Source organism: Ornithodoros turicata, chromosome 6, assembly GCF_037126465.1.
Source record: "Ornithodoros turicata isolate Travis chromosome 6, ASM3712646v1, whole genome shotgun sequence".
NCBI lineage: Eukaryota > Metazoa > Arthropoda > Arachnida > Ixodida > Argasidae > Ornithodoros > Ornithodoros turicata.
The window spans coordinates 16,911,740-16,971,055 of record NC_088206.1 but is presented as its reverse complement, the minus strand read 5'-3'; the positions used below and the strand labels follow the sequence as shown (position 1 = coordinate 16,971,055).

At 45.7% G+C, this 59,316-nt stretch overlaps 2 protein-coding genes across 2 annotated transcripts; one reads left to right on the top strand and one right to left on the bottom strand.

The window, feature by feature from the left end:
* Positions 1-52,856: 52,856 nt before the first annotated feature.
* Positions 52,857-54,892, top strand: LOC135397666 (uncharacterized). The gene is made up of 2 exons (XM_064629275.1): positions 52,857-53,009; positions 53,690-54,892. Exon 2 carries the CDS (start codon positions 53,815-53,817, stop codon positions 54,841-54,843), a length of 1,029 nt encoding a protein of 342 aa, XP_064485345.1. The 5' UTR covers positions 52,857-53,009; positions 53,690-53,814; the 3' UTR covers positions 54,844-54,892.
* Positions 54,893-55,085: 193 nt separating this feature from the next.
* LOC135397507 (uncharacterized) lies at positions 55,086-57,185 on the bottom strand. Its single transcript, XM_064629111.1, has 3 exons — positions 57,033-57,185; positions 56,838-56,918; positions 55,086-56,396 (listed from the first exon to the last, which is right to left on the bottom strand). Exons 1-3 carry the CDS (start codon positions 57,183-57,185, stop codon positions 55,086-55,088), a joined length of 1,545 nt encoding a protein of 514 aa, XP_064485181.1.
* Between the last annotated feature and the right edge of the window lie 2,131 nt (positions 57,186-59,316).

Genomic DNA, 59,316 nt, shown 5'->3' with positions numbered 1-59,316 from the left:
ATATTCAACTTGTCACCTTAAGCCTAACCAAGCCGGCGACACGAAGGAATCAGCGAACACTCTTTGCGCCAAAGTTTTTGCCAAGTGTGATACTTACATACGCCCCAGCGCGACCTCAGCACCATCAACTGCACCGGCCTGACAGGCATTTTTTTTAAATATATATAATAAACATATCCCCCCCTCCCCCCCCGGCATCGGACAGATACTTGTAAAAAGAAAGTTCTTCGATTGGTGTACCCGTTCGCGAATTATTTAGCCCGGGGATTTAACTGAAACACCCGGTATACGAGCCGCACAGAACGTATTCTAAAAGTGGACGAATTGACGAACGACGAATTAACGGATGTGGTTGCGTCCTTGTAATGTTGGCTTAGGCCAGCACAATATGTGGAACCGGTCTAGCGATGATCGCCGGCTGTAGGTATTCTGCATTGGAAGGCAGTCGGGAGAGATTTTCAGAAGTAAACGTTACCAAAACGTGGTAGCACTCACGCGCTGGTAACTCCGTTTTATCTCGCTGTCTTTTTTTCTTTTTTTTTTTGTTGAAAAATTTTGAACATCAGGACGATGTTTAGGCTGGGGAAAAAGAAACAAGAAAACATTTGCCTGACTAATGGCAACGTTTTTTTTTTCTTCTGTGTTAGCTGCTTCCGCGAAGCAGCTGTGGCTATGAGCGGCGTACAGATGCGAACCGATGGAGAGGGGACAGCAGGAAGGAATGAGGGAAAGGGGGATTAGTATACGTCCTGGGCCGACTTCGGGGGGAGCTGTGCCGACATTCGTCTGGAAAGCCTTCGGAAAACCCAGGGAAAGCCGCAGACAACACAGCCGGTTGTAGGATTCGAACCTACCACCTCCCAGTTTTCATCACGACCTTTGCTATACCACGTACGAGCGGGACGTCTTAACCCGCTCCATCCATGCCGCTGGTCCAATGGCAACGTGCGCAACGCGGCTTGCCTTGGTGATCGCTCCCTATAGCCAGCGATGATCCGGTCTGTTGAGCACTTCAGCGAATTCCAACGAGCCGACCGTGAAGAAAATGTACCACGCTTACTACTGGCCGATTACACTTAAGGGGTAAGGGGATCCTAAGCATTCCCCCTCCGCCACGGCCCTGGCTCTGCGCGAAAGCGAGATGCCAGTGAATTGTCAAGTCAACGTTGACACAGTCGCGAAAAGAAATTGCCCCTTTTTGTAGTTCTTTCTTTGTGTTAGATTCTAACTGTTGAGCCACAGCGCTTCCGTGACTGTTATACGACCCGTGAAATTCGGCACTGTCTGCACGCGGTGTCTCACGCAAGGAGCACATGACGTTTTACGCAGCCCGTAACACGCATTGTTTCACGCAGGGAAACACGCGGCACGTGGATCGACCGAGAGCTCGAAGGAAGCCGTGTCAAACGCCTTTTGCGCCAATGGATACCTGTGGTCTCTGCTTTGTGTCACTGTATTAGCAGCCGTTTACAAAGCTTTTGCATTTTTGCTTTTGCAAAAGCTATCTCGCCTTGTCTAATATTTCCAGCTTTACACGAATACGACAGAAGCGTACCGAATGCACTTGTCGAATCCAACCCGCCTACGTGAATGGGCCTATTTGTTAGAAAAGGACATCGTATCCAATCTGCTAAATAGTGGGAAATCGAGAATGTGAATGTGCTTTCATACTGTACGTGTAAACGGAAGATGTGCGTCATAAATGGAAAGATTATGGGGAGGCGTTCGCTGAGGGTCATCGTCGTCTGCTGATTCCAGTAGAATTCGTTTATTTTTATTTGCGTATTATGAGTGCCCATCAACAGCCAAAGCCACAGAGCCGGAAAAAAGTGGGAAAGTTCACAGTCAAATGTTTTTGTTTTTTTTTTTTGTTTTTGCGAAGAAATGCGAACGTTTTTCGAATAATTATAGCGAATCAAGTATTAGTGAACTGTTCGACTTTAGGAGGCAGAGAAATAAAGTGCATTTTCAAAACGTCCAGAAAGAAATACAGACTCCCGGTTACAAACGGACATAGCAGCAGCGGAATACACATTAGAAGAACTTGATGTCCAAGCACAAGATATATGTTCCTAATGCTATTTTAAATATTTTTTTTAAAGCAAGGACTCAGTGGACTGGACCAGGTTGTTCTCATGTTTTCCGCGAAGACGGCGGAACACCGGAAACTACAGCGGAAGTGGGCCTCCTAACTTTCAGATATGACGCCGTGTGGCACCACTTTCGCACCGGACGCGATGCGCACATACACTCTAAATCGTTTTACACCTTAAAGGGTGTAGATCAAAATGTTCATGGCGCACACCTTTTAAGGTGTGCGCCGAAAAACCCGCCGAAAACTCGCCGAAAAACCCCTGTACAATGCATTACATTGTTCATTATCCGCGACTCATCAGGTTGTTTGGTTCCTCTCCTAGCTGTATGGTGTATGCGTTTCGAAAGGAAACACCAGCATTTTAAAGATGTTGCTAGAAAAACTCGACATTTTAAGAACATAACCCTTTCATTAGCAAGAAGACATCAGTTTTATCAAATGTATGTGGGGTCGCAGCCCTTCATCAGAAATGCCACATGGACTGATGTTTCCAAGGAGATACTACTTCAACATGCCCCAGAAGCAATTCAGAGTTACATTCATGACCATGATATTCAAAGAGATTCTATAGTCTATGTGAAAAGTGCAGTTGATAACGATAACACATTTGCTGTTGGCTGTGTTGTTGCCAAAGAATCTTGAGAGGAGGACTTACCCGTGTTCGTTGAGATTACAGGCATATATGTTATTAACTCTGATACCATTTTTCTCATACAAACATTAAGTACAGTTGAGTATGATGAGCATTATCGTGTATTTGTTTCTGGCTTGCAATGAGGAGCAACGTGTTTTAAGAAATTTAATCACTATCTCAACAGATCTTCTAAATCTGCATACATTACAGGATGGTAGACGTGTTGTAAATCCACGCCATGCACTTTTGTAATGTAGCTTCCCGTTCCCTGTTGTTTTATATATTTTCGGTCGTTCATGTGAACGAAAATAAACATACTCCCTTTCTACACCAAGGCGACACACTTATCACAATATTTCACCTCAGGGTGTAGTACACCATTGTTACACCCTTAGGAACTTCCAAAATAAAGTTGTAGGGTGTGAAAGGGGTGTGATCTTTGTTAATACACCTATTTTACACCTTTAAAGGTGTGAAACGATTTAGAGTGTACACTCTAAATTGTTTTACACCTTAAAGGGTGTAAATCAAAATGTTCATGGCGCACACCTTTTAAGGTGTATTTTAACACCCTCATGGCAATTGGGGTGTAAAGGGTGTAATGCCGAATAAAACTGTTGGGTTTCTGGCAATATGCTGGTAACTGTGTTTTCACAATTACCAGCATATTGCGTATAATCACATTGAGGTCCATATATGTATGCACATCAAGGTGATTAAATATGTGTGTAAACATGCACAGCCGACATACAGACAATCATGTATGGCGTGGCAGCTGTGCATGGCAGTGAAGCATGGCAGCTGTATATATAGCTTTTCGTGAAACTGTAGACCTTCTCATGAGCAGGCACCTTCCCCATATGCATGTTCATTTCTTAGAACGCTGCATTTATTCGCTTCTTCAAGGCTTTGCAGTGTTGTACCCACAAATATCTAACCCTTGTAAAATGCATTACGTTGTTCATTATTCGCGACTCATCAGGATGTTTGGTCCTTTCCTATCTGTATGGTTGTACGCGTTTCGAAGGGAAACACCAGCATTTTAAAGATGTTGCTAGAAAAAATTGACATTTTAAGAACATAACACTTTCATTAGCAAGAAGGCATCAATTTTATCAAACGCATGTGTGGTCGCAGCCCTTCATGAGAAATGCCACATCTACTGATGGTTCCAAGGAGATACTACTTCAACATGCCCCAGAAGCAATTCAGAGTTACATTCATGACCGTGATATTCACGCAGAATCTATAGTCTATGTGAAAAGTGCAGTTGATAATGATAACACATTTGCTGTTGGCTTGCCAAAGAATCTTCCGAGGAGGACTTATCCGTGTTCATTGAGATTGCAGGCATACATGTTATTAACTCTGATACCATTTTTCTCATACAAACATTAACTACAGTTGAGTATGATGAGCACTATCATGTATTTGTTCTGTCTTGCAATGAGGAGCAACGTGTTTTAAGAAATTTAAGCACTCTCTCAACAGATCTTCTAAATCTGCATGCATTACCAGATTGTAGACGTGTTGTAAATCCAGGGCATGCACTTTTGTAATGTAACTTCCTGTTCCCTGTATATATTTACTTTTGTTCATGTGAACGAAAACAAACATACTCCCTTTCTACACCCTGGCGACACACTATCACCATATTTCACCTAAGGGTGTAGTACACCATTGTTACACCCTCAGGAACTTCCAAAACAAAGTTATAGGGTGTGAAAGGGGTGTGATCTTTGTTAATACACCTATTTTACACCTTTAAAGGTGTGAAACGATTTAGAGTGTACGCACACATGGAAACGGAGATGGGTGATTCTACGCGAAATGATCCAGCGGACCTGCTCGGCCCTCTCAAAACTATCGGGAATGTTTACGAAGATTTTTTTAGCAGTCCCTAATTGTACAAAACGACATACCACGAAACGTTTCTTCCGAGATCTCTATGTGGCGGGTGCTAGATACGAGCAAAACTCGCAGCGCTAGCGAAAACCGTACCTGGCGTTAAGCTGCGGCTCATAGAAAGCACACAGAAGTGTGCGGTTTTCTTTTGTGTACAGAGGAAACCATGCTCTACACTTCTCGCAAATCCCGGTTGTCATGCTGTAATCGGTGCTGGTATACACATGTCGGAAGTTTCGCAACTTCCCTCCTTTTTCGCGATTTTTTTGTGGAAAATCAAACCACTAAATTTCCAAGGTCTCATGGAATACTTCAACAGGAAAGTCGCAAGACACGTAACTTTCGTAGTCATTGCAGGAAAAATAGAGGAAGTCTGCGATTTTTCCAAAATTCGCTACAATCGAGCGTAAAGCACGCAATGAAGAGGTCGGAAGAGACGTCTGAAACCAAAGCAGTTTTATACAACGAGCCTTCCTCTACAACATTTTAAAAAATCTCGAGGGTGTTTTTTCGTATGCAAGAGAAAAATATTTTTTGTAGTAGTAGAGGGTATTACGGCCACAGTGACCCACGTTGCATGTATCCGGTGGGGTGCTATTGGGGACGAGCGCGACCGGTGGCGCCCCTCCCGCGGTGGCGGAGCGGACTGCGCAGTGCGGATGAAACACCGTTCGCCAGCTTGCCAACGCACGTTTAGCTGAGTTGAAAGATAAAAAACGGTGCCCCATAGAATACACCTCATAGTTCAACGTGAAACGATACATTTGAGGATCGTGATCATTAGCAGCCAGTACAGAGTTATTCGATACAGATCGACTTTGCAATGGTAATAATTGGTGTCAACAGTTTTCATCTTTTTTCATTTAAACAAGTACCAACAGGACTGCAATTGTGTGAGGTGCAAGCTTGATCGCTCCCCCTCTAGCACTACAGTGACAGTCCTCGCGGAACTGCATATTTCATACCTGTACAACGCTGTCATCAGTGATCATATGTAATGTTATCTTGTGTGTGTATAGTATAGTTTCGTTCAGGGTTAAAGCAGGAACTTGTATGCATTCGAATTTGTTTGTTTCATTAATAGTATTATGATTGTATTGTACAATGTGACGTGTAAGTTCATGAACTACTCTACATTGGAAACCATACAGCAGTGCAACACCTTTATTCCTATAGCTGGAGGTATACATACGCGTATGTGACTGATGTGATACCAGTTTTCTTCAGGTGTGAGACGTAATCTGTATCCTGCGATAACGGCAAAGCACCATAGGAAGATCGATAGCAGAATAAAATGGCTCAAAAACATATTTGACAGTGCAGCACAATGACGATTTCCCTCAGGCCGGCTTTTTGATGGAGGCCTGTCGAGCATTCGCGTGGGTGCATTTCTCGACGGCACAATATTTCGTTTCAGAAAACCACGTTTCGGATCCGGACGGGAAACCAAGAGCACCATATTGTTGAAGTTTTCTGTCCACCAAGTAGTACTTTACCCTTTTATTTCGTTCCGATGTACGCTTCGGCGAAATGCTCCGAACATGCCTCATAGTGCACCAATTTTTCCTGCGCTTGCTTTCCGTTTCGTAGCTTGATTATCGAGCCATTAGGAACTTTTCGTGTTTCGGCTATAGTTCGGGAAGTTGATGCTAAGCGTAGCTGATGACGACCTGCAGCTCAAAACAGCGCAAAATACCGCATAATCACGACCAAACACGGCCACTACCGCAGATACGCATCTCGCTGTTTCCACACTACCGGCGGATCACGTGACTTTTAGAGCGCCCCTTGGAGGTCGCACATGCCGCCAATATTTGTTTCTTGGGTTTCTATTCTAATTCTGTTTATTTCCATTTTTTGTGTGGTCTGGTTGGGTTCTAATGTGCAAGCAATATGCTATGGCACATACTTCTGCAAGGTTGCCACAGTCTCTTCTTCTGTAACATAACGCACGTATTTGGTTAAGTTTGTGGCATTGTTTCCGGTGTGCACGGTGCCGGCGACGGAGATTGGGGATTAGCGGGGAGGGATGGGCAGTAATACTCATATTTATATTATAATACTAATACATAATACTTCCAAGAAATCGGTATTATAATACTCAGTGATGGCCACCGTCTCGGCTCCACCTCGTCTTCCCTCTGCCCCACTTGTGGAGTGCACGGCGACCTCAGCCACGTCATCCTGGCTTGCGGGCAATACCACCACGAGCGTGCCCTAATGGAACTCTCTATGCAACGCATCGACAAGCGGCCGTTCAACCTAGCGAAGATCCTCGGTCCGTGGTCGAACGCTGCCCACCAGACGCAGGGCCTTCGTCTTCTGGCGGAGTACTTGTGCTCCACCGGTCTTGCGACGGCTCTTTGAAAGCCCCATCATCATCCCTTCATCCTCCCCCAACGCGAAATAGGGCAGTGTACCGCCTCAGCGGCGGTGAATCGCCCACCCCATTACCATCCAATGTATGTGTGTGTGTGTGATGGCCAGTAGTTAACTAACATGTAGTTAAACTACCTGATTGTAGTTAAAAAGTAGTTATCTACTTGCAGAAATGTAGTGGCAACTACTAGTTAAACTACTATTTTAAGTAGTTAACTACAGTAGTTAAGTTACTGAAGGCGTCAACTACTTCCGATTTTGCCGCAAGCTTTACGGCACGATTGTGCTTCCGACTTTCGCCTTGAGCTACTTGTTTGATGAGAACGGAGGTGCAGAGCAATTGTGTGGTGCATGTGTACTAAATCTTCACTTTTAATTAGAGGTGTGCCAATATTGAAATTTTCGAATGCGAATATCGAATATCACGTCATAGGATAACGGCTTCTAAGAGTTAATTAAGTTAATTAAGCCCCGGAAAAAAAGCATCCTCACAGTAGTGTTCTGCTGATCCTTAGAAAAATGTCCCAAGTGCTAATGAGGAATATGTATTAATATATTGGCTTAGCATAGAGCGTACATGCTTATACAGGGTGTCCCAGAAAACGAGTCATTGAATTATAATAAAAAAACTACACCACCTAGAGTCATGCGGTCAATGGCATTTGTTCTTACTGGGTTTTTTCCACCTCCTCGTGTGAATGTCGTGTAACGTAAATTTAATTATGTAAATTTTTGCGAGCTTAAGTCGTAAATTTGCCTAGTAAAGGTCACTTTTTTACCCCACCAATGTGAAGAGCGTGTCTAATTTAGTCAAATTAATGATAATTGACAGGGATATCCAGAAGCTATCCCATCGGAAAAAATAGCCGAACATCATGCTCTACGGAGGTCGCACAGAATAGCGCACGATGAATTTTTCAGCGCAATCTTTGTCAGTTCGACGAAAGGAGGTTGGAAACCCAGCCCTCCCCGACATCGCAGAAAGAGATAAAACAGGCACGGCTTATCACGTCCGACTTTCGCTGGGATAATGCTTTCCCTCTCCCAATTTTAGGAAATGTTACTTTTTCTACTATCACTTTGTGGGCTGGCTTCGGAACCTCTTTTCGTCGCACTGCGAGCGATTGCGCTCAAAAAGTCATCGCGCGCTATGGTCCGGTGCTCCGAAAAGCATGATATTCGGCTATTTTTTCCGATGGGATAGCTCGTGAGTATCACCGTGAATTATCACGAATCTGAGTGAATTCGGCACGCTCTTCATATTGGTGGGGTAAAAAAGTGACCTTTACTTGGCAAATTTCCGAGTTCAGTTCGCAAATATTTGCATAATTAAACTTGGAGTACATGAATTTCACATTAGGAGGTGGCAAAAACCTAATAAGAACAAATGCTGTTGACCGCATGATTCTAGGTGGCGTAGTTTTTTTTATTATAATTCAATGACACGTTTTCTGGGACACCCTGTATGCTCATGTACAGTAAAATTATTTTTATAATGAAACAGTGTGCTGTTCTCATGAGGCAAGCTGAAAACTGCAAGCAAAAAAACTTTCATTTCAAAAATATTTCATGAACAGTGAACACCTGTGTTGGCATTGTAAAGTGCTGGTGAAACAGACAGAATGGAAGTAAAGAGCAATGACATGTACAGAGTGTGGGATGATTTAGTGATGAGCACATCAGAAGGAAAATGATGGTGGCAAGTGGTCTCTTCTTGCATTGGCAATGCCTTCCGCATTTGTCGTGAAGGCGAGAAACTGCACGGTTTCACTGCTCTCACGCGTGACGTCACGCGTGAGACCGTCGTTACTGACAGTAATGCATAGTTTGGAACGGCCTCATGCATTATAGCATGGTAAAACTGCGATCCTCGACGATGTTGTATGGCTCTATCACGCGTGATTGTTTCCGCGACGTTCGTGTTCAGCGCTCCTTTCATTTCACAGCGGAAATCTGCTCGCGGGCCTCAAACTTTGTCGCGCCGGCGGCGACGTGCGTGAGTCGCGAGCAAAATCGCTCCATGAAGGTCGGGCTTAAGGCTATATATGCATCTTGCTATCATCTGTAACAACAGTTAGCGCAGTTTCAAATGACTGCAGCATTACTGTCGTCCTAGTTGGCGCTTTCATACGGTCCCAGAGCACCGGAGTTGGAGAAACGATGTCGAAATATCAACACGTCGCACTCGTCGATTATCGCCGTCATCGAACGCGACCATGATTCTATCATATATCGCTGACAACCACAAATCGAAACCGAAAAAGACGCATTCGAGACGCAGGTTGTGGCTGTGCATGCAATGGGACGCTGAACAGCGGTGTTCAGCTCAACGTCAACAAAATTTCGATATTTAACCGTAATTTCACCGAACTGTAGGCCTCATACGAATGTTCAGAGTTCGCTAGCAATCCACTAAAGCCACGACAGTGCTGACGATGTATGAAACGTACCGCGGTCTCGGGTTTCTTTAAAATGGCGGCCGCACTCAACTGCGTACTAGTTTCTTAGCTTTGCAGCTGTTCTACTATGCATGTTCGTCGCCGCAACGTACAAATTCCAGTGCGCAGCCCACAACAGCTTCGGACAACAACAACAACAACATAGATGAATGGATGATGATGATGTGGGATGTTTCCCTGCGTTGAGTGAACAGCTTCGGAATAAGCTGCTATGATATGCGAAAAGAAATCGAATATTCGAAAACTTCGAATATCAAATTTTCTAATACGAATACGAATCGAATATCGCAAATATTCGATTCGTATTCAAAATTTCGATTATTGGCACACCTCTACTTTTAATGCTTGTCTAGTGAAGTCTCATATGCTGTGAGATAATTCTGCAACTTAGTTTATCGCGTAGGCACAGAAAGAATCCCGCCGCAAGCTTTGTATTTGACGATCGTAGCAATGGCTTGAGCCCAAGTTTATTATTGCTTGTGATTCATATTTAGGTGCCCAAGAACACTACAAGGGATTGATGTTGGTGGACAACGTTAAGTAGTTATAGATGTAGTTAAACTACATTGCAGTAGTTAAAAAAGTAGTTTTAACTACTCCCCTGAAAAGTACACTCTTAAAAATGAACTTCACCGCATAGCACACTCCTAGCCAACCATCATCTCGAATTATATCGTTATCTGCCCTGATTTGTTGAAAAGGGGAGGCGTACGCCTTTATTGTGACACTTATGAACAGCATAAGTGTCACAAAAAAAAAGGCGTACGCCTCACGTTTTCAACAAATCAAGGCAGATAACTATATCATTCGAGATGATGGTTGGCTAGGAGTGTGCTATGCGGTGAAGATCATTTTTAAGAGTGCAGTTGAACTACTAGTTAAACTACTCAATCCCAAAGTAGTTAGTAGTTATAGTTAAACTACTGTAGAAGTAGTTAGTGGCCATCACTGATAATACTAATACATAATACTCTAGTTCCGAGGTATTGTAATACGTAATACTAATAGTTCTGTGTATTACACCAGTAATACTAGTAATACATTGATACGTAACTTGGGGAGAAAGAAAGGAAAAGAAATATATGTAATCTGCGCATTACTTATCGAGACAGTCATTCTCCAATGACATTTTATTTCAGATGCTTCCATTTTTAGCATGTCCTCAAAGGGGTCGTCCTCTATACGGCATAGCCTTTCCGAATATGATGAGATAGCGCTGAACAATTCGATCACAGTCAACAGTTTGCTCTCAGTGTGACAAAGTCTTGAATTCGTCCAGGCTGCACTATAAAATGTGGGCCGTTCAAAACGGTGTGGACGCACTCTTTCAAGCGAACTAGAAGGAATGCGAGGAAACCTCGAGTAACCCTCTGGCCCCGAGGTCACTCCCTTTGGGATAATTTGGGGCAGGGGAATAATAGGGACTTCGTTTGTGTCCAAATGATTGTGGGACACGAAAAATTACTGATAAAGTGCACCGGTGACAATTAGCAGGTCGGACCTACGACCTCTGGGAAAGTATTACACATTAAAAAGTATTATAATACATGTAATACCTCGATTTTGTGTATTATAATACAGATACAAATACATCTAAAAAAATAGCATTATAATACATAATACAAATACTCAAAGTATTACAGTACTAGTATTATAATACAAAGTATTACTATTACTGCCCACCCCTGGCGGTGATGGCCAGGTCTAAGTAATACTTTTTGTCGTGTGAGCTAGAGCCCTGCACGGATGAGCTTCTTGGCCGAAAAATCTGCGTCTCCCACGGCACGCAGCAGTAGTTCAGTTTCAGGGCTCGATATATCTAGCCAATTTTCCAGGAAATAAACGTTATTTCCCGTCAGCGCAAAACAGCACAGAAAAAAGACTAACAAAAACAGCTGTCACCGAACTTCATCCACACGGGCGACTTCCTCTCTGTTGCTCTATCAGTGAAAACCCCGGAATGGCATAGCTTTTGTAGCGAGGACACGTCCCTGCGTCCAGGATGGCACCAAAAGATACACGACAGCAAGCACAGATTTAGCTGCCACGAAAGAGTACACACCACCCAAGCACAGCAAAACATTTTGCAACAAAACGGAATAGGTAGAGTGTATTGCAAGTGAAAGGCAAGATCGGCTCCGAACGTGCACCTCGACTCGAGACGCCAGAGATCTCTCCAAGACGCGCGAGCGGCTTGCGTACACGTTGTAGTCTGTGTTCGGTACCTTCACTCTTAGAAATGAACTTCACCGCATAGCACGCTCCTAGCCAACCATGATCTCGAGTGATTTCGTTATCTGGCCTGATTTGTTAAAAACGGGAGGTGTACGCCTTTTCTGTGACAATTATGAACAGCATAATTGTCACAAAAAAGGCGTACGCCTCCCGTTTTCAACAAATCACGCCAGATAACGATATCATTCGAGATGATGGTTGGCTAGGAGCGTGCTATGCGGTGAAGTTCATTTTTAAGAGTGTAGTGTGAAGAAAATTGATGGCGCAATCTCGCGGCTTATCCGCATCAGACCCGCTCCTGATCCGGCGCCATCCGCGTCCGATCCGCAGATCACAACAAGCTTCCATATTTCATCCGAACTCGCCAATTTCTTGCGGATATCCGCGGGTATATACGCTTCTATCCGCCGATGGTGCAGGGCTTTAGCTGTGAGCCCTAGTACAGCATGGACGAAGGAACACCACCACGAGATTCCGTCGCTTCCAGTAGTTCTACCACGTAAATGACGTTTTTGCATGTTCGTCTTTTCCTGCAGCGTTATAATTTGTTAGACTTTTCGTGGTTAATATTTTTTGCTGAATTGCTTAGCATTTAAATGTGACAGTTAAAGGAAACTTGATCAACTGAACATGTATTTGCGCGCTTAATATTCATGCTGGTGAATTGGAACTCCACAGGGCTCAACTGGAGTCATGTTCCTTTGGTCCGGATGGTTGTCATATTGAAAACCAACCAGAAAAAAATCGGAAATACAAATAATTAAAACGGAAGCCCAAGAAACAACTATAGAGCACCCCACCGGATACATGCGACGTGGGTCAGTGTGGTCGTAATAACCTGCTACTACAAAAAGAAAAAAGAAAAAAAAACTTTTGTATACGAAAAAAGACCCTCAAGATTTTTTAATATGTTGTAGAAGAAGGCTCGTTCTATAAAACTGCGTTGGTTTCAGACGTCTCCTCCGACCTCTTCATTGCGTGTTTTACGCTCGATTGTAGCGAATTTTGGGAAAATCGCATGCTTCCCCTATTTCTTCTGCAATGACTACTAAAGTTACGTGTCTTGCGATTTTTCCTGTTGAAGTATTCAATGAGACCTTGGAACGAAAAAATATTCATTATAGTTTAGTGGTTTGCTTTTCCACAAAGAAATCGCGAAATAAGAGGAAAATTGCGAAACTTCATGCCTGTGTATATCAGCACCGATTCAATAGTTCAATATAGTTCAATAGTTCAATAGTTTATTGAAAACATCAAAAGCGTACATATAAGCAAATAAAGGACCGAGAGGGCAGGCCCTGTAAATCGGTCCTTATAAATAATCAGTGATGCATAAAATGAACGTGTGGGGAAACATTATTACACGTAAAAATTACATTCATCGTTACATAAGACAGCACTACATGCTACAACATATTATTATACATATTACAATGCTGCTATAAGAAAAAAGGAAATAAAATAGAAAAAAAAAAGAAAACATATGTCAGTGTCAGCTAAGGATTAACACAAGGAAATGTGAACAGTAGAACGGACTAGTCTCATTGTCAGGACCCGTGACGGATGTGCTATGTGTCGCGAAAATACATTTTACAATGGCGTTTAAATAATTGGAAGCTACCTAACGAGCGTATGGAAATCGGAAGACTGTTCCAAAGGCGAGCACCGAAAGATGAAAGAGAAAAAAACCCGTAGTTAGTACGATATGTTGGACATTGAAGTGATAAGAGCTGATTTCTGAGAGGGTAAGGCGTGGCGAGATGCCGGAGCTGCATCTGATATCTGACAGAAGTTCCGTAGAATGCGGCATGCATCAGTTGAGAGACTTTATATCTCAGCAGATTAGATATGGTTGGAACACCTAACTCAGAAAAGGCAAAAGACACCGATTCCCTGGGACCAATGAAAAGAATAGTGCGTAAGGCCCTTTTCTGTGCCATGTACAAGGGATCAAGGTTGGAAGGATAAGTGAGACCGTAAACTTCTATGCCATAACTAATGTGTGAATGAATGAGGGCATAATACACAGTTAACAATGTATTAGAGGTCGCGAGGTGCCGAAGCTTGGATAGTGCGAACAAACCTCCCGCAATTTTACGACGAACAAGATCAATGTGATGATGCCAACTCAAGTTTTCATGTAGAACGAGGCCCAGGAAACGAACAGAGGGAACACGAGTAAGAACGTGACTGCCTAGCGAAATTTGATTATCATCTAGGACGACGCGCTTTTGAGGGGAATGAAAGACAACGTAGCATGACTTATCAAGATTAGCAGCTAATCTGTTCGATAACAACCAGTGATGAAGTTTACCAAGAACAAGGTTCGCTTTATGGAAGAGTGAAGCAAGCGTTTCACCCTCCACAAATATGTTCGTGTCGTCAGCGTAGAGAAAGCTGGTAGTGTTTAAATAATCTGGCAGATCGTTAATGTAAACAAGAAAAAGAAAGGGGCCAAGAATGGAACCCTGTGGGACGCCTGTGGACAAGGAACCCAAACGAGATTTCGTGCCATCCTGTTGGACAAACTGTTTCCTGTTGTGCAGAAAGTCCCGAAGCAGCCTGAGTGGCGTGCCTCTCACACCATATCTATGTAATTTTTGGAAGAGTATCTCATGGTTAATTAGATCAAAGGCCTTCGTTAAGTCAATAAAAATGCCCATGGTTAAAAGCTTTGCCTCGATGTTCATTCTAATTTTTTCTGTCGCATGTGCTAGGGCTAGTACTGTTGACCTATTTTTGCGAAATCCATATTGAGAGCAGCTAAATAGATTATTTGCTTCGAAAAAACATTCAAGACGCGCCAGGATTATTTTTTCTAATACTTTGCTAATCGGCGACAACAGTGAAATGGGCCTGTAGTTGGATGTTACTGTGCTGTCTCCTTTTTTAAATATAGGCAGAACTTTTGCAATTTTCAGTTCTTCTGGGAAAACACCCTGTTCCAGACACTCATTGAACAATTTCGCAAGAGGCTCAGCAAGAAGATGACAAAGTCTCTTAAGGACCTCGGGGGAAATTTCATCGTACCCAGTTGACTTCAGCGGTTTTAGCCCTTGTATAACCGAAGTAACTTCTGATATACTCGTTGGTGCCATAAAAAAGGAGGCGGGGTTGAATGAAGGAAGCGGAACACTAAGATTAGATACGTTACCCGGGCACACACGTGTAGAAACGTTGCAAAAGTAATCGTTGAATACATTGACGATATCACTTTGCGTAGTCACAGGAGCCCCATTGTGCTTAAGTAGGCGCGCACCTGGAGTATCGACATTGTTTTTCCTAGATAAAGCAGAGTTTATCGTACGCCAGAGACGCTTTGGATCACCAGCCGAGTGACTGATAGCAGATGCAAAGTGATATTGTTTTGCAGTCTTTATTATGCTTTTAAGAACGTTGTTGTACCTAGTGTACCTTGCTCGAAGGTTACTGTTCAATGGGGACAATCTTAATTTACGGTACAGATTGTTCTTGCGCTTTATGCTTCGGAAAATTCCTTTGGTTATCCAGGGTTGTCTTATCGTTGCACGTCGACTTTGCACAATGGGCATAGTGCAGCTGTCAATTATACCCGTGAGTGTGGAGAAAAAGAGACTAAACTTTTCCTGTACATTCATGAAAGAGTCAAAGTTCCAAGAAACTTTGGACAGGCACCTCTCAAGAGCGTTGAAGTTCAGGTGGGGCCGAGTGTTTAACGAAGGTGAAGGAGGTGTAGCGTTATTACAGGCAACGTAGATCATCTCATGGTCGGATATATCACAGGAAACAACACCATGTGTGAGGCTTTGTTCCGTCAAATTGGTTACGACATGGTCAAGTAGAGTACCTTGGTTAGTCATACCAAAACGTGTTGCTGTAGAGATTAACTGTCTAAAGCCAAAAGATGCTAATGTTTCAGTGTAAGACAGAGACATAGTATCGGTTTTCAAAAGGTCAATATTGAGATCACCAAGAATAATAACGTTATATTTGGACGACGACAATTGGTGAAGCAAGTCAGTAAACGCACTTAAAAACGTTGTTAGGTCGCTACTCGGTGACCGATATATTACACCTACAATAAGTGGACGGTTGCGAAGACAACAAATAGAGGGAGGACAGCTAACAACTTCAACGAAAAGAGACTCAACTAACGATACATTCAAATGCAGGTCTCGCTTAACAGAGTAGACAACATTGTAATCAATATATAGTGCTACACCTCCGTGGGAGTCAGCCCTATGACAGAATTCAGAATTGTAACCTTCTAACGTCAGAAAGGGTTCATGTGCTACACTTGTCCAGGTTTCAGATAAAGCGAGAAATGACAGATTGCTTTTTAGGCATGAGATAACATTTTTTATATCATCTAGATGTTTAGGTAGACTGCGTACATTTAGATGCAGTGCAAACGGGTCAGCTACGTCACTGTTGGACAACTGATCCAGAGTAACATAAGCCATACAGCAAATAAAAGAAAAAAGAAAGAAAAGAAACAGAAAAAGTGATATACTACAATAAAGAAGTAATGCAGTACTGTATCTCAGCTGCGTTCCAGGATGCAAAACGCAACAACCTACAGTGCGGTGAGGTCATTAATGTGTCTTATTTGCACAGCTTTGGTGCCATCCTCGCGTCTAACGAAGATACGGCCATTCCGCACCCAGACGTACTGGTAACCTTTATCTTTAGCAATCGACCTACAGTGCCAGAGCAGTTTTTTATTTAAAGCAGTAAGGTTTTCACACAAGTAAAGTGAACTACCACGTTCCAAAGGAGATTTCAACCTGTTTTTTTGACCCAGCCATTTGTCTCTTGTTTGCCTTGACTGGAATCTAATGAGTATAGGGGGTGCTTGCTCTTTTGACTTAGATGGCAAACGATGGACGGCATCATAATCCACTTCTGTGAGCGGGGGAAGCTGAAGTTTGACAGCAACCTCGTTTACAACTTTTGACAAATCTTCACCGTCCAGGAGGGGCAAGCCACGAATCTCGATATTGTTCCGGCGCGTATACTGTTCTAGCTCGTTAATTTGGGTGGACAATTGTTGTATCTCAACCTTATGTGTTTTATCCGAAGCCTCGAGCGTACTAACGTGTTTGGTAACCTCCTCCAAAGAAGCCGAATTTTTTTCCACATGCAAGACGAGCTCATCGTGTTTATTGGATAGAGCAGTAATCTTCGCTTCTAGTGACTCAATTTTTTCAATTACAGAGGAGATTTTTTTACCGTTCTTCAAGATCTCCTGCATAATTGCACTTAGCGAAGGTTCTGAGACAGATGGGGTCTGGTACGACCTTGATTTGTTCAGGCTACAAGTTGGGCAGAGCCAGGAGTCCCGTTCAACGTCAGTAAATGCCTTCAGAGTAGTTTTAGTGACACCAGAACATTTTCCACCGTGATAGAAGTTGGAACACTTTGTACAGGCAACAAAAAGATTATCCTTAATAAAGGATTGCGTACACGCAAGACATATATCAGAGTCATTAGGTTTCAGGGCCATGGTTTCACTCACAGTGTGCAGTCAAGTGGGGAGAGCGGTACAGTACAAGCAAAGGTAAATCTCTTACCTAAGAACGTAAGATAACAAATGTCAGATGCGTGCTCGACAGTGATTCCCCACAAGACTGCAGGAGGTAGCGACGTTGCTATTCGTTTTGTAGCATCTTGTAGGTGACGTCAGTCACAGCAGGAAATCCGGTGCGCAGATGTGGCGTAGTTCCACGTGTGGCTGGTGACACTCAGCTGCTGATTCGAGCGAGGGGTAATCTAAGAACGTAAGATAACAAATGTCAGATGCGTGCTCGACAGTGATTCCCCACAAGACTGCAGGAGGTAGCGACGTTGCTATTCGTTTTGTAGCATCTTGTAGGTGACGTCAGTCACAGCAGGAAATCCGGTGCGCAGATGTGGCGTAGTTCCACGTGTGGCTGGTGACACTCAGCTGCTGATTCGAGCGAGGGGTAATCTAAGAACGTAAGATAACAAATGTCAGATGCGTGCTCGACAGTGATTCCCCACAAGACTCATTCAAGACTCAAGACTCAAGACAGATTACAGCATGACAACCGCGATTTGCGACTCTGTGTAGGGCATGGTTTCCTCTATACACAAAAGGAAACCGCACACTTCTAGGTGCGTTCTATGAGCCGCAGCTGCCGTTCACGCCAGGCACGGTTTTCGCCAGCGCTGCGAGCTTAGCTCGTGTCTAGCACCCGCCACATTGAGATCTCGGAAGAAACGTTTCGTGGTATGTCGTTTTGCACTATTAGGGACTGCTAAAAAAGATTCGTAAAAATTCGCCATTGTTTTGTGAGGGCCGAGCAGGTCCGCTGGATCATTTCGCGTAGGATCGCCCAGATGCATAGACTAGGGTTGCCAGCTGTCCGGATTTCACCCGAACAGTTCGGAAATTCAAGGCTTGCGTTCGGTGTCCGGGTGAAGGTGTAATCCGGACATAAGATGTTCGAGAATTGACCAAGTCGTAGTAAAAACCTTACGACCTCGAGTTTTTCGTTTGCGTCATGGTCACCAAAGATTGAGCCATAGCGAAAATGTGCAGTCAAAGCTACGTTGATCAGCATGAAGGTGCTGTAGAGAACCTATTATTAGAGCCCTCGGTGCTCAGTGCTCAGCTTTCGAGACTCAATAATTTGATACGGTCCTTCACAATCCACTTCGTCCTATCCAAGACGGGGCAAAAAATGGAGGGAGGCGTGGCAGTAACAGCTCCCCATAGAACGCATGCAGAGTTTGATATAGTACACACAGCACTGGGCACAATGGAAATTAAACTGACAGGAACAATAAAAATGCAACTTTATGCAGTCCAGTGGGCCAATCTGGGGCCTTCCTGCTTGCGTCCCCTTGCCATGTGACCGGGCTGCCGTCGACTTCTACTGGTTTTGCGCCTGACGCCAAGTTATTTGTAGTCTGAGATTGCTAAAGCAACGTTTGGCTTAAAAAAAAACAAAAAAACATTTCATACATTGATAGCAACCCCCCCCCCCCCCCCCCCCCCCGGTGTTCAGTATTGGCCGTCGGAAAAGGTGGCAACCCTAGCATAGACGCCATTCGACTGAAACTTGGAGACTATACGCGTCTGTCGGAATCGACTAAATGCGGCTTATGTGCGGTTAGGAGCACGGCTGCCGTACCTCATTGCAATACCTGTTGATTTGCAGTCTTTAGGTTGTTATCAAAGCTGTACTGCACACTGATGTCCGGGATAGGGGCCCGATTTCCTATTTCCGAAATGAAGCGTGGTACACATCGCTCGGGAACGCTGACATTTTATTTTCGCAAATAAGCTTCTCGAAATGTCCTCGCACGCTTTCACTACGGCTTTCCGCCTCCTTCGTTCAAATGAGATAGCGAAAGATTTTTATCATATATTACTGCATTCAGTGGTGAGCGAGTTGCAAATTGGAACGGGAAGCACTGTTTCGACTTGCAAAATGGTAGAAACTTTTAATTCTCTATACGTCTTTCTTCAACGCGTTAAGGGTGCGGTGCTGCTTTATTCAGTAGCTGTACCTTCACATTCAATCAAACATCTCACAACGACAGTCACATCTATCGTTGGGGTTCAGACGCACTTGAGTATGTATATGTTGGAGACGTATAGCAAGTGCTCGTGTTCTACTGAATATCGCCGGATTCACGTATCCAGCTGGTTCGTTTGGGTCCGTACTTTCTCTACCATAACCACATTCGCAGGGTTAAAGAGTCCAGGGTAGTTATTGCATGCAAGCCAATATAAAGAATCTGTTATCAGCCGCGGAAGACTACTGATGTACGCGTGAAGGGACTCCATGCATTTTAACGTGTAAAAGGGGGCGCTTTTTTGAATGAACACCCTATTATGATAGTAACGGAAATCTCCAACCAAGTTACAGGACGGGGATACCCGACGTTTCGGAGCCAGTTCGGCTCCTTCCTCAGGGGTGACTGTAGTGGCCGTTGGCAGCAGCGTTCTTGCCGTGGTTCGAATTTCGTGATTCGCCTCAGTCACGTGACGGAGGCCGCTGACGTATACGCTGGGTAACGCTCCAACAGATCGGTTAAGGTTTCCAGGTGTGGATTGTATATGCCAGGACTCTACAAACATTCTTTTGATCTGATTACCCTCAAGGTCGATGATGCAGGCGTTTTGAAAGTCGATAGGATGGTCTCGAACTTGACAGTGTTCAGCGAGAGCGCTTCGTTCGATGTCCGACTTCCGTACATCATTCTTATGTTGCCGTAGCCTTTCGGGGAAGTTCTTTGTCTCGCCGATATATGATGCGCTGCATTTGGTGCATGGAATTTTATAGACTACACCTTGTGCTTTTTCTTTCGGTGGGCGATCTTTCGGCCGCGGTATATAGTGTCCGATTGTTGAGACGGGTTTGTGAGACACACGTATTCCTTCCTTCGCTAGTATACGTGTCAGAGACTCGCTGATTCCCTTCACATATGGCATGGTGATTCGTCTAGACTGACAGGACTGGTCGTCAGTTGGACGTGGTCGGTTTCGGAGACCGCGAGCTTGACGACGGGCGACTCTCTGAACAAAGCTACTTGTGTATCCGTTCTTTTTTAAATCGGAAGTGATTGCTGCTTCTTCTTTTTTCCTGTCTTTCTCCGACAAACAAATCTTCTTAGCTCTCGAAAAAAGGGACGAAACCACCGAAGCCTTGTGACACGTAGGGTGATTGGAATCAAACCTTAGATATCGTCCCGTATGAGTGGGCTTCCTTGCTAATTGCCCGGATCCACGAGTGCAGGTCAACATTGAGAAGAAAAGATCTTGATCTCTTTTTCATTCGTCGGCAACTCGAACATCGCATCCCAGACTTATTTCAATCGCTGGACTCGTTTGCCAGGACTTGTGCCTCCACTGTGGCAGAAAAACAGCGGATAGCTCAGGAACGAAAACTTACGTCGCTAACCAAGGCAGACAGGACACAGCCCAGCGCCGACGTCGCCGGATTTGTAAAAAACATCTCTTCGAGACAGCTCTCACCCCTCGAGACAAGTGTGCTGGCGAAAGGTCACGGCTTCAACCTTACAACGGCACGACCACCTCTGGCAAAGATGGTCGCAGCTGTCGAAGACGGTATAAGACACCTGGATTCCAGCATTCAAGAACAAGTAAGACTGAAAGCGATTGGAATTATGTCGAAAATCCAAAAACAGCAATGTCACAACATAACCAGGGAAGAGCATAAAGCACTTCGAAGCCTCCAGGAAGACTCGAAGATTGTCATTCTGCCTGCTGACAAGGGAAACTCAACGGTCGTCCTAGACCGGCAGGACTACGATGGCAAAATCCGAGACCTCCTTGACAACAGTACGTATGAAAATCTCAAAAAAGACCCGACATCGCAGATTCAGACTAAGCTTAATAAGATACTTGCTGATATATTCAAGAAATACCCAGATGCAAGAGCCCTCTACTTACGACTTATCTGCAGGAACGGTAACGCGCCTGGTTTCTATGGTCTCCCTAAGATCCACAAGCCCGGTATCCCCCTTCGCCCCATTGTAGACTTCAGATCGTCCCCTCTTCGGGCGTTATCCTGCTACCTACACAAGGTTTTATCCCCGCTCACCGGAAACACCCCAACTCATGTACGAAACTCTGCCCACTTCGTGGAACGCGTCTCACCACTCACCATCAGCGCTGACGAGTGCCTCGTTTCGTTTGACGTTGTGTCTCTCTTCACGAACGTGCCGGTCCCACTGGCAGTGGACGCTGCCAGGATGGCACTTGAGAGGGACAACGACCTGGCGACTAGAACCAACCTCAGCGTTCACGAGGTGTGCCGCCTCCTAGATTTCTGCCTCAGCGGAACGTACTTCTCATTCAACGGAGAGTACTACAAGCAGACTACCGGAACAGCAATGGGTGCGTCAATATCGGTAACCGCAGCGAACTTGGTGATGGAATCAATTGAAGAAAGGGCCCTGCAATCCCCCGATATTAAACCGAAAACATTCTTACGGTACGTAGACGATTGCTTCTGTATTTTGAAGAATTCCGATGTCGACGGGTTTTTGGCACGCCTAAACCGCATCGAGCCATCCATCCAGTTTACCGTGGAAATCGAGAGGGACAACGTTTTGCCTTTTCTCGATGTACTCGTAAAGAGAGAAGGAAGTGACCTAAAGTTCACCGTGTACAGGAAGCCCACTCATACGGGACGATATCTAAGGTTTGATTCCAATCACCCTACGTGTCACAAGGCTTCGGTGGTTTCGTCCCTTTTTTCGAGAGCTAAGAAGATTTGTTTGTCGGAGAAAGACAGGAAAAAAGAAGAAGCAGCAATCACTTCCGATTTAAAAAAGAACGGATACACAAGTAGCTTTGTTCAGAGAGTCGCCCGTCGTCAAGCTCGCGGTCTCCGAAACCGACCACGTCCAACTGACGACCAGTCCTGTCAGTCTAGACGAATCACCATGCCATATGTGAAGGGAATCAGCGAGTCTCTGACACGTATACTAGCGAAGGAAGGAATACGTGTGTCTCACAAACCCGTCTCAACAATCGGACACTATATACCGCGGCCGAAAGATCGCCCACCGAAAGAAAAAGCACAAGGTGTAGTCTATAAAATTCCATGCACCAAATGCAGCGCATCATATATCGGCGAGACAAAGAACTTCCCCGAAAGGCTACGGCAACATAAGAATGATGTACGGAAGTCGGACATCGAACGAAGCGCTCTCGCTGAACACTGTCAAGTTCGAGACCATCCTATCGACTTTCAAAACGCCTGCATCATCGACCTTGAGGGTAATCAGATCAAAAGAATGTTTGTAGAGTCCTGGCATATACAATCCACACCTGGAAACCTTAACCGATCTGTTGGAGCGTTACCCAGCGTATACGTCAGCGGCCTCCGTCACGTGACTGAGGCGAATCACGAAATTCGAACCACGGCAAGAACGCTGCTGCCAACGGCCACTACAGTCACCCCTGAGGAAGGAGCCGAACTGGCTCCGAAACGTCGGGTATCCCCGTCCTGTAACTTGGTTGGAGATTTCCGTTACTATCATAGTTCTCGCCCAACCAGACACACTTGTGTCGAATATGTTCACTTTCACACCCTATTATGTTCCGCCGGCTCGACTGAAAGGTGTAATAACGATGTTTAAAAAGGTGTTCGAAAAGCGTGCTAAAACAGTGTTCAGCACTCCGGAAGAACAACAAATAAGGTGTTTTCTCTAGAATATGCAGTTTGAAATGACGTTTCCTATCGAATATGTCCTTCGAAATGGTGCTTTTTTTTATAGAACATACTATTTGGAAGGGTGCTTTTTGTAGAGTACATCAATTAGAAGGGTGGTTTACAAGACATCCTTCTGTATAGCGCTAACTTACACTATACCCAGGTGTGTGCCACGGGACAAGGCACTTACACCAAAAATATGTAAAAAAAAACAATGTGAAAGCTTTTTTTCTTTTTTTTTACAATTTATAAACAACCATATATACAACCGGAACGGAACGATGTGAGAAACATCTCTGTAAAGGTAAGACGTCTACTGCACGTTTTGATGTCTGTTTGTATGCCTTCGAAGTTTTGGCTTCCGCACGTGGGCTTGGCTGCAGGGCTCCTTTAGGCGTCGCGCATACAACAATTTAAATGGAAAGAGCTGTCTTTCCCAAGTGGGCTAGGCGATGCGGTACACGAAGTAAATGCGAAATATCACTGAGACAAATTTGCTGACAGCGTCACCAATGTGCTGTGCCCAACAGATGGTACTAGATGACTATGTTCAGCAGGCGTCCCCATTGTGTGGTCCTAAGACGTGGATGTGTAGAGAAGAGATTGTAGACCGCATTTCACGTATAGGTATTACTTCAGCCTTTGTTTTGAAGTTCATTATTATACTTTGCACCAAAATGACTCCAGGCAGGGATTGGTCTATTGCCGTGAGATACCCCAGTTATGGCTTAGTGGTTAGCGTGCTGGCCATGTCACGTCGAGACTGGCAGGGACCCGGGTTCGAATCCCGTTGCCGGCTGTGCTGTCTGGGGTTTTTCCTGGGTTTTCCTCACACACTGTCAGACATATGTCGGCACGGTTTCCTTAGAAGTCTGCCCAGGACGCACATTCGCCCAGAGCGTTAGCCGTGACGGCGACCTCTTTCGGAAGCACCACCACGACCTTGGTTACCAAAATAAAGCTTTGTTCGAATCATTGCACTGACACGTGCTTTTTTGCCTTTCCTCGTACACTATTGAACAGATGGGGGTGGTGATGGCGGCCTGCCGTTGTTGGCCTCACAGCACTGGGAATCGTCACGGCTCTGGCTGAAGATGATGATGATAAGGTGATGTTGAAAAGTTGATGAGGGTGTTCCATCACTACATGTAGAAGGTCGATTTGGACCTGAGGCATCATAGAGGCCTGCGAGGCAGCCTCCTTACGTCAAGATACCGTCCTAAATTTTGGGCCCTCGTGTGTCTCGCGGAGAGCGCACACCTGGGTAGTACAATGGCTTGCAGGGGATCATTCTTGCAGCCTGCGAGACACTTCGGCGCGTCACACACCGCGCCAATCAACGATGGAAACGGAACTTCACCATATAACACGTTCCTAGCCAACAATCACCCTGAATGACATCGCTCTCTCTGCTGATTTGTTGAGAAATGGGTGGATAGACCTTTTCTGCACACTTTGTATATTGCATTATGTGTCCAAAACAAGCGTACACCACCTGTTTTCAACAAGTCAGGAGACAGAGAGATATTATTCCGAGTGACAGTGGACTCCGTATTGTGCTGTATGTCGCGAAGTTCTGTTTTAAATGCAAGGTGTAGTGCATGCAGTTGAGTCCTTCAGAACACCAAATGAGTACATAGGGTGTATTTTATTTCCCCGTTTCCTGTTACCTTAGCAACATAAACGGAAGAATAAAGCGTGGAAGCGAATGCCTTTCACCTCGGTGTGGGTCACTTTAGGACGGGAATGCTGCGGTAGTTATACTCTGTTGAATATTCATGAAGAGTGTCCTCGTGCACATTGAGGGGCTGATAACGATGCCTTCGCATGGAGATGCTGCTCTGCGCCCTATCTCTCTCTCTCTCGCTCTCAACAGCCTCCATCTCCTTCTATTCCTTCCTGTCCGATTCAGTGGGGATGAGTTGGAGAATGAGGGAGAGGTCAGTCGGCGGATGATAGATTACTCCTTTTGTGAGAGGAGGAAGAGAGAGATCAATTTGATTGTGGGGTGTCGGCGTGGGCGGCCGAGCTTTTTTTTCTTTTATTTATCTTTTTTTTCCCGAAGTGGTGTGCAGCTGATGAGTGGGTTTGCTCTGCTGAACCAGTACACGAGAAGTAGAAAAAAAAAGGGAGTGGGAATAGATTCTTGGATGATAATGGCACGTCTTACCCTGAATGTTTCAGAGATGTTTATTATCTCGGTCATACCTGCATGTCAATGTAGAGACAATTAACTGGAAAGGCTGAGAATAACGTTTAGAATGGGAATCATATAACTTAGCAAATGAAACCAAGTAAATTTCTTTAAACATTAGACAATCCAAGCCGAGAGCGTTGAATCCGCTGATTTCTGAGAATGCCCGATGATCAGTATATAGGTGCGGGAGACAGCGCTCTAAGAAGAAAGGAGTAACTTTAGCCCTTTTTGCTTCCAATAGCGTTCATTTAGTCCCTTTCGTGGCTAAATGCACGAAAGTTTATGCGGGGCTTATCAATCTAAAAACAGAACTTCACTGTATAGACCAGTTCGCGCGCCTGACGTCACACTCTATAGCGGTGGCGCTGCAGTCAGCAGATCGTCTGCTTTGTGTGTGGGCAAAACAGCAATCAGTTGGAGTATTTGGAGCGATCGTTTTCATGCAAAGTGGGCATGTCGCAAAGCCGTGCATCCTTCGGGTACACAACCCGAGGGGAAAAGAGTGGTGAAATCACCTTTCATCAGTTTTGCGCGCAACGCAGAACGAAGGAATCGTTTGATCGCTGCAGTTAAAAGATTCCCTGACATCGCCTATGTGAAATTCCCTCGCGATTCCTGTGTCCTGTGTACGACGCTAACATGAATCGTAGCACGGTAGCAAATTAGCGCTTTTCAGAAACGCCCCGATCGAACAGCCCATCTAAGGTGAAGTAAGTGTATGCTTCTAGTGACTTGTACGCTTGCACAATCTCAGCAGTGAACTGTCTCGGCGAAAATATTAGATAAGCTACAAAGCAATTGTAAGCGGCATGTTTTGTGTCTGGGCTGTCCATGTTGTCGATGTGGAGCGCAAAGGGATCGTCATGTTGTGTACCGTTCATAAACAACTTGGTCTTGAAGCGAAACTTGTCTGATCCCTTCAGAGCTCGAAATTATTCGAGTATCGTCGAAGGAGACAGTCAAGAGCAGGGCAGTAGTGCAACACGGCTGACGTCGCTCTTGCCGAAAGCGTCCGCACGCTGTGTTCAGTGTGGGTTGCCCCACAGCAACCCCGCGCATGTGCAGATGGCGCCTCTTGTTTGGAAACAGCGTGGTGGTGGTGGTGATGGTGGTGAAAAGGCTCGCCGTTGTCGGCCTCACAGAGGTGGGCAACGTCACGACTGACGGCCTGCACTCTTAGAAATTAACTTCACCACATAGCACGCTCCTAGCCAACCACCATCCCGAATGACAACGTTCTCGCCCCTGATTTGTTGAAAACGGGAGGCCGAGCCTATTCTGTGCCGTGCATAATGGAACAAAATAGGCTCCTCCTCCCGTTTTCAACAAATCTAGAGCGAGAACGTTGTCATTCGTGGTGATGGTTGGCTAGGAGCGTGCTATGTGGTGAAGTTCATTTTTAATAGTGTGGGGAATGTGTGTTTGTGAACAGTAAAGTGGTCTTCATTTCTCGAAGTTGGCACACAAAGGCGTACGCTTCTTCAGGCACCTGACGAAGCGTGGTCCACTACGAGAAAGCTACAGTACTGTAAATAAATGCAGAAATCTTCAGTGTCTACTGTTTTTGAGTGTTGTTCGAACATCTGATTTGATGAGAAAGCGGGGCGTACGCCTTTTCTGGCGATTAGCAGATATCTAAATTGCCACAAGAAGGCGTACTCCCCCTATTTTCGACAAATCAGGAACGAGGACGCTGTCATTATGAATGACGGTCAGTTCTGAGCGTGTCTTGCGGTGAAGGCCAACCACAGTTCCAGAATGATACCGTTATTGCACCAGATTCGTGGAAAGCGGGCGGGGAAGGGCACACGCCCCTTTTGTGACATTTAACATATAGCCCCGCACATTCTTAAGTCAGGACTTCACCGCATAGCACGCCGAAAGTGGGAGGAGGTGCCTATCTTGGACATGCATAATGTCAATGAAAAGATGGCTAAGAAGAACATGACTTGGAGCGAGGAGACACACGGGACGTCGCATTCTGGGTCTAAGGAGAACATTATGCATGCATAATGTGTCCAAGGTGGGCGGCCCCCTCCTGTTTTCAACAGACCAGAACACAGAATGATATCATTCGAAATGGTGGTTGACCGGGAGCGTGTTATGCGGTGAAGTTCTGTTTTAACAGTGCACACCGCGTATAGCAGGCTGTGCGCCAACCATTACCACGAATGATAGGGTTATCGCTTCTGATCCGAAGAGAGAGAGAGGGGGCGTACGCCTTTTTGTGTCAATTACCAATCATCTAAATTCACACAAAGCGGCGTGCGCCCCCCCCCCCTCCCTCTCTCTCTCTTCGAATGAGAAGCGATAACCCTACCATTCGTGACAACGGTTGGCGCACAGCCTGCTATGCGGTGAAGTTCTGTTTTAACAGTGTGTGTCACAAAAATGCGTTCGCCTCCCGTTTTCAACTAATCGCTGCAGAGCTACTTAGATGATACTCTTTCCTGCTCTTCCTATACGCCTTCTGCGCATATGGTGCCACGAGCAGCAGCGACAAAAGCCAGGAAACTTATTCGCATAAATGTCGTACACCTTAACAGTGTCGCGGCATCGTGTTTTCCCCCTCTTCTTTTTCGCCCCCACCCGTATAGCTGCGACCAGTAACTTTGAAGCGTTGGCCGTTCTCGGCCGCAGCCATTAATTTAAGGAGGCGTCGTAAACACATCTCCTTTCCCGGCTCTTACCGTGAGTCCTTTATGGTGCAGCACCCCCACTAATTGTTGCGGCGAGGAAATAAAACTTTCCTGGTGTCGGCTAAGTCGGAATGACGCTGATGTATGGTGCATGATGCTGCCTGCGCTTAATCTTGCTTCGGTGCGCGCGCACCGCGCTCGCGGGTAGCTTTACGCGCCTCGAATTAATGACTCAAACTTTGCCGTGCGTTACGGAGGCCTCGCAAGCGCGCGACTTTATATTTTGCGCTTGTACCGGAGAGTCTTGTGCTCGTGATCCTTTGTGTTAAGGTGAAGTGACAACCTATAAGGCACTTGTGCTACAGGTTCCCGATGTGGAGTTTTTGCCACACTCTTAAAAGAGAACGTCACCGCACATAGCATGCTGAAGGCCAGCCCTTGCACATAATGAAGCTCCTAATTTTTAGAAAGTGACAATTTTGTGACAGTTAATATGACCAGTCTTCACAATTGTTGTAGAAATACACCGGCTCTTTCCCACTAAGTCTGTGTGCGACGTGATAGTTTTAGAACGTCGGCAGTAGAATACGTTACCTAAGCACTATCCTCAATGTGTTCCGTATAAGTTAAAGCAAGCGAAGTACACCCCTGTAAATACTAAACCCTACACGCTCACACGCGTACATACACACATACATGGCATGATGATCCGACGGGCCGTCGACTAATAGGGCTAAACCCCACGATTTCTGGTTTGCTTCGGGAATATAAGTGAATTAGGTTCCAGGGGCCTGTGGGTCAAGACAAAAGTCGACATGTATTGTAAATATGTTGCTGCAAATAAAAAGATGTTTAAAAAAAAAGGCAGCCGTGGCGTAGTGGCTACCCCCCCCCCCTCCGTTCTTTTTCTTTTCTTCTTCTTCTTGGGCCTTGAAGAGAGAGGGGGCGGACGCACACCTTTTTGTGTCAATCATCATATATCCAAATTGTCGCAAAGAGGCGTACGCCCCGCGCGTTCCACAAATCAGGAACAATAACGGCATTCTGTGCAACAGTTGGCCTTGAACGTGTTACGTGGTGAAGTTCTGTTGCTGTCTCGGATTTTCCCTAGGTTTTCCTCAGACGCTTTCAGATGCTTTCAGATATGTCGGCCCAGGACGCACATTCCCCCAGGGCGTGAGTCGTGACGTTGCCCACCTCTGGTGAGGCCGACAAAGGCGAGCCCTTTCACCACCACCACCACCACCACCTCTGTTGCAAGCTTGACGTTCTGTGTCTTTGATCAACGGATCACGTATGTACAACTCCCGTCAACCTTAATAACAACACTGGGAAAAATATGGTCTCGTTTCGCCAGCGCGATTACAGCAAACTTTGGGACCATGAGGAAATCTTAATTGAACAAGATTATTCTGTTAGTTTAACGCAAGGATTTTGTTCACTTAACATTCCCCCAGTGCCCCCAGGGTTATTGTTATCGCGCTCGGAAATGAGACCGTATTTTTTCCACTGTTATTATTAAGGTTGACGGGACGGTTGTAACAGCTGCCCCAGATTGTACTATCCTCCTTAATGCTCTTTTTTCTGACGCATTTTCCGTCAAATTTATTATTGACGTAAGTTTGCCTTTTCAGGGTATCGACGCTGTTCTTGCATATTGTAAGTAGCTGTCTATCTATATTTTAGATCAACAGATATTCTGCTTTATTACGTTACATGCAGCGTGTGCAATGTATGTAACAACAACAACAACTTTATTTCGAGATAATGGATGCAATATATGTACCTACTCACGTTCATTAAGGAAACCTGCAAAGAACTAATTCATCATGCGGTAAAATTTTTCTCCGATTTGTACGTATTTCTTACCCTGGGCCTACTGGCCGAGATGCAAAAAGATTCCTTCAAGCCGATACGACAGTTAGAAAAAAGAAAGAGCGCTCCCATCTCGAGCGCCTCCTACCTTGCTAAGCGGCTGCATCACCTCTGGGGTTACGGAAATGTGCCGGGGAGCTTGGCGATATGCGCTTTTTCTTTCTTTCGTTTTCTTCATTTTTATTTGCGTTTCGCGCGCCTCATTTGTACTTATTTGGCGGCTCTGCGTGCCTCTCGGATGGAAACATTTGCCGCGCATTCACTTGAACGCGCGTCGGCGAGGTTATCTCCAGGGATATTTGAAAATACGAGATGTGCGAGTGTGTGGTCTAGAAAATAAATGGAATGAATGAATGAAGGATTGAGTGGTCCGGGCAGATTTTTATGTCAATCGAATGACGGCGGTTCAAAAGACTGCGGTTAGTGATGAGCTAGATTTTGGTCGGGTTTTAATTGGTGCACGCTCATCGTATGTACTTATTTATCCCTACCTTCGATGCAACATGCAATCGAGTGTTGAACACTTATTGAGTGACACTTTTTCTGAGGGATAACGTGGAAAAGAGCCATGAGTTTTGCAGTCCGCCGTTAAATCTTCCTCCTTCTCCTCTTCTTCTGTTTCTTCCTTCTTCTTCACTCTTCTAATATCTGTTATTGAGCTATGTGGTTTGCCAGGTGGGCAGTTGCAGTTGCGAAGAGGTTGACTTGACACGTCACAAAACATTCTCTAGGCCAGTGGTTCCCAAAGCGTGGTCTGCGGACCCCCGGGGTTCCCCGAGAGTGTTCGTGGGGGTCCGCTACGATCGGAGACAGGCCGAAGATCGTCTTGGTGAGTGCTGGTCACGTCATCTCTGAGGGGGACGATATTGATATATGACGATATATGATACTAAAGAAGGCAGAAATATCCCACCTTCTCATTTCCTGCATGGCGGTGCTTTGTTTGTTTGTTTTTCCCTTTTCTTTCTTCACGTCCCTTATTTATGTCAACATGAATCGTACTTAACGGGGGTCCTCGAATTGGATTCTCACTGGTTTTGGGGGTCCGACACAATGAGAAGTTCGGGAAACGCTGCTCTAGACAACAGTCATTTCGAATGCCATTGTACTCTTTCTTGATTCGTTGGCAATGAGAAGCGTACGACTTTTATGGACATCTGGCATTTCGTATTCGTTCTCGAAAAAGCGAATTATACGAGGTGCCAGCCGACCCCTTGACCTCAGGCTCATTTTGGGACCATGGGACACACGAAAGCAGATGTCCGTCTTACGACCCTTCATCAAATTCCTGCAAACTGCCGGCCTGATCGACTCTCTCTAAAACCCTGTCAGCGTCGTCAGCACCATCCTCATCACCATCCTCTCATTTTCCCCCAATAGCAATGGGGTAGCATTCTGCTCAATGAGCGGAAGTCATCCCCATATCATCGTCATCATGTATTTCTCTCTCTCCTCTCTCTATACGAGGTGCGCCACGTAAGACTGACCAGAATTTTTATAAAAAAAAAGCTACGAGAGCAGCATAGATATTGTTTTTGTAGTCGAGTTCTACGGCCATGCCCACATCCTCTGGAAGAGACTACCAGATGACTAATTACCCGAAATTTATTAATTGAATGTTTCATTAGGGAATTTTGGGCAAAAGCGAGATAGCAGATTGAGAGACTATCCTCGTTGAACGCCATTCCACGCTTAAAAAAAATCCCGAAACACGTACGTGCGCTAAAATATCCATCCCCGAATTTTGGCATGCAAATGAAACCGAAACCGAAAAAGCTCGCAGGAGGAGCGCACCACCCACGCCGACGGAGACTTATCTAGGCCGGAAAGCGGTTTATCTGGCCAGCTGATCGGCACCTATTCCAATCACCTCCACCGCTCGAAATCACGTGGCCCTCTGACGTGAAATGAGCGCTGTACGCCCCGCGTTCTCGGTCGCCGCGGTTTCGGTTCATTTGCACACTCTAAGAAAAAAAAAAAAAAAAGAAGGGAGTACTTTTACTCCTTTTGGGGACTAAATGCATTGCCACAAAAAATAGTCCCTTTCGGGAGTAAATGCACGGGAGTAAATGAATGTTACAGAGTGGAGACTGCATTTCACGCGCTGTTGTAAGAGTCCCAAGTACATAATTCGTGTGCATGCATGAAAATATTTTGAAGCAAACCGTCCACCGTGATATATCGAGTGATATAAAATCTTGCGCCATACACAGTGCACAATTTGCGAAGAAAGATGCGCTAACTGTTTCTTACTCTGTGTGGCTCGAAAATTGCTACGTTGGCTGAGTTACGCAGCCTTATGCCGTTCAAATTGACCAAGGGCATATATTTATGTAGACTGTTGCATTCAGGAAACCATTCGCGAAGCTCAGTGACAATTTGCAGTCCTGGGGAGTAAATGTCGGGACTAAATGCCGGGTTAGGGGAGTAAAATGGGGAGTAATTGCAGACTAACGGAGTAGAAGCTGCGATTACTCCCCGTTTTACTCCATTTTTTCTTAGAGTGCACATCAAAATTCGGGGATGGATATTTTAACGCCCGTGCGGGTATCAGGATTTCTTAAACGTGAAATGGCTCGCAACTAGGATAGTCTCTCAATCCCGAAATCCCCTAATTAAAATTTAATTAATGAATTTTAGGTAATTAGTCCTCTTGTAGTTGAATACTTTCTTCGAGAGGATGTCCGCCTGGCCGTAGAACTCAATTGCAGAAACAACATCTATGCTGCTCTTATAATTTATTTAATAAAAAATTCTAGTGAGTCTTACGTCACGCACCCTGTATATATACATGATACAGGAAAGCATACGGCCCGTTCTTTCCTCAAGTTTTGGAGCCAACCTCTTCATTTTATTTTATTTTTTTTCCTCTTCATCGTCATCATCTTCACCATCACATTCTTTCCTCAAGCCATATCATTCTGCCCAATACACTCTTGAAGCACGACTTCACCGTACACTCTAAAAACGGAGCTTCACCGCATAGCACGCTCTGAGCCAGCCATTGCCACGAATGGTAGGGTTATCGCTTCTGATTCGGTGAGAGAGAGAGGAGGGGGGCGTACGCCTTTTTGTGTCAATTATCATATATCCGGACTGACACAAAAAGACGCACGCCCCTTCTCTGTGTTCGGATCAGAAGCAGTAAAGTCTATCATTCGCAATGGTGGGCGCAGAGCGTGCTATGCGGTGAAGCTCTCTCTCTCTCTTTTTTTTTTCTACACTCTTAAAAATGAACTTCACCGCAAAGCATGCTCCTAACCAACCATCATCTCGAATGATATCGTTATCTGCCCTGATTTGTTGAAAACGAGAGGCGTACGCCTTTTTGTGACACTTATGCTGTTCATAATTGTCACAGAAATGGTGTACGCCTCCTGTTTTCAATAAATAAGGGCATATAACGATATCATTCGAGATGATGGTTGGCTAGGAGCGTGCTATGCGGTGAGGGTCATTTTTAAGGGGGGGGGTCGAGGTAGCTTGCCGTTGTTGGCCGCACTCAAGTAGTGGGCATCGTCACGACTATAGCCAAAAAAAAAAAAAAGAAAGTGGGAGAAGAGAGTTAAGGACTTCAAAGTGATGTAGAGGCAGGATGACCGATACTCATGGGACGGAAGCACACTGTGGGTGAGAGATGCACTAGAGTCATTTTTAAGAGTGTAGTGCATAGCACGCTCCTAGCCAATCATTATCCCTAATGTCATTGTTCTCTCCCCTGGCTTGTTGATGATGGAAGGCGTACGCCTTTTTGTGACACTTATACAGTTACGCTAATTGTCACAAAAAAGGGGCACGCCTCGCGCTTATCACATATAGGGAGTGATGACAGTATCATTCTGGGCAGCAGTTGTCTTTATGCTCGCTATTTTAATGAAGTTCTTGGTTTTCTAGTTTGAGCTTGAGTTTATTTCTCGCAAATAAACATATGTACATTGTATACACGACTTGAGGAAGATGAAAAAAAGAAAAATGTGTTAGAACAGCTGTTTGTCTGTTTTCAGTGTGTGGTTGACCTTGAGAACTTTATATGGTGAAGTCCATATTCTAGTGCCTAGTGTCTAGTCCGAAACGAATTTGTTATCGCAGCGTAAGCCAAACATGCCCGCAAAACAACGAAAACAACGAAAAGAAGCAACACCGTCTTTTTTTTTTTTTTTGTTATCAACTCCGTTGAAATGAAGGGAGCGATGAAAGCATGACTTGGGTTGGCGGCACTCGACGCAGTGAAAAGCGAGACACAGAGACACTTCATTAAAGCACACCGGTATCTGACTGGCACATTTTATTTCCTGCACTCTTCCACGTGCTCTTAGCTCGAGGCTAAGTGCTGTGACGTCTGCTGCCCAATTAAAAAGGTGGGATCTAATTAAAGGAGGTCGGCTGCTGCTTTGTCTGACGAAAGTCTCACAGTGTTTTAATTCGCCGCGGTTATGAGGGCCCAGCCGATGGTAGTGCGTAGCCACATGGGAACGGCCGCTAGATACGGAAGGTAACGAGAATGCACCGTTTGGTCCGATTGGTTTTTCATACTATCTAAATGTTTGCTAAATACTAAATATTTCTTCTGCTTGACCCCAAGGGAACTCGAAGATGTGACACAGCCGACGCCTGCCTTGCCACAACGGTATGGCTTCGCTGTCAAAACGGAGATGGGGAGATGGCTATATTGGGGCCAGTGCATGGTGTTGTATTGGCTCAGCGTTGTTGTCGATGGGGGTGTGCATTGTCACGTTTGTAAAGGATGCAGGTTTGGAAATAAGACAAGAGAAGGATGAATTGAGAAACTATATACAGGGTGTTTTTCTTTTAGCATTTACACATTTTTTTATAAAAACTCTTTGAGAGCTGCATAGATGTCGTTTTCGCAGTTGAGTTCTACGGCCAGTCGGACATCATCTCGAACACTCTAAAAAGAACACTTCTAGACAAATGCTGTCCAATTTCAAGGATGCAGAGACTTTTAATGTTTACGTCACGAGAAACAATCACCTAGACATTTTTAATGCCAATTCAGGCATCACATCTGTACGCCGCTCGCCACAGTTGAATCGCAGCGCTAACACTGATTAAAGAAAAAGGCATAACAGTTGTTTGTGGGCACTCAGTGTGGAAATAAATAAGTAAATAAAAACAGAGCTTCAACGCATAGCACGCTCTGTGCCAACCATGGCCACGAACGATACGGTTATCGCTTTTGATTCGAAGAGAGAGAGGAGGACGTACGCTTTTTTTGTGTGTGTCAATTATCATATATCCAAATTGACACAAAAAGGCGTACGCCCCCTCTGTCCTCGAATCAGAAGCGACAACCTTATCATTCTCAGCAATGGTTGGCGCAGAGCGTGCTATGCGGTGAAGCTCTGTTTTTAGAGTGAAGAAAGTGTGCAACTATAAAAGATGTGTAATTACCTAAAATTCATTAATTAACTCGTTAATTTCGGGCAAAAGCGAGATAGCAGAACGGGGACAATAACCGTTTTAAAGGACCTATGAACTGTACCAAGAGAGCCAAACGGCGATGTCAACGTGCTGTCTGTGACACCTTTTGTATATGTAAATTTGATAGGTGCGTATCTTCAGCACATACGTAGCACGCTCTTAGCAAACCATCTTCCCGATTGACAACGTTCTCGCCCATGATTTGTTGATAACGAGAGGCGGAGCCTATTATGTATCTATTATGCACGGCTACAAAATGGGCTACGCCTCCCGTTTAAAGCAAATCAGAGACCAGATCGTTGTCATTCGGGATGCTGGTTGGCTAGGAGCGTGCCATGTAGTGAAGTTCATCTTGAAGAGACGGCGAGCCCTTTCACCACCACCACCACCACCATCATCTTGAAGAGGGTAAAGCAGAACGTTATGTGTACCTCCGCGTTGGCGTCTGATTGGGTGCTACAATTCTTCAGATGACGTAACGATGGATAGAGGTATCTGGACGGCGGTGCGTCTACTCGCCCGAATACGAAAGAGAGTGCGTTTTTGTATTAACGCTGCACAAGTTATGAAAGAGAAGAATTGAACAATAAATTGGTAAATAGAATTACGAAGCGCAGAAGAACAATATTACATCTATTAAACCTGTAACTAAATACATGCAGATAGGAGTTCTTACCTCCTTCAAGAGTTCAAGGCGACGACGTGAGCGCGCTCTGTTTAAGACGAGAGAGAGAGAGAAAAAAAAAGAAGGAAAGAAATATATATATATTTTTTATTTAGGTGATGATGATTGGGGTGTTTCCTCGCTTGCGGTGATTTGGTTGATGAGCCTCACAGTGAGAACCGAAGTCTTACACTAAGAAAAAGGTGTGTGAAAAGATGGTAACTTCTAAAATTACCACCTAGGTCAACATAGCGTCCGATTAAGAGTGTAGAAAGGTGGCAAAAGCAATTATCATATATCCAAATTGCTACAAAAATGCGTACGCCTCCCTCGCTCACCGAATCAGAAGCGGTAACATGATCATTCGTGGCAGAGAGTGAGGTAGCAGGATAGAACTTTGCAACCTTTTGAGCACAACATATGCGACATACAACTATTACCTCGTAAAAGGTGTAACTACTACACCCTTTTTTCTAAGAGTGTATACGTTGTCCGAAGTGTCAGTGTGTCGAAGTCAGTCCGAAGTGGGGGGGGGGGGAATATGTTTAATGCAAAGTAAGAAGGAAAGGGAAAGGGGCGCCACGGTGTGGGCTTGCTATTCCCTAATGCTTTCAAGCAAACAGAAGAAAACAGCTGGGGTACAGAAAACAGAAGTAACAGCTCCTTCACTAATCGTTGCGCATCAGAGAATGCCCAGGAGTTTAGATTCCCGAAGTGTCCGAAATGTCCGAATTCAGTCCGAAGTGTCGAAATGTCAGTAGTGCTTTTAGGGCAGAGCGTTAGTGGAGCAATTTGGTTAGAGGACGAGTCTCTAGCTAATTTAGAGACACTGTACATGTGATCCTGAAAGGGCCACACACACACACACAAGTAACTGAATAAAGGTAGGTTGCGTGACCATCAAAATTGGCCGACAAAGGACTCTGAACTCTTTAGCCAAAGATGGCGCCACAAGGAGTAGGCGTGAGAGCGACCCCGCAAGATCGATGGGGCCCTGGCAATGATCTAAATGCGGTTTTAATCGCCGATCAATTAACGATCTTTAACGATCTTTTCGGACCACCTGACTCTTTAGACATGGGAGAGGGAAGACAAGAACCGAGACAGATTGTGGCCTTTCTTTCTCCCCCCTTATAATTCGCTTCATTTAACCGTCTTTTATAGCTCTTAGGTGCTTCATTGATCTGAGAGATATTATCCGCCACTGCGTGAAATACCTTACGCCTGCTGCTTTAGGTATGTTTTGTTCTTTTTTTGGTAAACGTTCGCGTGTGAGCGTTGGGTTGCGCTGCACATGCATTCTGGTAGGTTGCATATACTGTGACGTTGTCACCGTGTTGCGCAGTTTAGAATCGTAATTCCGCAATTATCACTAAAGTTTGTCACTTGTTACAATAACCCGTGGCGGTGGGTGCCGCGCGCAGTGTTCGAATCGCGTCGTATCTTTAGATAGGATTTGATTATCTCATTGGTTAGTTTAAGAAAGAAAGATACGGAGATGTTTGTCCAACTCTACATTGGGGAAGCCACTCCAGGTTTGGTCGCGTTCATAATGATGATGAATTATATTCGTGATGATCATGAATATTTTTTTAAATTCTGTTTTATCGCCGCGAAGCAACTGTGGCTATACCTGGCCTTAACCCGCTCGGCCATGCGGCTGGTTTGATCATGACATGATTGTAGCAGTTCATGGACGTGCAAGATTTCCGTGAATCACCGCTACGGTCCGCTGTTCTGTGCTGACACCATTCGTGAAAAATCTTTTTGTCCGCTTCGATGTCCCGGAAGTATTTTCCGCAGCGCATGTCTAAGCACATAATGTGCTGAAGGTCAGCCGTTGCACAGAGGGACACCGCTGTCATTCCTGATTTGTGGAAAGCGCGGGACGTACACCTTTCTGTGACAATGAGCGTGACCGCATAAGTGTCATAAAACCGCGCACACCTTCCGTTTTCAGCAAATCAGAAGGGAGAACGATGCTAACGAATGACATCCTCCTGTTTCCTGATTTGTTTGAAAATTGGGAGGCCTACGTCTCTTTGGGACATTTTTGCAGTTATGGTAATTGTCAGAAGAAGGTGTACGCCCTGCGCTTTCCACAAATCAGGTGTGACAGCGGCATGTTTCTGTGCAGTTCGCACTCAGCGTGCTATGTGGTGAAGTTCTGTTGAAGACGGTTGCAGTCTGAAAATGCACTGCTAAAACAGATGGTGGTTGTGGTGGTGATGGTGAATGGGCTCGCCTGCTAAAACAGAACCTCACCCCATAGCACGGTCCTAGCCAACCATCATTCCGAATGATGTCATTCTGTGTTCTGATTTGTTGAGAATGGTAGGAGGCGCATATCTGGGGCGCATTATGCATGTCCCAGATAGGCGCCTCCCCCTGTTCAAAACAAATCGGGACACAGAATGATATTCGGAATGGTGCACTCTCAAAAATGAGCTTCAACACATAGCACGCTCCTAGCCAACCATAATCTCGAATGACAACGTTCTCGCCCCTGATTTGTTGAAAGCGGGAGGCGGAGTCTATTGCATAATGCTACAAAATAGGCTCCGCCTCCCGTTTTCAACAAACCAGGGGCGGGAACGTTGTCGTTCGGGATGATGGTTTGGCTCGGAGCGTGCTATGTTGCGAAACCCATGTTTAAGCGAAATAAACTGTAGGAGTGACGCCTGCTGTGGTCACTGTCAACAACCGGAAACGATCGAGTACATCCTGCGAGACAGCCTAGCATACCATTTTGCACGCGAAGCCCATCTCCCTCACTCCAGCTCGGGCACGCTAGCGGACATCCTCTACCCCGGTGGTTCTTCTGCCGAACGTTCCGCTAAAGCAAGAAACCTTATTCTCTTACTGCAGAAGGCGGGTCTTGTTCAACGACCCCTCTAACACTTTGCTCTCCCCGAGGACCTCATGCACCCTCTACACTCTTAAAAATGAACTTCACCTCATAGCACGCTCCTAGCCAACCATTATCTCGAATGATATCGTTATCTGCACTGATTTGTTGAAAACGGGGGGCGTATGCCATTTCTGTGACACTTATGCTGTTCATAATTGTCACAGAAAAGGCGTACGCCCCGTGATTTCAACAAATCAGGGCAGATAACGATATCATTCGAGATAATGGTTGGCTAGGAGCGTGCTATGCGGTGAAGTCCATTTTTAAGAGTGTACGCATCTCCACCCTTCATCTTCTATCCTCCATCCGTTTTCTTTTTTTTTATATAGTCGTGACGACGCCCACTTCTGTGTGGCCAACAATGGCGAGCCGATCCTGCCATTACACCCATCCCCCCTCATTTTTAAGAGTGTGTTTTTGGCTAGGAGTGTGCTATGTGGTGAAGTTCTGTTTTAACAGTTTTGAGCACATCGCTAAATTGAACCCACGTTGATCCAGAAATCCCCTCCCATTCGTACGACAGGCCAAAAGGGGCGCCGCATACTACGTGGTCCTAGATGCCGAGAGAAAAGTGTACAGTGCAAGTGAGGAGCCCAACAGTCGTGTGGGAATAATTACAGAATCCAAGGTCCCAGCTGTCCCCCGTGCATGTCGGAGCTGGCATCTCAATGGAGCACAGCCAGTGACCCCTTGATGGCTCATTTCTTGGCTCGGAGGAGGAAAGGAAACGCGAAGTAGTCAGAGTGGAGTGTCAAGTCGGACGGAAAGGGGGAAAAGTACTCGGTCGCTGCTTTCGCTGATGAGTTTGGCTTCGCTTGCACTCTCGCATTTTGTCGACTTGATTTTTGCTTTCTTGCGCGCGCCTTGCTGAAAAGGTGAAAGAGAAAAAGGGAAAAGAAGAAGGAAAACTGGCAAACGTGGTGTCTGAGTATAGTCCCTAGAAATTCTAGGGACCATAGTTTTAGAGCGCGGGTAGTGAAGATGTCAGTTTTTACGAACTGAACTCGAAAATTTGCCAAGTAAAGGTCGCTTTTTTTTTTGTTACCACACCAATGTGAAGCGCGTACCGAATTTACTCAAGTTCACGATACACGGATAATGAGGAGTTATCCCATCGTAAAAAGTAGCTGGACATCATGCGTTTCGGAGCGACCGCAGCCTAGCGCTCGACCATTTATTGCGCGCCCTCGCTCTCAGTCCGGCGAAAGGATGTTGCTAAACCCAACAACAACTACATGAATGACGATGAGATGAGGTGCTTCACCGCAACAATTGCTATACCATACTTCGGGAGGTGACAAAAACCTAGTAAGAACAAATGCCTTTGACCGTGTGATTCTAGGTGGCGTAGTTTTCTATTACAATTTAATGATGCATTTTGTACACCCTGTATAGTAGGGTGGCCACGAGTGTGTAGGGTGTATAATTTTTGTACAAAAACTATCAGACACAGCGCCGTTTCGGGTCTGCCTACTCGGGGACCAGCTACATTGAATAGTTCACGTTGCAAACGACCCATCTTCTGCACATACGCATATATATATACGCGCAGGATATGCATAGAAAAGCCGAAGCTTATCGTTCTGCGCATGTACCAAGGCCGCATGCAGGTATGTATAAATGCTGGCTGCACGTAAAAGTATGATTTTGTATTTTTTTTATCAGGCGTGCCACGTCCCAGCTTCGTTTTGCTGTTTTGCCCTAAGTGGGGTTCCTCTGTACGGCGCAAGGACGTGACACACTTAGGGGGGTCGTGACAACCTAAATGTCTGTGCGCTATGCAAAAGAACCCCATTTCCACAGCATTTATCCGACATATCTTCAGCCACTAGAAGCTTGTCTCAACTGTAAGATAGCTTCGCCTCAACATGAGTTTCGTTGTGGCGAAGCGTGCTTTACAGGCGCACCAATGCCCAATACTGCTGTTGTACACTCTTAAAACTGAACTTCACCGCATAGCACGCTCCTAGCCAACCATAATCTGGAATGATATCGTTGTCTGCCCTGATTTGTTGAAAACGGGAGGCGTACGCCTTTTTTGTGACACTTATGCTGTTCATAATTGTCACAGAAAAGGCGTACGCCTCCAGTTTTCAACCGGGGCAGATAACGATATCATTCCAGATGATGGTTGGCTAGGAGCGTGCTATGCGGTGAAGTTCAGTTTTAAGAGTGTAGGTGTGGCACGGGACATGCATTCTGATCTAGGTGCAAATCAGGCTGTCCACATTGTGAGAACTAGGATTATTTCTTCTGATGATGATGACAACGGATGGAAAAATATTGAGGTGTAGGTATGACTACCGAGACAGTATATGAACCCGCAGGGCTCGGGCCAAAGCCATAGCCACATGGCCCGCATGTGGTGTACCGAATCCCAAACTTTAAAAAAAAATGTAATTTTAGTTCTCTTAGAGATCACATGCGTTGCTACAGGCACTAGTCCCTTCCTTGACTAAATGCGGACTAAATTTCCCCACGAAAGTTTACGCAGAGTTTAGGGACCAGTTGCGGTGCTGTAGAGTACACTTCAGTGCCAAGGGTCTAGAAGTATACTACCCAATACCTCGTATACTCGTTACCCGCTACCCAATATACTCGTTTTTTTTCTTACACTGTAGCATAATAAATGAGCGGTTCTAGCACGAAATCAATCAATCAATCAATCAATCAATCAATCAAATCATCAAATTTATTGATGGTGTGGCATGGGGTCTTACGTATTTCCGAACTCGGCCTGAGACGATGTCACTGCCGTCATAAGAAGAAAAAGAATGATCAGGGTTACACGTTCATACACGTTGTTTGTGTAGCCTTGCCTTGTACTCCCACTTCATAATGTATCTGCAACAGGTATTGCCAGAATCCACAGGGTGGTGACAGAAAACAAGACTATAAGCAGACGGCCTGAATCGATGCCTTCAGCCTCGAGCACTTTCATCCACATTCCAGTTAACGCAGTTAAGACGCCTAGCTCATGAAAGCTTGCGTGAAGAAACAAGATGGGAAGCATATCCTTCAGCCTGAGGAGCCAACATTTCGAATCTTCGCCAGCTCGTTCGCGCACTTCTATTTTGTTCAACGAAAAACTGTGTTTCATGCCGTCTTTAGTACGGTATCGACGGGTCCGAGTTTTTATTACTCTGCGTCAGCAATACGATTTTTTTTCGTTAATACGAAGTGCTGTGTTAGCGCCGCGAAGCAACTGCGGCTATGAGCAGCGTACTGACGTGGACGGATGGAGAGATGACAGCTGCAGGGAGTGGGAGACAGAGGGCTAGTATGCGTGCAGGGCCGATTTCAGCGGGAAGTGTGCTGACGTCCGTCTGGAAAGCCTGTCGGAAAACCCAGGGTAAACCTCAGACAGCACAGTCGGTGGTATGATTCGAACCCACCACCTTCCAGTCTACAGCGCGACCTTGGAACCAACAATATGATAGGCCTGCACATAATTCGACCAGTCCGTCGCACTTTGGAGAGTGCGTAGGAAATGTAGTCACTACACTCTTAAAAATGGCGGGCGTACGCCATTTTTGTGACATTATGCGGTTTATAATAGCCACAAAAATGGCGTACCACCATTCCGTTTTCATCAAATTGTACTTAGAGTAGGTAACAGCTTTACGGTTGTGCTTTCTTGTGATTGTCGTGTTTTTTTATATGTATCCTTTTCCTATTGTTTCCCCCCTTATGTAATGCAATAGCAATGGCACTTAAGGTATATAAATAAATAAAATAAATAAAAATCAAGGGAGAGAACGTTGTCATTCGGGATGGTGGTTGGATAGGAACGTGCTATGCGGTGAAGCTCTGTTTTTAGAGTGTACTCCGAAGCGAGAGCTTCGCCACATAAAACGACGAAGGCGAACAGTTGCACGAAATGATACAGTTAGTACTCTTGGTTTGTAGAGAACGGAGGGCGTACGCCGTTTCGTGACAATTAACCTACACTCCGAAAACAGAACTTCACGGCATACCACGCTGTGCGCGAACCATGGCCACGAATGATAAGATTATCGCTTCTGATTCGAAGAGAGAGGGAGGCGTAAGCCTTTTTGTGTCAAATTATCATATATCCAGATTGACACAAAAAGGGGTACGCTCCCCTCTCTCTTTGAATCTGGTACCCCATCACTCGCGGCAATGCTTCACGCACAGCGTGCCATGCGGTGAAGGTCTGTTTTTAGCGTGTAACTGCGTAAGGGTCAAAAAAGGGCGTACAGCTGCCATTTTCAACGAATGGGTGGAGAGAACGCTGTCATTCTGGAGGATGGTTGGCTCTAAGCGCGTTATGCAGTGAAGCTCTGTTTTACACGATCTTGTAAAGAGAAACACCAGGAAGGGATGGGGTCTTTTTTATGCGGCGCGTTATGTAAACAACATTCAGTCATCATGACCCTGATTGTTGTTTACATAATGCCACACACACACACACACAAAAGAGAGAGAGCGAGAGAAGCATCTCGTCGTTTTGTTTGTCTTTCCGCAAAAGAAAGCAAAAGTAGTGAAAAAAAAACAACAACAAAAAACAGTCCAACCCCAACGTCTTATCCGTTCCCATATTTTTAGCCGAGCATCATCGGTCGGCGCCGCCGCCTCATCGAGGCAATGCCATCAACCTGCAATATATATATAAAGATATATAGGAAAGCGGCCAAAGGAGGAATAGAAGGGGAAGGGGGGAAGGAATGTGCACAGCGCGAAAGGTGATCCCGTACGTTTCACCGCCGCCGCTCTAATTGGGAAGCGTGCGATGAAGGGAGCGAAAAGCCCCAGGGGAGGGGAGGGGAGCGTAAATAAATAAACAGCTGTTTATCGATTTGCCTGCAGCTGCACGGTTCTTCAGCAGCTCTGAGCTGGGCAGACAGCAGGGCTTCAAATGAAATCGATACCCCCCACCATTTCCCGCCCACCCCTTCTTCCCTTCTGTGTACTGGTGCCATTTTTACGCGTACACATCATCTACTTGGCTTTAATAATGGCCTCCATAGTACGTAGGCGAAGCAGGAACGCGCATGCATAAGGTGCTAAAGGGGTCACCGTAATAACCCAAGCAGCGCAACATCTTGATCAAGATGTTGTGCTGCGTGTGAAGTTCACTATCGATGTTGGTTCGAAACTGGTCAACACTCATTTCGCGTTTGCTTTGTTTTTTTCTTCTGAAAGGTTTTTTTTCTCATTTGTAAGTCGTCAGCCAGTAATTAGCCGAAGCGGCGAAGTAATACGAGCTAAGCATGATTTTAAAATACATTCAGTACATTGTTGTGATTTACGTGTCGAATCTCCCTCGTGCAATGTGCACTCTTGAAGTACACCTTCATCACTTAACACCACATAACAGGCTGAAATCTAGCCATTGTGCCGAATGATACAGTTGACTCCTCTGATTTCCATAGCGTTGGATACGTCATATTGTGACTGTTAACATAACTGCACGAGTGTCACAAAAAAGCGTACGCCTCCTGTTTTCAACAAATCAGGGGAGAGAACAATGCCGTTCGCGATGATGGTTGACTAAGGAATGTGTTATACGGCGGAGTTGATAATACGAACGACCATGGCGATGTTACGGGTTTGTTCCGGGATGGCCTAGTCCTAGTATGTCCTAGATGTAAGTAAGTAAGTCCTAAGTAAGATGTAAGTAAGTCCTAGATAGCTGTAGAACATTCGAAAAATGGCACTGAAGCTTTCTAAAGAACCAATTATGCACAAGCTCTCGCGTACAAAAGGTCCAGGTACTTTGTGCACCTTATAAAGTGTGGTTTACCCCCCGAAAGCTTGTACATATCTTTAGAGATTCTCAGTGTCGTTTTTTGTGTGTTCTTTGTTATACACTCTTCTGAAACAAAACTTCGCCGCATAATACACTCTGTGGCCGTTTCGCCGAATGATACAGTTGACGCTTCTGGTTTGAGGAGAGAGCGTGGCATATACATCTTTTCGTGACGATTAACATAACTGCGTAAGCGTCACAAAAAGACGTACGCCTCCCGTTTTCAACTAATGTTTCAACAAATTTGGAGAGAGATTGATGTCATTCGGGATGGTGGTAGGCTAGGAGTATGTTATTCGGTAACGGCGATATGCTGCATGTGCCACGGGCCCACGGACCATTTCGACCACCCGGGGTTCTTTAACGTCTACCAGTAATCTCCCACACACGGTGCTGGAAGCTGAATTTGAACTTTCGTACGTAATATATAACGACTTTTACGTATCATTCCATTGAAAGCTCCAAATCGAAACCAGTTAAAATATCTCGCACATCATCTTCCACGACTGTCATTCTCGTTTGCTTTCGAAGGCCGCATATGTCGCTCTATATATCACACGCTCCCGTTTTGCAACCGCCATCTTCCAGATCTGTCCTCTCAGAGGGACACAGCATGTGTGTGTGCGGGGCGGAGGAAGAGCGGGGAGGTTTCTTGTGTTGTCGAGGCCGGAGCGGCGCATCCCTTTGTTCCTCGCCTCCTGATTGTTAGGGTGGACGGAGGGAAGATGGGTGGAAGGAAAACGGGCTGATAATGACGGCTGCATTCCCCCTTTTGTTCGCTCCAGTTGCGCCCTCGGGTGCAAGGAGGCGTATTTTAAAAGCCACTGTCAAGAAGACCCCGAGTTGCGCTTCCAGGCCTCCATAACAGCAACGCCGTCCGTATACATGTTCGGGGGTGGGGCGGGAGCGTCTTGTGTAAGATTTCAAGGGTGGATGTGTAGGCATTATCGGCGCTCGTGTCTTGCAGATCATCGCGGCAGAGGTCAGCCATGTTCACAGGGTTGGTCAAAGAGAAAGTACGGGGCTTGTGTTTGATGTAGATGGTACCACTCAGTCAAGTTCTTTGTGAGTAACTAGCGAAAATTCTCTACTCCCTGTTAGCTCGAGCAGCTTCCTGTTTATGAAATCTAGAATGTTCTCCAGCAGTGGGTGGCATCTTTGTGTCTGCTCTTTCGTGCAGGGCACGTTTTGTTTTTGATCGTATTTTCGTCTCATACACGCGGACATTGTCACGAAATTCACACTTCAGCGCGATATTCCTGCGTAACTATCAGATGCGAAATTGTTCTTGTGTTACATACACGTACGGTCGGAGATGCGAGACGGATCGTACGAGAAAGCGGCGACCGTAACGAAGACGACGACAACACTACGAGCAGTGTTGGGGATTCGAGGAGACAAATGGAATTTAAATCGTATCCGCATTTTGCAGAAGACGCTGGATCAAATCCAAATCAAGTCCGGATTTAGGATTTAAATTTATTCGAGTAAATCAAGCCGCTTTAAATGCGGATTTATTTTTCAGCGCGCCAAATCGAATCCCTTTTAAATCCATCGCAAATCCGTAAGAGGAACTAACACTGCTGAACAGCTGGGGAATTGTTTCAGAATCGACCGCAGTTTTCGAAGGTCGGAGTTTTACACGGAATACCGAATTCCTAACCGCTGCGTAACTAACAAACAATGCGAAACATGGAAGACATCTACTTCAGTGGAGCTCCATGAGTATACATTGCGGCAAAAAGAAAGGAGAACTTGTTTGCAGGACGAATATTGTGCTAGCCCGCCATAATTGTGCTGCGGGAAACACCGTGCCTATTACTTCGTTGTCGCTGGTCTTTATATACGGCACGTCATACATTACTTGCTTCGCAGTATGTACGAATGAATGCAGAGAACTACGTGACATAAAGACGTTGCAATTAACAGTGACAATTAACTTAACTGCATAAGTGCCACAAGGTTGCGGTGGTGGCAGAGAAAGGGTGTAACGGACGCTGGACGACGACAACGACGACAACGATGGCCACGCGCGTGGAGCACCCGCCTCTCAGTTCCACCGGCGCGGCCATGGAGATAGGCCACCGTCATCGCCTCTCCGTGGCATACCATCATCGCCGGTCGGGGCTCATGTAGGGGAAGACCACCGTCCTCTACAAGGGCACGCCATTGTCGGCCTCACAGAGGTGGGCAACGTCACGACTAACGCCCTGGGGAATATGCGTCCTGGGCCGACTTCGAAGGGAACTGTTTCAGAACAGGTATTGCCAGGTCGAAAACAGAAATCGATGTCACACACACACTGCCATACCGTCTCCTTCATCGTGAAATGCATACTGCAGGACTGTCACAGAGGGAAGCATAGGGAGATGCAGGCTTCCTGTGTTTAGCACGCGTACTCGCACGGGTGTGTGTCCTGACATTTTCCCACTTCACAGAGTATATAGTTCCCCGAAAAAATGAATAAAAGAATTGAATTGAAAGAAAAGAATTTTCCCTCTGGTTGCTTCAGTTCTACGTTAATTGTATGCACTATATGAGTAAATGAAAATAAATAAAGTGATTGATATAGTTTATGATCAGTCTTCGTACTTATAACTAGTTTTTATATCTTTTATTTATTTATTGACTGATCGAAAGAAAAAAAAAAGATGTAAGACCCGACAAAGTCGGGTCAGGCTACTCCGGACCACGTGAATAGAAAAGAAAGTAGAAAAACACGACCCCCAAGAAGACCCGGAGAGGTGTAAAAAAGAATCATGCAGGGTCTAACTGGATAATAGTTTAAATGACCGTAGAATAAATACACTGATGGCCCGCGACGCACTGCACAACGTACTCTGTCCTTAGGACAGTAATAATAACTTTATAATAACTTTAATAATAACTTTTAATATTAATAATATAATAACTTTTATAACTTTAATTTAATTAATAATAATTTATCAGTAATTTAATTAGTAATAACTTTAACTTAGTAGTAGTAATAACTTCAATAACTTTTTCAGTGCTGGAAAGGAAATGCCATCGATGTACTACTCCATTACTTGAAGGGGACAGGGAGAAGTCACGGTGAGGGAGATTCTTTCACCGAAAAACGGTGCATCCAAAGAACTCTTGATGAATTGAAAGGGGATCTGTGAAAGTGTTCCCTCGGTAACAATATTGGTGGTACTATACCAACGCCACCCGGATACAGAAAGCCTGCTTAATGCCTCCTCTCACTCCTTCGTCACGTGGACACACACTGCTGTGAAATCGTCTCCGTCGAATAGCTGAAGCAGACGATTTCACGGCTGTATGCGTGCACGTGAACGAAGGAGAGAGAGGCTGCAGTAAGTTGGCTTTTTGTATCCAGGTGGCGTTGGTATAGTACCACCAATATGTCGTTTGTGTCAGCCGTTCTGCGCAGACGGCTTTCTGTGACTAGAAGTGGCTGCCCTTGCGGCTGATGGTGGCTCGTATCAGCAGCCACGGCCGCCGAAAGCGCGGTCGTGATTGGTGCCCTCATTAGACCAGACATGGAATGACGCAGTCCGTATATCCACGCGCTATACAAAGCGCTCAAACTAAGCCGCATGAACTACACTCTTTCCTTCATTGATCCCTCTCCCACCAACTGGCAGCGCCTAGAACGACTTCATCGAACTGGCCTACGCATCGCTCTGGGTCTTCTGCGGGCGTCTGACATCGAGGAAACCTTACTAGAAGCAGAAGAATGGCCAGTACGCATTCACGCCGAGAGATGCCTCTATGAAGTTCTCGACAGGCTTCGGCTCACTCAGTCAGCCACTTCTGTCATAAATCACGTCAAAAGCTGCTTCAACACGAACATCGGAAAACTGTGTAAGTTCTACCTCAGAAAAAATTTCAAACTGCAACCTCCCCAAGACTCTGAAAACTCGCCTTCACCGCCCTGGAGAGATTTCTTCCCTGCCACAGTTACCACCATACGGGGCATTCAAGGAAAAAAAGCATGCGCCAGCAGTCGTCTCACGTCACAAGGCCCTTAAAGGGACTATGAAATTTCCCGAACCCCCATACTTTTTTTCGATGGAAACTGTTCTTCCCGCAGAGAAACTAATATGCCACAAATTTTTCAGGACGAAATCGCTCCACTCTGCGAGGAGCGCGCGCTGGAAATGTCTCTTCCGCGTTCCTCCTCTCCCGCGCATATTTCCCTGCCGATGGTGTAACTGTACGGACCGCTCTTCGGTTCCCCGTTACGTCACCGGTGTTGCACAATGGCAAGTAATGCCGCGAGCTCGCGCTGTGGCTGCCGCCACTGCCGAAATCTGCCGATCGCGCAAAAGCTGCTGTCATGGAGATTTCCACTCCCGATGAACGCATACGAGGGATCCTACGGCGCATGCTCCTGGCGGGATTCCTCGGCTCGGCAACACGTCACGATGACGTGTTGCTGAGCCGGCCGTGGTCGCGTCAAGTTACCCGTTGTGTCTCCGCTCGGCAGCTCGTCACGGCGCGGCGCCAGCTGTCCTCCCTTCGCCGCTCCGTTTAAATTCGCTCCCGAGAAATCCGCTCGCGCGACGAAAGTAAAATTTCGGTTCTAGACTCAGAAAAATGTCTTCTTTCGAACGAAACGAAGAAAAAAATCGTTTCATAGTCCCTTTAACCACGTTTTTAATCACCACAGCTGTCACAGTCTCACCTATACCGACGGCTCGGTATATTAAGACTCTGCCTCCAGCGCCTACTTTGTTCCTTCTAGCAACCTGCAGTGGTCTTCAAGACTTGACTCCCACACCATCTCATCTACTTCTGCTGAACTATATGCCATCCTACACGTCCATCCCTTCGTCTCTTCATAAGCTTAATCAAGTGGTCATACTAACCGATTCCTCAGCTGCACTTCATAAGTTATCGGATGTTGACAATCAATCAGTACTGGTGAAGAGCACCCGACGTGCGTTAGAGCTTGCCCAGAAGCAAGGAATAAACATTACCCTACAATGGATTCCTGCACACGTTTTCCTCCCAGGCAATGAACACGCTGATAAACTTGCCAGGGCAGCTCACTCTCTACCCTCAAAGCCCTTTTCTATCCCGCAAGAATGCCGCCGGAAAACCGCCAGATCCCTTATACAGTCATCCAGTTCAGCCACCAGACGTGCAATATCCCACGCCCGCCCCCCTCTGTTGTCATGCACCTGCAGCAGAGCCACTGCCACTGTCCTTCACCGAATCCGCACAGGATCCGCCTTCACGCACAGCTGGCTTCATCGGTTCGGACTTACATCGACACCACTATGTCGACAGTGCTCTTCAAATTCGGAAACCATAAGTCACATCCTGCTCGAATGTCCCACCTACAACGAAGCACGCAGACGGCTGCTCAACACTGACCCCAGCATGTCTACATGTGACATCATCTTTGGTGGCAACTCGCCCGGCGAGCGACGACGCCGGACTGCTGCTCTGGTCGCCTTCCTAAAGGAAATGCGGCTTATATCGCGCTTATAGTGTAGTGTAGGTTTCTTCTTTATTATCATTATTTTTTTTTCTGCGTCTTAGTCGTGACGCTGCCCGCTTCCAGCGTGGCCAACCACGGCGAGCAGTTTTCTTCACCACCACCACCACCACCTTCACGAGAGTGACATCACAACGGAATATTTCAGTATAAGAAAAGAGAAAAACTGCTCAGGTGGGAAGGTTCCGCCGCCTCTTATGCTTATCATTCGCATGTCGTCGGAATATCGGGTGTGGCGTCCTGTGCACGTAGCAGACGACACAATCGGCCCTGTCGTCTGCTACGGAACCTATTGTGAGCACGACCTACTAGATTATAACGACCATGTCGTAGGCACCCCTTCCCAGCGCCGCATTTTTGGAAGGTAGCGGTGGCGCTTGTCACCGTCCCAGTTATTGCTTCGTCAACTTCTACAATACTTCAGCTGACCTTAGTATTTCTGTACAAGCGGTAGACGTTCCACAGATGTTTCATTCTGAGGTTGATTATCATCATCATTCTACGCGTTTTCATAGGAGCTATTGCTGTCGTCTGCTATGGTCGTCGTACATACGCTTGTGTGCGTTCAGAATGCAAATTTCCATCGTCCAATCGTGGCGTGCCGATGAGTAGCGCCCCTAGCGGATCCTGCGGACGGGCTCCTCATAGGGGTTGCTGATTATGACATGGTCGTTATAACCTAGTAGGTCGTGATTGTGAGCACGAACGCTCACGTGGCAGCAGATACCCATGACGTTTTGCGCACCTTCCGCTGAAATACTCTAGGGAATGTACACCGGAAAATACACGGTATGTGGTATACACGGTATTAAATTAGGCATGGTGGCCTCGAACCTCTGCAGCAGATGCAAGGTGCCAGGGGACACACTTCACGTTGTAACGCAGTGCCCAGACTACAAGCCAGCAAGAGCAAGACTGAAACAAAACCTCCATGCCCTCGACCAAAGGCCTTTCTCATTTTGTGAAGTGATGAGGAGATGGCCTACACAGGACCAAGTAGTTAAAGCTCTGAAGGCACTTTGTGCCTTCCTAAAGGCTAGCGGCACACACTACCGCTTTTAACAACTTCGTTGCGTTTGTGAGACAGAATCTAAACCGAATGACATGGAGCTGCAAGCGCCTGCAGTGGCAGCCACCCTGCTCCAAGACTGTTTTCTTTCCTGTCTTTTTTTTTTTTTTTCAGATAATACTTACTTACGGTATGTGGAGTCAGATTGTCAGATGTGGAGAGTACAGAGTAGGCCGCTTGCTGAAGATGTCCTAAAACAGAACTCCAACGCATAGCTCATTCATGGTCAACCAGCATTGCGAATGCTATCGTTAGCCGAGGAGGTTTTAACTAGAGCTCTATGTTAAACGTTTAAACGTCAAAACGTTTAAACGTTTTTTTAAGAAACGCGTTTTGTAACACGTTTCACAGATTAAACGTTTTCTTAAAACACGTTTAATGTGTTCTGTTAGGTATACGTTCAACAGAAGTCATTTTTAACACCCAGTTTTCTTCCAATAAAACTGTTAAGTAGGCCATTAAGATGCACAATGCGAAGTAATTTACACCACAGAGTCATAATTATAGCAGAAATTGAATTTAAAATACGCCGCAAAAAGCGACCGTGCGCAACGGTGGTGAAGAGCAGTACCAGCCTGTGATCTGCCTGGAACCTCGCGCTGACGCTATAAGGAGAACGCGCTCGCTGATTGGCCTAGAGAAATGTTGTCTGCTACTCCGCTGTCGTCTGCTACTCGGCTGTTCGGGGTTCTGATAAAGCCTTTCTCCTTGCTCGGTAATGCTTCGGCCGTAATGTTCTATCCCCAATTCTCAGGGAAAACTGGCAAAACAGGTTTACGGCGGCAAAGGGAAAAGGCGCTGACCCCCACTGACCGGCAAACCAGAACGAGTCTCCTTATGCCGTCATCGGTGACGTGCCATCATACCTCCTCATCCTCGTTATAGCTGGAGTGGCGAGTTGAGGGTGAACGCGCGGAGCTATGTTTATGTGAGTTTTTTTCTGGGAAACAAATTGCACACATCAAAACCTTTCGCGCTATTCGGTATAATGACACATACACTTTCATCAGATGTCTTAATCTGAAATTTTTTTGGATGGCCCTCTGTACTCCTTTAAACGTTTTCCCAGAATACGTTTAAACATTTTCGTTCGCATAAACGTACAGCGGCACGTATAGACCAGGATTTCCGCGCGTTCGCGCATTTCGCCATCTTGACGTTGATGGTGGCGCCACCAAGCGTTTGAAAACCTGGGGGCTGCGGTTTTGTGAACAGCTGAGCGGCCTTCCTCGCTGGCACATGTGCGCTGTTTCTTCAACAGGTTCTTTTCGCGTGTGCAGGTTGTTCATTCTTTTGTCAGCTACCTTTACTGCTTTTGCACGTTTTGGCGTCGGAGATGGAAGATTCATCACAAGGTCTGACCGTTGGTAAGTGTAACTTTTGTGTGTAGTAAGTGTTTCTGCGCCGATGTTTTTGTGTTCAGTCAAGTGACAAGCTACTCGCACATTGTGAAACTGGGAAAGGTATAACGGATGCTGGTGGCTGGTTCGACAAGCATGATCGTCCTTGTCACGCAAAATTAAACGGTATGATAGTGCTGTTTTGGCGGCGTCAGGTTACTTTACACGTTGTCTGTTGTGAGCTGAATGTTGTTGCTCGTCATTCTGTGTTGTCAGTTGGAAGTTCCACAGCCATGTTCAGTTAACGTGTCCGAAAAAGGAGGAGGAGAAACACTCAATGTGCGTAAGGATGAACGCTAATATTCATTCCATTGTACGACCACCGCTGCGAATGTCACAATGTGCATAAAAAGCGGCATATTTACATTTCGTGATATCGTATCAGAAGTAGCCTCATTGATAGCGTAGGGTATGGGTTTACCGCGGTAAACTTGTCTTGTGAAAGTACTGTTGAATAACTTTTTTTCTTACAGGGGAATGGACGTTTCCGCACCCGTCTACGATCCCGGACAGTGAATGGAAGGATGACATGAAAATGTGGCCCCCATTACAAGAAAACCATATCACGTATTATCTGCTGAAGACTAAGGCTTGTGACCTTGAGGACGTGCAGGCCTTAAAAAGTTTGGAAGCATACAATTACCTTGTGAGTGGAAAGGTTGGCACACTTCTTGTACACCACCCATCCACAAATGTGTGCTTCATAAGAGGCACTGTTACACCATCACAGTCCGAGAGCAGCAAGCCCCACGAACCATGGGCTTGCATTGGGACTGACTGCAGAATACACACAGGATCGTGCACTTGCAAGGTTGGCAAAACACGAGTGTGTAGCCACATAGGTATGGGGAGCAATTCTTTAAACCTTATCTAGGAATGCCACCAGCTCATTCTTCCTCGCATCAATGGTCATTACGTAAGGCTCATGACGTATTCGTTAGTCTGATGTGCAGCGGCACTGTGCTCAACACATGTCTGTACCTTGGGTTTCTGCCCTTATCCCTGCTGACCGTTCCGTCAAAGGAGGGCCCTTTGCAGTGAACAGGTGCAGTAGGGCCTCACGCTCATGTATGCTGCACCCTTCTCAGCCACACACTTCCCAGGGACTGTAGGGAAGCATGAAGGCATGAACTCCGAGTTACAGATAGGGGTGCCACATACAGTACAGCAGACACTACACCAACACTGCTACATGCACGGCGGATATGTGTGCCTATAATTATTTCCAATATTTTCAAAGGCCTTGAGCTTGATTCGTAACTGACATTGCCAGTAATAGACAACCAGCAAATGTGGGATTATTTACATGGTGCTTTTACTTCACAGGTGCCATCCTTTGGAAGGTGGAGTTCGCGAATCGCCACGGCCTCACAGGCAAAGTGTGTACAGACGCTAGTGCAACATGGAATCAAGGCACGAAAAGGAACGTGGTGCCTGGTCTCATACAGGACATGACCTTTAAACTAGAAAAGGAAATGGGGAAACCAATGTCAGCATCTGAGAAGATTGCTTTTAAAAAGTTCAAGACGCACGCAGAATTTGTGAGCCATATGAAATCGTCTCTTGTGTCACCGCTCTTGTCTACAAAAGGAAGCCTTCTACATGCAGAAGTGAATGCAAATGTGCGTAAATGTGTGCATGCAGCAACGCATCGTCCCTTTCAACGTCCAAATCAAAATTTGGTTCTCCTTGAGCATGGCTCACACAAAGGCGAGCAGGACCTTTCATGTCTGCCCTGCAGGGACTTTTATCTCAAGTGGGTACATACGCCAGAACCTTTTAGGAAGAAGCTGGCGCAGCTAACAGCGTGTCAGGACAGCGAGCTCTGGAACACCAGCAGGAAGCTCCGCTTAACATCTTCTGTGATTGCTAAAGTGCCAAAACGAAGTACAACGTCACCAGACAGTTTCTTGAACAGTGTTCTATTTCCGCGCTTTAGTGGCAACCGAGCTACACAGCATGGGCTACGTTGTGAGCATCGGGCAAGAGCTGCGTTTGAGGCACGCACGGGCAAGCATGTAACAACCTGTGGTGCAGTGGTAAGCGAAACGCATCACTTCCTTTCTGCGAGCCCAGATGGGCTTGTTGGGGATCACAGCATCTTGGAGATCAAGTGCCCTCTGACAGAGAACTGCATGGAGCTCATCAGGACGACAAATTATGATGTGAAAGAAAGTGAAGAGGGCAGATACTATTTGGCAAAAAATGGGAAGAATGGGTATTACTTCCAAGTACAATTTGCAATGTTCTGTACTGAAAAAAGTCACTGCTACTTCTTTGTGTGGTCTGCAGCAGCAAACGTGCTTGTTGATGTCCTCTATGATGCTTCATTTATATGTGAACATATTCATAGACTTATAAGCTTTTATTTTCACAATTTTCTGCCACGACTCACAAGTGCTGTGCATGAAGGAAAGTTACTTCTTTCTCAAGATTATATTGCTCTGAAGGAACAGCAAAATAGGCTTTTGGACAATTAGCTGAAATCTCTTGCATCACTATGTGTGTGTGTGTAGCGCTAGAGGGATTATGCGGGCCCATACTTCGAAAGTGAAACCTGATATTTATTTTCGTAAAACTTCTAGTCAACTAGCAGTTGTGGTCATGATGTCGTGTGCTATGCAGGAAAGAGCTGTTGTATGCATGGCAACATCAAGAAAACTAGACACGAAATTGAGGCAGCATAATCATCTAAAACAAACAATAAAATTGTCCCACACATTTAGAATAAACACATGTCCTCCTCAAGCTCGTCCCCACTTCTTTCTTCTTCCTCTTCAGGTGCATGCCGGTCAGCGATTAAAGGCCCCTTGAGGTTGCAAAGTCCTGCACATGCCATGAGAATGCTGTTCATCAGCTTCTTGTGGTGTATCGGTAAGGGCTGCTTAAAGATTCTGTACGTTTTGATTCGATTTATGGCCCGTTCCACATGAATCCTCAACGTCGAAATCCGTCGAGATCGTGTCGCCTCCTCTTCAGAGAATTGGCTCTTTCCACGACAAAATGCTGGAACGTTCAACTTCACTCCCTTGACTTTCATGTCTTCCGTTAAGCCAAATCCCCTGTCAGCCATGATCTCGTCATAGGGCGACAAGTAGGCACAAAAGTCAGAATCCTCAACAATAAATTTGTCGGATGCACGCCCTCCATAGGCCCCTGACGCAAACATTATGTATCCGTCTGGTGCAACAGCAATTAGGAACTTCATGGTATTGCAATGCTTATAATGACTGAATGTCTGTCCTCTAGAATATAAAACTTTCGGTCTCTGCATGTAGACCTCGCTACAATCAATAATGCATGTAGTGCCCTGGTAGCCGCCTTCAATGAATTGAACAGGCATGTTTGCTTGTATGGTCTCTCTCGGTAACCACACAATGACCTCGCTGAGGATCCGTCCAAGAACAACAACCATGTAGCGGAATATCTTTCCACACTGAGGTCGGGAAATGCTGAAACGCCGTGCCAAGTCATCATATAGGAGGCCAAGGCGTAGCCTCATGAGGGTCAGCAGCACCTGATCTGCAGTGCACATTGAGCATGGCGGATGATGTAAAGATTCCACTGCTGTCACAAGGTTTGTAAAAGCCTCCAAACTGATGCCCGTGTAGAAGTGACAGTCAGACTCTGTTAGTCCTTGGTAAACAGACACGGATGATGCCACGGTTTGAGTTTCAACTGAGGTCATCTCGATGCCTTTCTTGTGATACGAATGATCTATTCGAACAGAGTCCATTGGGTCCATTGTCTGCACAGCTTTGTGCGATGCCAGAGGTGTGTCTTGTGCTACTGGCACCGTTGTAGCAAGGCACTGCGATGCAGGAGCGCGAAACTTCTCCAGGTTGTGTGCTGCTTCCACTAACGTGATGATACTGAGCTTCACGTTCGTTTCTTCACCGAGCTGCATTGCTTCAGGCTGTTTGTATTCGGTGTCACTTCTGCCTACTTCAACGATGCTGTCATTTTCTCCATCCACGCACCTTGAAGAGCTTGGCAATGGGTGCTTCGTTATCTCCCTTCGACCCTGCGTAACCTGCAAAAGTGGGCAGTTCGGTTACACATAGTGGTCACCTCTCAACAAAAAGAACAAGGAAGCAAAATATACATCATGCAATTTGGCTCGTTAAGCTTAACGTTAGACTGTACAGGGTGTTTTTAATTATCGGGAACAGGGCGCTTCACAAAGAGGACGGTAAGGGAAAACTGGAGGCTATATCTATGCTACTTGAGGTTAGACACAGGTGCTACCTGTTACGTAGCACCTATTTGTAACTCAAGCAGCACAAAAGCAGAGCTGGTTTAGCTTTTATTGCTCTATTTGTGAAGCGCTGTGTTACCATAGTTAAAACACCCTGCACAAGGTTTAGCCTATCGCAAAACTGCAACAGACAAACACAGTTTGCTTCAGTTCCACGTCTGTTGCAGCTCACACTGGATGGCTCTCAACTACTAGTGTGAACCGAAGAATAATTGCCTTTTTCTGGTATCCCATGGACAGCATAGGCGTTGGATTGAGCTTTGTGGGCCGGCCATCGACGAAATGCACGGAGCATACCTAGATTGACAAAAGAAAAAAAGGAAAACAGCATTGCACGGTGCGCAAACCGTTTTCAATCGTTTATCAATGCTACAAAGCTCAAACACTTCTTGGCTCAGACAAGTTGCTTACCCTTGAATTCTTCGTCACGACGAAGTCCTTCCTTCGAATCGATGCCGTCCACTGCAGCCGAAGATCGGGATCACAGGGGAACTTGTGTAAGCTGTAAACACCACAGCGGCATTCGCTGCGAAGGGATCCGTGTTCAGCACACGGAGTTTCCATGATTATCTTCCGTTTTCGTTGGTTGTTCTTGCAGCCAACAACATTACAGTGTTTCCCGGATGAATAACTTTTATACACACTCCGAAGCGGTACAGGCATGTCGCGATAAGCTTCATAAAAGACCCACCGTAGAACAACCGATGGACACAAAACGTTTCCCAACTCCGCGCCTTCACAAACCGCAGCCCCCTCGCTTTTACGCGTCTGGGTCGGAGATTATGCGGCCTCGAAAGACGAGAGTACGAAATCCTGGTCTATACATATATAATCGTTTTCTTTCCTCCTCTAAACGCTACAGCTTACTTTCCTTGAAAGACAGTGCAGGGCATCGTTAAAGTGGCATGTTACTTTGTCCCGCTCATTTGTGACCGTCTTATGTTTAATAAAGAACAGTCACAGCGCAGGGCGCATTTTATTATGTTTCTTGGTGGATAATAGAGCGTTGCCATGACCCCGTTCGCAGCGTACACCAAACGCCGCTCGGCGTGCACTCATGGCATTGGGATCTCTGACAATCCAAAAACGGAGCTTTATCTCATCGACATCGTCCGGCAGAATTACAATTCTGGGTGTTATCCTTTTCTCCATCCCAATTTGTTCATAACGGGAGGTGTACGGCTCTTTGTGGGAATTCGCGTCAGCGCATCATGCCACAAAAGTCGTGCTCATCCCTTTTTTCCCACTCTGGCGCATTCGGGATTCATCATTCGGGATCGTTATTGGTTCTTAACGCGTAATTGGCAAATGTTCTGGTTTTAGAGTGCAATAGCGGGAACCAGTAGGAAAGAGCAGGTTACATGCTTCATGATAAAGTAGTCACTCAAGGTGACAATCTTCCGCGTTGGTCTTTTCACCAAAATACTACTCGCGTAAAGAAGGTAAATGCGGAATTCCTAGTAAATAAACTACCCAAAAACCCACCTACCAACCCAAACCTACCCCCCCCCCCCAACCCAACCACCCCACCTACCAAACCAAACTACCCAAAAGATTCAAACGTCATCACCGACGTTACGAGCTCGGCATGTTTAAAACTGTAGTGAAACACGTCGGTTCATAATGAAATGTACGACGAAAATGAACACTGATAGGGTAGCTTAAAAGCCAAATATGAACTGAAGTAATAAGATACTTATAAGACAGTGAGAAACTGGCGTAGTTGGTAATTACTGATGGGAACCATGGACGCGCCAGGCATAACGGGGACAACTTCTGCCTCTGTCCCCGTAATGCTTGGCGCGTCCATGTTTCCCAATAATAAAGTTAAGAGGTTGCTTAAATAGCTATCCGTTTCGAAAGGCGTTGCGTTTCGTATTAACAAGACGTTTAAACGCTTCACCTTGACATAACCGCTTAACGTTCAACCGCTTCATTTTACCAAAACGCTTAAACGTTTCACATTAACGACACGTTTAAACGTTTCGCATTAACAAAACGTTTCGCATTAACAAAACGTTTAAACGTTTCGCATTAAACAAAACGTTTAAACGTTTCACAAGGAAACGTTTTCCAGACTATACGTGAATGTAAACTTCGTATAAAACGTTTAAACGGAAACATTTTAAACGAAAGTCGGAAAAACGTGTTAGATCCCGAGCCCTAGTTCTAACACACCGTATACGTGCAGAGGGTGTTACGAAAAGGGGCGTACGCTCTTCGTTCTCAGCAGATCAGTGGATGAAGCGATATCAGTTTGAATGGTATTGAGCTTAATGGGCCGTGGAGCTCTGTTTTTAGTCCAACATTGGCATGCGAACACAACAGCACCACTATCACCACCCTCTGCCTTTTGAGCGCACCTATATTTTCGCTTTCTCTCTTCTCGTTCCACCTGTTTTCCTACACTCTAAAAACAGAACTTCACTGCATAAAAGGCTCCTGCACACTTAAAAATGAACTTCCACCACATAGCACGCTCCTACACTCTTAGAAATGGTGGTGGTGGTGGTGGTGATAGGGCTTGCCGTTGTCGGCCTCACGTATGTGGGCAACGTCACGACTCACGCCCTGGGGGAATGTGCGTCCTGGGCCGACTTCTAAGGGAACTGTGCCGATATATGTCTGAAAGCTCTTAGAAATGAACTTCATCGCATAGCACGCTGCTGGCCAACCATAATCTCGAATGATATCG

What these genes read in the sequence shown, in the direction of transcription:
- LOC135397666 (XM_064629275.1), top strand. Translation starts at nt 53,815, where the DNA reads ATGACCTTTAAACTAGAAAAGGAAATGGGGAAACCAATGTCAGCATCT.
- LOC135397507 (XM_064629111.1), bottom strand. Translation starts at nt 57,185, where the DNA reads ATGGAAACTCCGTGTGCTGAACACGGATCCCTTCGCAGCGAATGCCGC. An exon ending in TCGTGACGAAGAATTCAAGG is followed by an intron (nt 56,919 to 57,032) that starts GTAAGCAACTTG and finishes TTGTCAATCTAG; the next exon opens with GTATGCTCCGTGCATTTCGT. An exon ending in CCATGGGATACCAGAAAAAG is followed by an intron (nt 56,397 to 56,837) that starts GCAATTATTCTT and finishes CCACTTTTGCAG; the next exon opens with GTTACGCAGGGTCGAAGGGA.